Source organism: Oryx dammah, unplaced genomic scaffold (genome assembly GCF_014754425.2).
Source record: "Oryx dammah isolate SB20612 unplaced genomic scaffold, SCBI_Odam_1.1 HiC_scaffold_15, whole genome shotgun sequence".
In the NCBI taxonomy this organism is placed as follows: domain Eukaryota; kingdom Metazoa; phylum Chordata; class Mammalia; order Artiodactyla; family Bovidae; genus Oryx; species Oryx dammah.
The window spans coordinates 40,417,308-40,488,578 of record NW_024070199.1 but is presented as its reverse complement, the minus strand read 5'-3'; the positions used below and the strand labels follow the sequence as shown (position 1 = coordinate 40,488,578).

At 43.2% G+C, this 71,271-nt stretch overlaps 2 protein-coding genes across 9 annotated transcripts in view; both read left to right on the top strand.

The window, feature by feature from the left end:
* ATL3 (atlastin GTPase 3) overlaps positions 1-25,317 on the top strand; it is a 43,895-nt gene extending 18,578 nt beyond the window's left edge. For all 3 annotated transcript variants that reach the window (XM_040256102.1, XM_040256101.1, XM_040256103.1), the window contains exons 4-13: positions 1,948-2,052; positions 2,521-2,571; positions 5,315-5,371; positions 6,200-6,292; positions 7,246-7,384; positions 16,996-17,123; positions 17,731-17,787; positions 18,866-18,937; positions 19,314-19,745; positions 20,515-25,317. In XM_040256102.1, coding sequence (XP_040112036.1) covers positions 1,948-2,052; positions 2,521-2,571; positions 5,315-5,371; positions 6,200-6,292; positions 7,246-7,384; positions 16,996-17,123; positions 17,731-17,787; positions 18,866-18,937; positions 19,314-19,745; positions 20,515-20,601 — 1,221 coding nt within the window. In that variant the 3' untranslated portion in view covers positions 20,602-25,317. The remainder of the gene's footprint in view (positions 1-1,947; positions 2,053-2,520; positions 2,572-5,314; positions 5,372-6,199; positions 6,293-7,245; positions 7,385-16,995; positions 17,124-17,730; positions 17,788-18,865; positions 18,938-19,313; positions 19,746-20,514) is intronic.
* A 4,581-nt stretch (positions 25,318-29,898) lies between these two features.
* PLAAT3 (phospholipase A and acyltransferase 3) lies at positions 29,899-61,727 on the top strand. 6 transcript variants are annotated; one of them, XM_040256093.1, is made up of 5 exons: positions 29,899-30,137; positions 30,572-30,649; positions 49,010-49,112; positions 51,690-51,958; positions 58,820-61,727. In XM_040256093.1, the coding sequence occupies exons 2-5, from the start codon at positions 30,635-30,637 to the stop codon at positions 58,919-58,921; spliced, it is 489 nt and encodes a 162-aa protein (XP_040112027.1). In that variant the 5' UTR covers positions 29,899-30,137; positions 30,572-30,634; the 3' UTR covers positions 58,922-61,727. The 6 variants fall into 6 exon arrangements, with proteins under 6 accessions (XP_040112027.1, XP_040112028.1, XP_040112030.1 ...); XM_040256094.1 differs by having other exon boundaries at positions 30,070-30,172; XM_040256096.1 differs by lacking the exon at positions 29,899-30,137 and adding an exon at positions 30,174-30,232.
* The last annotated feature ends 9,544 nt before the right edge of the window (positions 61,728-71,271 follow it).

Genomic DNA, 71,271 nt, shown 5'->3' with positions numbered 1-71,271 from the left:
GAATTTTCCACAGTTTGTTGTGATCCACACAGTCAAAGGCTTTGGCATAGTCAGTAAAGCAGAAGTAGATGTTTTTCTGGAACTCTCTTGCTTTTTCCATGATCCAGCAGATGTTGGCAATTTGATCTCTGGTTCCTCTACCTTTTCTAAAACCAGCTTGAACATCTGGAAGTTCACGGTTCACATACTGTTGAAACCTGGCTTGGAGAATTTTGAACACGGGTGTTCATGTACATGGGTGTGCATATGTCCCCCATCCCGAGCACCCCTCCCACCTCCCTCCCCATCTCATCCCTCTGGGTTGTCCCAGTGCACCAGCTTTGAGTGCCCTGTCTAATGCATCGAACTTAGACTATTATGACCAGTTTTTTAAAAATAAGAACTAGAAAATACTAGAGTATATATAGTACAGATAAAAATTAAGTTTCAGCTTAATGCACGTGCACATTTGATTGTAATATAAAATATATTTCTTACTGTGGGTTATAGTGAAAAACATTGGAAAGTCTCTTAAAAGTGGAATTACTGGGTCTGAGAATACCCATTTCCTCTGTTTCTCACTATTGTCAAACTGTTCCTGAAGGTCATTAGGGCATTTTACTGTTCCACTACATGATCTATGAATACCATTTCCCTCCAGATACCCAGCACTTTAAGTGTACATGAGACTCCCACTCCTCAAAGAGCTTCTCTTTAGTATTTCTTCTTTTTCCCTCTAGTTAACCTCATTTTTCTTATTAGCAGATGTTATGATTTTCTTTTTCATTGAAACATAATTTGCCTACAATAAAATCCATCCTTTCAAAGTGTGTAATTCAGGTATTTTTAGTACGCTCACAAGGCTGTGCAAGTATTACCATGTAACGCCAGAACATTTTCATCACCCCCCAAAAATAACTCTGTCACATCCCTTTTCCCTCTTCTCCCAGCCCCTGGCCACAACCGATCTCCTTTCCTCTTCATGTTTGCTGTTTCATACAAATGGAATCATATAAATATGGGTCTTTTGTATGACCTCCTCCAGCCAGCCCAGTGCCCTCAAGGCTCTACCACGATGTAACATGTATTGAGACTTGACTTATTTCCGTGGTAAAATAGTGCAGTGTATGGATATCTCCTCCATTTTGTTTATCCATTCATCAGTCAGACAACATTTAGCCTGTTTCTGTACCTTGGTTGTGAATAATGCTGCAGTGGGTGTGGGAGTACAGATATCTTTTCAATTATAGGAAGTCATGTAAGGATGGTAGATCCTACATCTTTTTTTTTTTTAACATTTTACATAAATCTCACTTTTAAGGTGGGACTGGGTCATTAAGTTCTTTTTGGAAAGAATGAGGCTTCATGAAACCTGGTTACATAGAGTGAATGATAGCTTTGATTCTGTTGCTTTCATTTGGCATCTGTGATGTGGTCTCTTTTTTGTAAAGATTGAAAGAAATGTTTGTTTTTCTTGTACCAAATGACCAGAAAACCCTATAAATTAAAGAGAAGTATTCAGCTTTGCAGGGAAATGCCAATAAGGCCATATGTTTTATTTTTATTGGATAATACCTGAGTTTAAACTGAGTCAATATATTTGTTTTTTATCAACAAAAACATCCTCAGGACTGGCTTGGAAAGTGAGCTATTTGGCTTCAACATTTGGCTGTCTTAATTGGGTGATTTTGCTCTCTGATCATATTGCTCTGTATACCTCTGTTCTGTACTGTCTGTCAGAGCAGATAATCTTTTCCAGCAAAGTTCTCTGGTAAGAAAAAAACCAAGACATCTAAATACTTATCTTTATTGAAAAAAATCTGCATGTAACTGGACCCATGTGGTTCAAACCCATGTTGTTCAAGGGTTAACTGTAATTGTGCTTTTCTGATAGAACCTGCAAGCATGTGCTTCCCCCTTCTCACTTTAACATGTTTGTGTGTGTGTGTGTGTGTGTGTGTTTTATAGGTTGCGGTTGTTCTGATGGATACCCAGGGGGCATTTGACAGCCAGTCCACTGTGAAAGACTGTGCTACCATCTTCGCTCTGAGCACCATGACTAGTTCTGTTCAGGTAAAACCACTTGACTAGGAAAACATTTTGTAGAAGAAATGGGATAAAGAGGACACATCTAGTTTCAGCTCTTGTTCTGTTATCAGAATTCCTATGGTGACATGAAAATGTTCTTTTTATACTACAGATACCAGTGAAGCTCTTATAAGTTCAAGAAGCAGCCAAAATTATTAATATTTTTCCACTTTGGTCATAATATAGTATATTCCAGGAGAAGTCTGGAAAATGGAAATTGAAGTTAAATCAGTTGCATTATATGGGAAATGTAGACTTGGTGTAAAAAAGTAAGAAAATTGTATTTTAAACTATAAAGGAAGAATTATGCGATTTCAACCTTATATGTATACAGACCTCGTATTCTTATATGCAGACCTTTAACTGTACAAGCTTCTGTTCACTGCTTTAGACTTACTTGATATTCATCTGAAGTAGACTAGAGTAGTATCAATCTGAATTTTTGTTTTCTAGATTTATAATTTGTCCCAGAACATTCAAGAAGATGATCTTCAACAGCTGCAGGTATGTATTCCTCATAAAAATGTTAATAATGTAATTTAAAAGTTTTAAGGCCAAGGTGCGTTTTACAACTGAGTAGTTTCAGCAAAAGATTGAAATGTGGAGGAAGGTGTGGGCTGATGGTAATCCTTCACTCTGTGTATCTTTGATTGGAGTGGTCAGGGATGCTCTTACTGAGTTAAGCAGAGGACCGAAAAAAGTGAGCAGGTAAATCCTGCAGATATTTTGGGGGGAAAGTGGTGCAGGGAAGGAAGCAGCAGGAAGGCAGAGCGTGAGGGGCGGTGTACTTGATGGGGTCCAGGGACAGCACCGAGGCCAGCGGGTGGGGTTGGAGGATGAGACAGGAGACGGGTGAGTGACGAAGTCAGAGAGGCAGGCACTCGGCTTCCAGTGATGCCCTGCTTTGTAAGGACTTGGGCTCTTCCTCTGGGTGAGATGGGAGCCATGTTTTGATCAGAGGAGTGGTATTGCTTGACATGTGATAAAAGGATCATGGTGACTGTTGTGTTTAGAGTATATTTTTAGAGGTGCAATGATGCATTCAGTGAGACTGCTTATGAACCTACTGCAATAATTGAAGTGAGGCTAAATAAATTAATATTTATAAAAGGCATAGGGTCATTGCCTGGAAAATAGTATGTGCTTAACATGTGCTAGCTGTCACTTATTAAACCTGTTACTGTGATTAGTCATTGTCCTCTCTTCTCCATAGCAGCAGTTCTTACACGTTTTTCCTATAAAATCCTCTTCATTGGGTATCCCAGAGTTGGATGCAGTCTGGCACACTTCTCGAATTCTACTCCTCCCACTGACATTCAAGAAATATATCAGAATATGAGAGTGAGGGTGTCATTTATTATAGAGATTACCTTGAATTAGTTTAAATTTATATTCCTTAAAAAAAAAAAAACTTCAAAATTTTGGCTCTTAATATTACTATTAGCAGTTACTTGTACTTCATAATTGGTGGTTCTACACCAGTGCCATGATTCAGTGGTTGAGAGCTGTTGCTCTGTGATACGTATCCATCAAAACTTGTGTTTGATACCCTTTTCACCTGAAACTGACCCCTTTCTAAGCTCCTTTCTTTCACGCATTTTTTTGGAATACCTAATTTGTGTGAGGGCTTCCCTGGTGGATCGGTGGTAAAGAATCCGCCTCCCAGTGCAGGAGACGTGAGTTTGATCCCTGGGTCAGGCAGATCCCCTGGAGAAGGAAATGGCAACCCAGTCCAGTATTCCTGCCTGGGGAATGCCATAGACAGAGGAGCCTGGCGGGTTACAGTCTGTGGGGTCGCAAAGAGTCGGACTTGACTGAGCAGCTAAACAACAGCGACAGCAGTTAGTGTGAGGCAGTGGGCCAAGTGCTGTAGATACACTGGTGTGTGAGGTAGACTTGATTCTTTATGGATGTTGTGGTCCAGTCGGTGAGAGGGTGCAGAAATGACTAGGCACGAGTGATGTGTCAGGACGACTGCACACACATCAGAGTGCCACAACCTGGGTGGCTTAAAACAGTAGAAATGTATCATCTCACCGTTGGGGAAGCTGGAAGTGATATGTGTATATCATATATATACAGACTTCCACCCATTTCCTTAGTCATCAGCCCTGCTCCCTCACCTCCTCTTTCAGGGTAACTGGCGCTTTAATTTCTGAGCCTTTCAGGGATTCTGCTGAGGGACTCTGCTTGTTACTTTTTGGCCCCTGCCTCATAGATTTCTTATTCTTAGCGGGGTGGAGAAAGCCAAAACCCAAGGCAGTTCTCATTTGTTCTCCTTCTAGAGTGTGACAACTCTTCTTTTTCGTACCCTTTCTCTTCTTCTCTGTCCTGTGAGTTTATAACTTTGGCACTTCATTTTGCTGTACTTTTCAGTGCAGCTGCATGAAGAAATAGAGGTAAATGTGTAAACCCTAACTTTAAAGAACTCCTTCATTGGGTCATCCGAACGGCCTGCATCCTATAGGTCTGGCACATGCTGTCCTTGGTGCTGGAGGTCCCATAGTGCAGAGAGCATCCCTGCCCTCGTGGACTTTAAATGTTAGTAGTGAAGACAGACACTAATCAAGATAAGTAAAGGTATAGTGTGTTAGACAAGTGAGGAGAAAAATTTGAAAGGACATGGTTAGGAAATAATGGGTGGAGAGGTGTAGCGTTTTTAGGTAGATGGCCATGGGAGGCTTCATCAGGAAGGAGTCATTGGGGTAAATACCTGAAGGAGTGATGTAGCTGTTCAGGTGTTTGGGGGGAAGGACATTGCAGGCAGAAGGAGGCATCAGAACAAAGGCTCTAGGATGGCAGTGCATGCAGCAAGTTTGAGGAACATCAAGGAGGGCCAGTGTGGCCAGATCACACTGTAGGGTCTGGCTTTTATTCGCAGTGAGGTTGAAGGCTTTCGAGCAGAGGCATCATGTGGTCTGACTAACGTTGTGAATAACAGAGCCACTGTGGCTGCTGTATTGAGGAGAGTCTGTGGGGCTGACACAGTGAGAAGCTATCGCAATAGTCTAAGCCATGTGGAAGTTGCACGTGGTTGGATTTTGGGTTTGCTAATGAATTGGAGTGAGGAATTTCTGAGAGAGAAATAGTCTAGATTATTTTAAGATTTGTGACTCCTGTGAGAGTGTAGAATTTTGGTCTCATATAAGTAGTATTCAGTCTGTTAAAAGAATTATTTGCTAAAGAACAGCCATTAAAATACTTTATGTAATATTGCCTTACAAACCATAACGCTTCTTTTTTAAAGCTCTTCACAGAATATGGTCGTCTGGCGATGGATGAAATTTTCCAAAAACCCTTCCAGGTAGGCTGTTAACTGTAAATATAAGTCACATCTTTGTTTTAGTTCATAGATTAGCAAACTATAGTCCACAGGCCAAATATGGCCAGCTGCCTGTTTTTATATGACCTGTGAGTTAGGAATGGGTTTTTTTTTTTTAATATTTTTAAATGGTTGAAAAAAAATCCAAAGAGAAATAATATTTCATGGTATGTGGAAATAATTTGAAATTTAAATGTCAGTTGGCCATAGTGAAGGCTTTATTGGAACACAGCTACACTCACTTGTATTGCCTATGGCTGCTTTTTGCTACAACAGTCTGAAATATTTACTCTCTGGCCCTTTACAGAAAACGTTTGCTGACCCCAGCTTTAGCTAAATTGCTTTATGAGGATGAGAATGCCCAGTAACCTCAGTAAGATTAAAGGATCTCTAAGCATTATTTTTTATTATAGTTTTTTTCTCCTGTCTGATGTTAACAGATCTCATTTTATGATTCGCTAGTGCTCTTTTTTTTCTTGTCCTTCATCATAGTCTTCATACTTGCCTTTTGAGCAGACCCCTGAATGTAGCATTTTCCCATCAGTCTATTTTCATCAGTCTCTTCCTCTTAGCCCATGAGGACAAAAATATTAGATGGGATATACTGACCTCCCAAATGGCTCATACATGTTCTTCTAGTCTTTATAGGGTTTCCAAGACATTACAGGGTAGGATTAGGTAGATAAATCCTTTAGCACATTTTCTTGCCCCTTTTGAAGAAGGTGGCATTTTGCAAAGAAGTGTTTCAGTGGTTATTTTGAAAATACATTTATGCAGTTTTATAATGCATTCTGCTCTTTTTCTAAATAGACACTGATGTTCCTGGTTCGAGACTGGAGTTTCCCTTATGAATACAACTATGGATTACAGGGAGGAATGTCATTTTTGGAAAAGCGTCTACAGGTAAATAGAAATATAGTCTTCTGAGGAAGTACCTAAAAGTAGTGATAACTTTCTCACTTGCCTTTAGCAAATATTTAAATACTTTGCTTCAAATATTTAAAGTATTAAAATATTTAAATATTTTAATACTTTAGCAAAGTATTTAAAGGGATTCCCTCTTAGCTCAGTTGGTAAAGAATCTGCCTGCAATGCACAGGAGACCTGGGTTCAATTCCTGGATCAGGAAGATCCTCTGGACAAAGAAATGGCAACCTATTCCAGTATTCTTGCCTGGGAAATTCCATGGACAGAGGAGTCTGGCTGGCTACAGTCCGTGGGGTCACAAGAGTCAGACAGGACTTAGCAACTAAACCACTCTCCACCACTGTATTTAAAGCAGATTATGGAAAGTTACATTGTGCGTTAAATACTTAGGAATATTAATTAGCACAAACTGATATTATTCATGATAAGGTTATAGAACCCGTGTATATAAATCACAGGGATTGGAGAGAAAAACCCCAGGCAAAAGCCCAAGCTTTGATTGCAATTTCCATTTCACAGTTCACATGTGAGTCTATATGTGCTTTTGGTTTCTGGTGTGAATACAAACAGGCTTAGCCTGTTTTCCAAAATTAAAACACAGGGGTCCTTTGTCAATTACTGCTCACTGGTACCCACAAGCCTTTCCTTGTCCTTCGTGCCCACATATCTTTCCTTATTCTTCCTGAGTCTTGTGCAATACTCTTTTAAGAAAGTCTTTACCTGTTCTTTGATAGCTCTAGGAGCCAAGCCATAGTTAATCAAATTTATGCATTTATTGCTTCTCAGGGTTCTGAGTTTTCTCACTGGACAGCACCTGGGCCATTATGATTTTTTAGAGTTGGAACGTCTTCTTCCCTTTGTCCTATACTAGTGAGTGCTGGTTAGGAAAAACACATGGTCATTGGTAAACTGTTGGCCTTTATCGGCAGGTAAAAGAGCATCAGCATGAAGAAATTCAGAATGTCCGGAATCACATCCATTCCTGTTTCTCCAGCGTCTCCTGTTTTCTGCTACCACATCCGGGACTCCAGGTGGCCACAAGCCCTGACTTTGATGGCAAATTGAAAGGTGTGTTGCAAATGATGTTATTTATACATGTGATTTTTATCTTTGGAGTTAAAAAGAGTCACCAGAAAATATCAATTGTGAATAGAAGTCCTTAACAGAAATACTGTGTTCTTTTAGAAAGAATAGTGTTTAGAGTCTAGTTCAGTGTTTTCCTCCTGCCTTAGTGTGACCATCAGAATTATATTATCTTAGTTTCTCCATTTGAAATGGTTGTGGTAATACCCATTAATGATCTTTCTAAGAATGATGTTGTGATTCCTGGTTTACAAGAGATAAAAATGCTAGGTAAAGGAAGACAACGTTAGTCAGCTCATTTTTATGAAGTAAAACTAAAGTCCCAAACAAAGGTAGTATGATGCACGGTATGGCTATTGTTTTCATCTTATTTGTGATTGCAGCAAACTTGATGCTGGGTCGTGAGAAATCGGAGGCGGGACTCTTAGGTTCCATTGTCTTCTTTTTGATCCTTCCTCACTGAAACCTTGAGTTGTTTAATGGCTGGTCCTCAGTGTACCCATGGGTTTAACCAAGCACTTTTGTTTATAAATTAACCTGAGCTGCTTTTTTTGTTGTTCAGTCACTAAGTCCAGTCTGACTGTTTTTGGGAGCCCATGGACTGTAGCCCACCAGACACCTCTGTTCAGGGGATTTCCCAGCAAGAATCCTGGAGAGGGTGGTCATTTCCTTCTCTAGGGGATATTTCCGATCTCCTGAGATTGAACCCACGTTTCCTGCATTGGCAGGTGGATTCTTTATCACTGAGCCACCAGGGAAGCCCATTTGAGCTTCTTAGGTTCCTAGTAAAATTGAAATAATAATACCTGCCATTTTTAGAGGTCATTTGTATTCCTAGCTGTCAGTCTTTCCAGGGTGCTGTGACAAAATACCATAGACTGGGTAGTTTATAAAAACTAGAAATTCATTTCTGATTGTTCTAGAGCCTGGATTTCCAAGATCTGAGTGTCAGCATGATCCGGTGAGGTGGTCTTTCTGGCCTCAGAACTTCTGGTTGTATCATCTTGGGGGGAATGGGCTGGAGAGCATGGTAGGATCTCTTTCATAGGAGCACTGATCCCACCTTCCCAAAGGCGCCACCTACTAATACTATCACCTTTAGGGGTTAGAATTTCAACATGTGAGTTTTGGAAGGACACGGACATTCAGACCATAGCAGCAACACTATGTGGAGTAGGAAATGGCAGCCCACTCCAGTATTCTTGCCTGGAGAATCCCAAGGACAGAGGAGCCTGGCAGGCTACAGTCCATGGGGTTGCAAAGAGTCAGACACAACTAGAGCGACTAGCACCAACACTGTGCTAGTTACTTTTATACTTAGTGCTCCCAGTAATTCCATGGAACTGATATTATTTCCTTTATCTTACAGATGAAGAAACTGGCTTAGAAAAGTTACATAACTTGCTCAGAGTACTCAGCTAGTAGGTGGTGGGGCAGAGATCCACGTCTAGATCCTTCTTGCTCAAAGCTGTAGTGTGCTAGAACAGAAGTTTTGCTGTACTGGGCAAGTCACTTAGAGGATTTACACTGCTTAGTTACTAAAACTTGCCTTGTGAAGTGGAAGTTTTTTATTACTTTGTATTAAACATAAAATGCATAATTTTTAATTTATGTAATTCAGTGGATTCAAGAAAGTTAATATGCTCATTCAGCTTAAGATTTACATTCCAGCTGGTCTTATTATTGCAAAAAAAAATTGAGTCTGAAAAGCTTACCTTTACCTTCTATTTGCCACCTGTGTGACATTTTATGTGGTTGGCAACTTTCCTGAGTGGGAAACTTTTACAGCCTATAGGTTGGCAGTTCAGAAACCCAAGGTTGGGGCCTGTCTTTGGAGAGAAATCTGCTTAGGCAACACTGGTGCTGAAACAGAAGCAGTTGTGAGTGAATTCTCTGAGTTGAGTAGGTGAGAAAGTTGAGTTTGTAGGTGAGGTGTTCTTTAGGATTTTAACGCTCCATTATTAGACATGCATTTACCAAATCTGAGCTCTGGTATATTCATTACTGGTAGGGAAGCTATCCAGTGGAATCTTAACTGAAGATGGTTAAGAGAGGATGGGTAGAAGTGACTCCTCATACCTTCTGTCTTGCTTTAGGGTTGTTTCAGGTTATTGGGCATCAGTTCAGTTCAGTTCAGTCTCTCAGTCGTGTCCGACTCTTTGCAACCCCATGAATCGCAGCACGCCGGGCCTCCCTGTCCATCACCAACTCACGGAGTTCACTCAAACTCGTGTCCATCGAGTCGGTGATGCCACCCAGCCATCTCCTCCTCTGTCGTCCCCTTCTCCTCCTGCCCCCAATCCCTCCCAGCATCAGGGTCTTTTCCAGTGAGTTAACTCTTCGCACGAGGTGGCCAAAGTATTGGAGTTTCAGCCTCAGCATCAGTCCTTCCAATGAACACCCAGGACTGGTCTCCTTTAGGGTGGACAGGTTGGATCTCCTCAAACATGACATTCCTCCATATTATTCAACATCTAAATATTTCAGAATATTCTGTTTTAAAATTAATTTTCCTCATGTTATTCTAGGAAACAGGAAGAGCCTTTTAAAGTTCTGTAACCTTGACTTTTGAAATTTTCTATCACCCTTGGGTATGTATTTTATGTTAGTTTCCTAGGAACTGCTGTAAAAAAAAAAAAAAAAAAAGCCATAAACTAGGTTTCTTAAAGAAATTAATCCGCTAACAGTTCAGAAGACCAGAATTCCAAAATCAGGGTGTTAGGCTAGGCTCCTCCTGGAGGCTCTTGAGGGGAGTCTGTCCTGTCCTTCTCTTGGTGGTCTCTGGCAGTCCTTGGAATCCCTTGGCTTTTAGTTTCATCACTCTGCTCTCTGCCTCTGTGGCCACTGGCCAGCTTCGCTGTGTTCTCTCTTCTTGCAAGGACACTGCTCTTTGAATTTAGGTCCCACTTTCATCCAGTATGATCTCAACTTATCACGTCTGTAAAGCCTCTATTTTTAAATAAGATCACATTCTGAGATTCCAGATAGACATGCATTTTAGTGGGGGACACTCCAGAGTACACAGATTTACAGGTATGAAGGGTTTGTCACTAAACATTAAGGGTGCTAAGCTTCATATTATAAAATAGGGAACAAATTCTATATAAGCAACCTTTAGTCTTATAATTATTCACTATGCATGATAAAACTATAAAACACATTTTTAGGGTTAAAATCCTTTTTTACTACATGGAAAGGCAAGTCCCAAAGGAAGAAATACAGATGGTCAAGGCATAATTCATGAAAATATGTGTTGCCTAACAATAATCAAGAAAGTGCAAATGTGTTGGTATAAATTTGTATAGTCTGTGCCATAGTAGCAGCATTGTAAATGTTTACAACTTTTGATCCAGTATTTCACTTTAGGAAATTTTCCTAGGAATTTCCTAAGGAATTATGCATATATAAGTAGATAAAAATATGTGGACAAGAATAGTACCCCTGTTGCATTATTATAACAGTGAATTATTGGAAGCAACCCAAATATATATTTCTGAGGAATTGATTCAATTACGGTACAGCTCACAAAGGGATGAAAATAAATCATTTAAAAGGAAAAAATAGATAGATGGATCCATCTGTATTTACATAGAAAGATGTTCATGATATGTTGTTAAATGTGGAAAGTGCAGAGTAGCGTGTATTGTATGATCCTAATTATTTAAAAGTGAATATTTATGAGGTTGTTTTTAAAAAAGGAAGGTTTTGAGAAATAAAAATTTCCTTTTTTTATTTCACTTTAAAAATATGTTAGTTTGCCCTTGTGTGTCTGTTAAGGAAACTGTAGTCATTAGGAGGGTTGTTGATGAATTCTTGTTAGCTCTGCAAAGGTATATGTATGTGGGTATTTGTAATTTTAGGGAACCTTTAAAACAAGATATTGAAGGGTTTTGAGTGAAGAGCAAATTGAGGATGTTACATTGCAAGTAGTGTGAGACTTGTGAATATTTGGCAAGTGCTCGGCTGAGAACCACATAAACTTCGTTGTGGGGGACCTTTAAGTAGAGTTGATAACATTTCTCAGAGTTAAGAAAATTACCTAGACATTGTATTTTCTCAAGCATATACTTGTACATTGACTTGGTTGAGATCCTGCAGCTCTGCTCTGTATAACCTGGATAAGACATTAGCCTGAGAATGTTTAGGGGTAATCCAGAAAAAGACCTTCATGTAGTTTTTGTAGAACATTTAAATTTATTAAGAACTGCATTCTGAAGCTGTTTCTGCAAATGTTCCCCTAATTACTTCAGGGATTGTTTTACTGGTCTTACTTTATTTTTTAAAAGAATAACCATTTATTCAGAGGTGAACACTTGCCAGACACAATCTTAGTTATGGTATAATCAGTGCTAAGCTGCTGCTTCCTACAGTAGTTAGCTAGGAGATTAGCTCATTTTTGAGACTCCTTTTCAATAGACACAAGATGACTGTCATCACCATAAAGAAAACTGTCTTCCTTTTTTACTAGAGCAGAGAGACGTAATACAGTAACTACTGAGATATTTAGCTAGAAATTAAACAGAAGACCTTGTAGGGAGCAATCTTCTTGGATGCCGTGAGATGTTGAAATTGTCTAAGTCATGTGACCGTAGTTCTTGTCTGCTCTTAAGTCTAAAACTCATATTTTGGTACAGCCTTCATAGAAACATTAATTGCTGAGGGTCTGTTAAATCTGGGTAAAACCATGGACAATACCATTTGTGGTGTCTATAGATCCTGTTGTTTCTTGTGTGAAATATTTCTGAAGCTCTCAGTCTTTCAGTGTGATGACCATTGAAACCTTTAAAAAAAGTTTTTCCGAGTGGATAATGCAGTCACATGTTTTAAATCCCAAAAAGGATTAAAATGTATTCAGTGAAAAGTCTGTTTTTTGTAGGCTTGCTGAGTTTCTTTAGTATATGCAAAGCAAATATAAATATACATAGGATAGCATATTATTAATGTGCTTATTTGTTTTTCACTTCAGGGTTTTAAAGAATTTGTCGCACTTTTTCTTGAAATTTTGGGGTCCCATTTTTTCACATTATAATTTATGATCCGGTTACAGTTCAGTTCTGTTCAGTCACTCAGTCATGTCCGACTCTTTTGACCCCATGGACGGCAGCACGCCAGGCTTCTCTGTCCATCACCAACCTCCAGAGCTTGCTCAAACTCATGTCCATCGAGTCGGTGATGCCATCCAACCATCTCCTCCTCTGTCGTCCCCTTCTCCTCCTGCCATCAATCTTTCCCAGGGTCAGGGTCTTTTCCAATGATCCAGTTTGGATCCAGCTTATTTTCTGAATGACTACCTATGCGTCTCAACACTGTCGAAGAGTACAACTTGTCCTCACTGGTTGAAATGTCACCTTTATGAAATGTTAAATGTAGGGATCAACCCCTTTTTAAAGTTGGTATAGGGCCATATTTTGGTTCTATCCTGAAAGGACTATGAAATTAAGGGTATTTAGATGGAGATCGGTATCTGTTTATTTAGGTATCTCATTAAAACACAAATATTTTTTGATGTCAAGAGATCTTATGATTGATTATTTAAGATGGTGTAGAAATCAGTGATTAGAAGTATATGTTACTGTTTAGAAAAAAAAATCTCATGCAGATTTCAATTTATGAGCCATAAGTAAACTGATAAAATTGAAAGCATGGGGAAAAATTAATTTTATTCGACCTCTGGAATTGGGGAAGGACTCTTTAAAATTAGAAGGAATAAAAGAAATTATCAAGAAAAAGTGCTATAGTTTTGAATAAATAATCTTATGCATGTTTATAAAAAGGCAAACAAAATGGAGAAAAATTTCAGTTATCATAGTATACATAAAGAACAGTATATTTATTTACTTGCTGAAGAGTATCTAAGATAAAGGCCCTAAAAGTTCACTGAAAAGGTAATCAGCTGATGAACAATATGGGAGAGAGTTTGGCCTAACAAGTAATAAAATAAATAAAAGCAAATTAAAAGAATAATCTACCATTAAATTTTTAAATATGCTATTTGATATCCAAAAGAATGCATCAGTATTACATATAAGAAAGAATACACATAATGTATATATGTAAGGTATGAAATATAATGAGTATCATCAACCCACTACCGAACTTACTATGAATATCTGGAACTAGAATTGGCACACTTTCTGTAAAGTCTAAACTAAATATTTTAGACTTTGTGGGCCATACAATTACTTAGATCTACTTTGTAGCAAGAAAGCAGCCATAGACAATTGTATTAATGAAAGTACATGGTTATATTTCAATAAAACTTTATTTATAAATATAGTTAGCTGTCATATTTGGCCCAAGGGCTGTAGTTTTCCAGTCTCTTATCAGGAACATTATCAGTGCTGTTTTCTATATTTGTATGCTTCTTTCCTTCTGCCTGTCTCTCCATGGAAATAACTACTATTCTAAATTTTGCTTATGCTGTCTTGTCCTTGAATTAAATAAGTTATTACTTGTATGTGAAGTGAAAGTCGCTCAGTCGTGTCCGACTCTTTGGAACCCCATGGACTATAGTCCACCTGGCCCTCTATCCATGGAATTCTCCAGGCTGGAATAGTGGAGTGGGCAGCTGCTCTCTTCTCCAGGGGTTCTTCCCCACCCAGGGATCAAGCCCAGGTCTCCGCACTGCAGGCAGGTTCTTTACCAGCTGAGCCACCAGGGAGGCCCTCGTGTTTGAGTCACTTAACAGTCTTTTGCTAAGTTTCTTCATTTTTTTTTTTTTGAACTTTTTTTTTTAACTTTATAAAAATATAGTATGTGGCCAGTTTGCGTTTTCACTGTGAGCTTTATTTTTTATTTTTGTTTTCTTTTAAATTTATCTATTTTAATTGGAGGCTAATTACAATATTGTGGTGGTTTTTGCCGTACACCAACATGAATCAGTCATGGGTGTACATGTGTCCCCCATCCTGAACCCCCTTCCCACCTCCCTCCCCACCCCATCCCTCTGGGTTGTCCCAGAGCACCTCATGCATCGAACTTGGCACTGGTCATCTATTTTACACGTGGTAATATACATGTTTCAGTGCTGTTCTCTCACATCATCCCACCCTCATCTTCTCCCACAGAGTCCAAAAGTCTGTTCTTCACATCTGTGTCTCTTGCTGTCTCGCATATAGGGTTGTTGTCACCGTATTTTTAAGGCTGTCTGTATTATTGCATGTGACTGTAATTCATTCAGTTTCATTGTAGGATAACAGAGCCTTCTGTGACTATAACAATTTATTCTCAGTGGAAGCTTGGGCTTCTCCAGTTTTTTTTGCTATTATGAATAGCACTGCTATGAACATTCTTGTGGATGTGGATATATGGGACTTTCCCAGGTTATGTGCTTAAAAGTGGGATTGATGGATAATTGAAATATATATATCTTCACCTTAGGTAATGCCAAATTGTTTTCCAAAGTTCTTATTCCAATTTACACTCCCTTCATCAGTGTTATAAAAATTCCCATTGATCCGTATCCTTGGCAACACTTGGTATTAACAGCCATCTTAGTTTTGTTAAATTAGTGATTATAGAATAGTATCTTATTGTGATCTTAAATTGCATTTCTCTGATTACTAATGGGGTTGAATATCTTTTCATATATTTATTTCCATTCACGTTTCCTTTCCTCTGAAGTTCTTCTTGTCTAGTTTTCGATTGGGTGTTCTTTCTCTGCAATGTCAAGATTCTATATGTCTGTTTTAAGTTGTGAACCTTGTATTCTGTCTATCATATCTTAGTTTTCTTCCTTATTTTGCATCATCTGATCGAGATCTTTTTTTTTCTCCAGAGGAGATTTGATCTGTGTTTGCTTCTTCGGGGAGCCAGGAGCTTGCCAGCCCAGGACCATTGTAGTCCCGTTTCAGGATCCAGCTTAATTCAGGAATGAGCCACAGCTTCACATGTACTTAGCTCAGTACTCTGGTTTCAGCTCACTCCCCACCTTGCTCAGCCCCTCTTTTTAGACTTTGTAGACTCTCTTTGTAGACTTCCAAGTCTACAATGGAATAGGATATATCTTTTGCAGGATTTTGTTAGGAAGAAGATCCCTTCCGATTCTCTGATGTTTAGTACTGTCAGAAGCAGAAGCTGCAAGACACGATTTCTCACCAATCAAGTCAGTAAAAGTTTTAAAAACAATAAAAATCTCGTGCGTTGATAGTAATGAACAAGCCTTCTCATATGTTGGTGATAGGAATATAAGTTGGTACAATCTTCTACAAAAGCAGTTTAGCAATATATAAGAGCCTTAAAAAGGAAGGGGAGAGTATTTTAAATGTGAATTTTGATTGTCTGATGGTGGATTTTGTGGATGGTTGTTATTTTTTAAATAGTTTTGAATATTTTCCAGAAATTTATATTTTTCTCACACTTAGTAATTCCTCTTTAGAGATAAAACAACCTGAAGTTTTTTTCTGCGGAGATTTTTATGGTGATCCTTGTAGCTGGAAAAAATTTAGTAGACCACTTTTGTTTTATTCACTGCTCTATCCCCAACTCGTACAACAATGCCTGCCACAAAAGGGTGGTGAAAATCTGTTAAATGAATACATAAGACTCTCCATTTTGTAAACTTGGGTTATGCAGTGTTAGGAGTTCCTACCTTTATGAGGGCTCCTGTCTGCTTTACTTTGGGCTGATAGTTTGAATTAGTTGAATTCATTAACTTGAATTACAAAGATGCTGGATCATATAAATCAGATTCCTTGCATTTTCATACTTGGGCCAGCTAGTTCTCACTCTGAGGAAAGAGCTCTGTTTAATAGTTTCCCGAACCTTCTGTGGGAACTCTATAGAAGCTGGAAAGAAGCTGTCATGTTTGCTGAAATAGTAGTCTTTTCCCTTTGGGGTGGCCCAGAGAACCTCTCTGAGGAGAGAACAGAAAATAACTATCATGAGATTCAGGTGCTTCTACTTCCTTTAACGTTAAAAAAATGAACAAAAGTAAAGCAAATGGATAAAATAGCGATTTATAATGCTTTTAAGGGGGAGAGTGAGGGTGTGGCAAAAGCCTGGCCTGGGAGAACCTGAAGGGTTGATAAGGATTTTCCTGAAGATATGTTAATGAATTTTTTTTTTTAAGATTTTTTTTTTTTTTTGATGTGGACCACTTTTGAAGTCTTTATTGAATTTGTTACAACACTACTTCTGTTTTATGTTTTGGCTTTTTGGCCACAAGGCATGTGGGATCTTAGTTCCCCGACCAGGGATTGAACCCCCACCTTCTGATTGGAAGACGAAGTCCTTGCCACTGAACTGCCAGGGAAGTTCCGTAAAATAAAAAGTAAAATTTCTTGGACGTGTAGGGAGTAGACGTGAATCTCGCAGAGTGAAAACCAGGGTAGCGACATTCTGCATATTCTTTATGGACTAGAGAGGACTTATTACTGCAGAAGGGAAAGAGTCCGCACAGGCACCTGAGGACAGAGACCGTCAGCAGCCTGGTCCTTGCCGGGAGGGGCCAGGCTCACGGTCTGGGACCCCTGCCCCTCCCTTTCAGCTACAGACGTTAGAACGACCAGCTGGACCGAAGATTGCGCTTTATGCTCCCCTTGGCTGAATAAATCTGTTTGGCTTATTGTTTCCTTTTTTCTTGGTCCTGTGGACAGACATTGCCAGTGAATTCAAAGAACAGTTACAGACACTGATACTGCATGTATTAAACCCAGCCAACTTAATGGAAAAGGAGATCAATGGCTCAAAAGTCACCTGTCGAGGACTGCTGGAGTATTTTAAGGTAAATATGGGGTTTTCATTATTAAAATATTTGACTTTTGGTGAAACTGATATAGGTTATGAACTAACTCAGTTCAGGTATTTTAAAGCTTGGGGGAAGTTGGAAGGCAAAGCCTTTTCAGACTCCATTGTCCTTCCAGGAGTGGGCCACTGGGTGGCAGTATTGGTCTAGGCACCAAATGGATGTTCTCTGCACTCTCTTAGAGGAGTGGTTACTGTGGCTAAAGGAAGACTGTTCCTCACGGAAGATGGTGTGGAGAGGAGGAGGTGGTTAGGAAGTCGCTGTGAGTGCGAGACGGCACCTAGATGTGACGCGACTACCTCACGGCGGATGGTCACTGCCCACAGGCAGTGGTGAGGCCAGCGTGCATGGGGAGTCTGGCGGGAGCCACAGCCTTGGTAGGCGTGTGCTGCTTTGAGAACATTTTTAGTTAACTAAAAAAATGCTAACATGCACTCAAAGGTGTGCTGTGTTTTTGCTAATTCCTGGGTGTGGATCTAGGTCTTTAGGAAAATGCAATTGTATGGTCACTGTTTCTGAAAAGTAAGCTGCAGTTAAATATGACGAATGGCGTTTTTCATAATTGTTTTTATGTTTATATTCTAAGGCATATATTAAAATTTACCAAGGAGAAGATCTGCCTCACCCCAAATCCATGCTTCAGGTAAGCAGTTCTTTCACAGTCCTGGTAGTTCCCCTTTTCTTTTTTTAAAAAACTTTTATTTCTTTTTGGCTGTGCTGGGTCTTGCTGCGTGAGGGCTTTCTGGAGTGGGGGGCCGCTCTTCGTTGCAGTGACGGGGCTTCTTACTGCAGTGCCTTCTCTTGTTGCAGGGCCTGGGCTCTGGGGCATGCGAGTTAGTTCAGAAGTTCTGGCTCACGGGCTCTAGAGCATGGGCTCAGTGGTTGTAGCACACAGGCTTAGTTGCCTTGTGGTGTGTAGAATCTTCCTGGACCAGGGATCGAACCTGTGTCCCCTGCATTGGCAGGCAGATTCTTCACCACTGAGCCACCAGGGAAGGTCCCTCCTTTTCATTATGCTGAGGTCTGTTCACGTTTAGCATGTTTTCAGCAGTGTGACTGCCTTCAGATGTTCTTGTCTGTATTCATGGTGGTGGAATTAGAACAGAACAGCTTCCCCCAAAAAGTATTGTACGCAGGTTAAACATACCCCATTCCGTTAGACAAATCGTTCTCCTGTTGCCTGTTGCCTATTTCCATAAAACGTGTCCTGACTTATCTATTTACTAAGCAGGTTTTTCATTTTCAGCAAGTTTTATTATCAACATTTTGATGTTTTCAAGATGTCATTTTGTGAATACATACGATTTCTGACTTACACGTGCTGAAGATAAGGTGGTTTATTGCCAAATGTTTATTTCTTTAGTAGACAAACGTTTTCACAAAGGGAGTTAGCGTGTGAGATTGGTATTGTAAAGATAAATTTTTTCTCTTCTGAGTTACATCTATTTCTTAACATACAAAATTGAAGCAAAGGAAATATTTTCAGAGGTTTAGATTTATGACAAAGATTCTTATGTATGAGAATTTTTTTTGGCAGAAAATCTGGCAGAAAAGGTGTATTTTATTTAATCAGTTGGACTTTGTGGAAACCTGAAAAATAACAGAAAAATCATAAAGAAGGAAGAATGGGGAATAGAGTGAAACAAAACATCTGTTTGGTTATTTGTGGAAGAATGTTAAAAGAGACAGAATTTATAATTTGTGGTTTCCTTTCTTAAAAGGCCACTGCTGAAGCCAACAATTTAGCAGCTGCAGCCTCTGCCAAAGATGTTTATTACAACAACATGGAAGAGGTACGTTGGACATAAGTCTTATTCTGAAATATCTAACCTGGGCAATATTGTTAACTTCAGAAGTCCAAGCTTGATCCTGCTTATCTTATGATGATGAGGCAACATTCAGGTTATCCTGGTTATTGGGGCCTTTTAATTACGACCCTTTCTAAGCAAGACTTTCTTACAGTGTCACTGCTCTCGCTGATCAATATCACCCTGGTTAGTAAGTATGCTTTTCAGAAGAATTGAACCCAGACTTTTATTGATCTTAGTCATCATTGTAAAGTTCGTTTCTAGTACCTTAAAATTTTCTAAGCTTTTCAGCGTTTTCACTTGTTTTATTTGGCACTTGTTTCTGAAGGATTCTTACCGCGTTCTCCTTTATTCTTGTCAGGTTTGTGGGGGAGACAAGCCTTATTTGTCTCCAGACATTCTAGAGGAGAAGCATTGCGAATTCAAACAGCTTGCTCTGGACCATTTTAAGAAGACGAAAAAGATGGGTGGGAAGGATTTTAGCCTTCGTTACCAGCAGGAGCTGGAGGAGGAGATCAAGGAACTCTATGAGAACTTCTGCAAGCACAACAGTAGCAAGAACGTCTTTAGCACCTTCCGAACCCCCGCAGTGCTCTTCACAGGCATCGTGGCTCTGTACATTGCCTCCGGCCTCACTGGCTTTATTGGTCTTGAGGTGGTGGCCCAGCTGTTCAACTGTATGGTTGGATTGCTGTTAATAGCGCTTCTCACCTGGGGTTACATCAGGTACTCTGGTCAGTATCGTGAGCTGGGCGGTGCTATTGATTCTGGTGCAGCGTATGTATTAGAGCAGGTAAGTGGTGCCAGTCCAGGAGGCTGACCGTTGATAACAGATAGATATCCGTGCTTCTATTGTAAAATATCTCCATTTGGAAGAGTTCAGTAGTGATATAGTAATAGAAGGCATGAGAAATATGCCCTTTTTTTTTTTTTTTTTGGATAGGCCTTATGTTTTATTATTGTTCTTTAGGATGTTAATGTTTATTCCTAATATTTTGTTTCCATGCTTAAAACCTGCTCATTAATGCAAAAAACTTCCCAAGTTAATATTCATTGTGTTCTTCATGGGAAACTTTTAAATACGTGTTCATCAGACATAATTCCTGTGTGATTATCTCCTACATCCAAGGTTAGTTTGCTTCACTGAAAGTCATGAGCTTTGAAAAATATGAATTTAGCGAAATGTTCTCTTGAGATCTGCCAGTGCATGGCATCTCTTTCACTTAAATCGGTTCATCAGACCAGTGGCTCTTGACATTGACATGATCTCCAGGTTTACAGATTTGAGACTCTGCCTTGTTTTTCTGAGTAGCAGGAACAGATCAGTTAAGTTAGAAGTTTGTGGTGAAGGCTGGCGAGCTGCCCACCCACTAAAGGTTCAGCTGACCTCCTTTCTGGGGCATCAGCAGCCGCCACAGGCTCCCTGACCCCTGCATTTTCATTCCGTAATTTTCTGTCTCAGTGTAGACAGAGATTTTGAAAGTTTGTCTGTAATGGCTTGCTCTTTTGACACTGAGCTGTAATTTTATTAACTGACATGTTGAATAAATGGACTTTTGCAGGCCACTTCTCACATTGGTAATTCCACTCAGGCTGCTGCAAGGGATGCAGCTGCTGGGAGACCACCCTCGGATAAAAAAGCTCAGTAGCATCCTGATGAGAGGATCGGACGAGAACCCTTCTAGCTCCCTCTGATTTCTGGGCTTCTGCGACGGCCACAGGCCCAGGTCTCCAGGAACACAGACCCGGGACCATCTGGGAAGAGCCAAAACATGGCACTAATAAATGAACAGACCTCTCCTGTGGTTTCAGATTCTTAAACACACTTCCATTTCTCTTGGAAGCATTTCTTTTCCTTGCTGGTGTAGATCCAAGCTTGTGTCTGTTTTCTTATTACTCTCTGCTTTGTGCACTTTATGGGGGAGAAAGCTAAAAGAACAATGGAAATGCGATTTTAAGTCCTTTATGTGCCGCTTAGTGCCTTTTAAGATTGAACCCATGCTTTCGAGGACTTGATCGGGAGGAAATTGAGGACACGCACGTGAAAGATGCTGTTTTGAGATGAACTGTCAGTCTGTTTGTACCGTACTCTTTTGAGAAGGATTCCTTTTTAAAAAGTTTACAACACTTGGCAAAAGCTTCAAAACTAAAGACTGACTAAAAATGATGCTATTACAGTTTTTAAATCTTATGATATTAGAGAATTGTGTTTGCCACATAATATGGAAAAATTGTATTTAAATCTACCGTACACTGAAATTTAAGGTCTTGTTTCCTGGCAGGCTGGCAGTTTTGTTAGAACATATTCTGGTTTTTTTGTTTGTTTGTTTTTTTGTTCATTCATTCCTATAGCTTCTTTCTAGAAAAGAGGCAAACATGCCTTGAAAAACCAGAGCTGCTCATAATAAAAGGAATGAGTTTAATACTTTAAGGAAAAAACTTGAGTTTAAATGAACCATGTGACCTCTGATAAGTCATCTGAACTTGTGCCTTGGTCAGACTCGCTGATTGTAGGTTTATAACACATATGTGTATTGTACATAACTCACACACAGTTGTCATTCATGAGAACAGAACTTTATCGAGGGCTAGAGGAAGGATTTTTACCAAACATGCTGCCTTTAATTGACGTCCTGTTTCATGTGGCTTAGCAGTACACCAGGTCTTTATCCACAATGTTTATTTGTAGTCTCCTGCTCACAGTCTGGTATTTTTAATAATGAAGCTAAAACTGTCAGTTTTATTTAGTGAATCATCCTTTATTTAACTTTATACGTGACTAGTCTGGTAGCTTTAAAATATCTTTGGCTTAGTAAGGACCAAGTCCCACCCAAGTATGCATATATAATATCTAGAAAATATCAAAATTCTTTATTTACCTTGATTGTGTGATAAAAATTTTTGTCTATCAGTTGCCTTTTCCTTTGTTTATCTTGGTGAATTGTTGTGGATTCTGAAGCTTCATACAGCTTGCCTGCAAGTATTTATATATGCATTCAGGTATATGAGCCTTAATTCTTAAGATAATTTTTTTGTTGTGGGAGGGAGGTAGGGAGTTTTAGGCAAATTCCGAGTGTAAGTTCTATATACGTGAAATATGAATGGATGGTGGAAAAAAGTCTTTTCTAGTCTGTCATATCTTTATCAAAGAGTATTTTTCTTGACTATTTTAACACTTTACCACTCAAGTATTTTTATAAGTTTTGAATTAATTTTAAGTGTTTAATGTATTTTTCATATTTACATACCATCTTGCCCTGAAGTTCTTGCTATTTTTTTCAGTCATGGATAAATTTTAGAAAAATTCCAACTAGTTCTAAAAACTGTTTACTTGCATATCAATAATACTTAGCTTTATTAAATTAAAACCTTAGTTTTGAAATTTTGGTGTATTTTCAGGTGGCCTGTCATCTTCCTGAAGATTGATACTTATTTGCTAAAGGCCTTACAGATGTTGACATACTTAGCTTTTAATGCACTGGATAAGCATGTTTATAGATTTCAGAAGAGTTGTCTAGAATTATCCTACTTCTAATGATGAGAAAAGGATGCTGTTTAAAACATTTCAATACTACAATACTAGATTTTTAAAAAATAAAAAACAAGCAATCATGTATGATTTAATGAAACCTTAGAATTTAGTTACTGTTTAAATTCACCAAATTTCTGTTCTGATCATAAAGGAATAACTTTGTTTAATTACCCTGGGGAAGCCTTTTTTTTTTTTTGGTCTTACTTATTCTGCCTCTGGAAATTGTTTATAGTTTTCTCAGTGGGGATTTTTATGAGTTTCCTTTGACCTCTCTATTTTTCTTTTTTTAAAGAGAATTGGTGACTTTATATCAACTTTTCCAGTAAAAGGTGCATTCTCATTGCTGGCTGTAAGTAGTCCTGGGGAGGTTTATGACCAGGTTGCAAAGAATGCCTTTTTCCTCTTACCTCCCCTCAGCTGTTGGTTTGTGGGTCAGGGACGTTACTTAGGACTGTGAGGTTTTCCTGGTGTTTGTTTCTCTGCCACTCTGCCTTTCCACGCAAGCATTTTTAGTTGGCACATTCCTACTAACATATAAAAGGTTTTCAGAATTTTCTATGAAAAGAATTCATTAGCAGTTCAGTTCAGTTCAGTTGCTCAGTCGTGTCCGACTCTTTGCGACCCCATGAATCGCAGCACACCAGGCCTCCCTGTCTATCACCAACTCCCGGAGTTCACTCAGACCCTTGTCCATTGAGTCAGTGATGCCATCCAACCATCTCATCCTCTGTTGTCCCCTTCTCCTCCTGCCCCCAATCCCTCCCAGCATCAGAGTCTTTTCCAATGAGTCAACTCTTCGCATGAGGTGGCCAAAGTACTGGAGTTTCAGCTTTAGCATCATTCCTTCCAAAGAAATCCCAGGGCTGATCTTCAGAATGGACTGGTTGGATCTCCTTGCAGTCCAAGGGACTCTCAAGAGTCTTCTCCAACACCACAGTTCAAAAGCATCAATTCTTTGGCACTCAGCTTTCTTCACAGTCCAACTCTCACATCCATACATGACCACTTAGGAGAGGTTAAATGTTAAGTTGTTTTTAATACTTCCAGTTAGCTTCTAAGTAAAAATAATAGAATCAAAATTTCAGTTCTTTCACTGAGGACTCTTTCTAGATTGATGTGTAGACAGAATGAGGGAAAACGATCATGTAAGATGATGAAACAGCCTCAGAGTCATACCTTATTTTAGCAGTATCCCAAGAAAGCTGTCACGTGGAGGTCTCTGGTTTCACACTTGGTAGAGTTGCTTATGAGTATTGTCTTTGTTTTACCTGGTCTTTCCTTTTTTTCTTTGTAAATGAAGTAAAATGCTTTAGGTGAACAAACAGACAAACTGCCTCGTACTGGCAGTGCATTTAACAGACCATACCCAGCATTCCACCTGGCTTATGAAAATGGTGTCTTGGATAAGTATGTATGAGTTAGAGGAAAATTACTTGGTTGATTTAAGTCCAGGCAGAAGTGATTAAAAAACAAATAGTTTTATTTTTCCCTGGCTTTTTAAACAAAAAAATGTAACTTGTATGGATATCTTAATAGAGCTATTTTTTTCCCCCATGGAACTATTGAAATGTAATTTAGGATTATTTAGGATGGCTGCCATCTAAGGTAGCCAACACAGGTTGCATCAGTTGGCTTAATGTTTAGATCCATCAAAATTTTAGTCAAGGAATAGGAGCATGGTGAAGAAAAGCTTCAGTTACTAACATACCAACTATTTGTGTAGGTGGTGTTTTAAAATGACATTCCGAAGCCCATTTGTAAGAGACCGTTTGCAGTTGAATAGTTTTCCTTCTGTGAAGTCATATTGTAGCTGTGTTTTGAATGGTGGCTCTCTTCTATCTTGACCTGCATAAAACAATCCTGGGAGGCATTCAGATTGCTAGCTTTGTACCCAGGGATTGTCTCGGTGGATCTGGGTCTGGGTTGTGGCCCTGGAATCACCACTTTTAAAAAGAGCATCACAGGTCATTCAGAGAGCACAGTGGGAGAGACTGCTCTGAGGAGTGGGAAAGTGCAATTCAGTGCTACCTGGAGGCAAGTGGACACCTTTTGCCTGAGATTCAGAATAGGTGGTCTGCCAGATACAATCACTGAGAGTTTAGTGTTAGGAGTAATAAGGATGCGTTTAGTCCAGAGGATTACCCAAGCTCTATGAAAATGTTTCTCTAAATTAGAAAGACCTAGTGCCTTCTCTGAAAAATGAATGTACAAGTATCCTATTTACCAACAGGTGTACTTAGGATTAAAAAAAAATAGTTTGAAAGTTGTTTTTCTTTGAAAAAGCAAAAATTTAGCACTGTGACTTGAACCTCTGAATCTTTTCATGCACAGAAAACTGTAAGCCATAAGTAAAAATGAGCAAAAAGGACAGAGAGGACCATCATTTTGAAAATTAGTGACAGAGTACCCCTTACGAGGGGCCTTCAAGATTAAGGGCAGAAAGATGTTAGAAGAAATGTTTCTTCTTGGGAAAGCAGTCTCACATGCCAGAACTAAAATTATGAATGTAGTGTTCTTATGACCAGGGGAAGATGCATCTGATTCCCAAAGTGTTCCAATTTAGATACATAAATGCTGTCATGGACTTAAGCCTTAAAGGAGTTAATACTAATTTTGAGCATATACAAAATTTCTTCTCTGATTTCTCTTTTCTTTAAGAAAATGATTTGTTAAAAGCACTTTCTTCCTCCTAGACTTTTTGAATGGCTTTAAAATTTAATATACTTTTTAAAAAGTGCAATGGATTAGATTATGCTATTAGTATATCAAAAGCATGTTTCTTTTTCTTAGTTTTAAGGTCATTTAATGAAATAAAGATCACAGCACCGTGTTACTTGTGTTTTTCCTTTCTCTTTAATATGGGAAGATGTGTTAAGTAGATTTGGGCTTGGTAAAGTGAATAGGGTTTCTACGGGAATGAAAACTTGGTGTCAAAGGTGGCAGTGAGTCAGCTTTCTCTGTCCTGCAAAATAATACCACACTAGTATCTTAATCTCTAGCATAATGCCAGAGAAAGCTGTGCTGTTGACAGTATTGTGTAAAATGGAGCACAAATTTTATAGTTACATGCACTTGTGAGGACCTTTGAATTTGGAGCATTTTCATTTAGTTGCCCCATCTGGAGCCAGCTGGTTAAATGGTTCGTCTCTGGGAGTGGGGCGAGGTAAATACAGCTCTACTGAAAGCTTTTCCTTTTCACTGGTGACCTTGGAGGCAGTGAAGAAGTTGTTTGAACTCAAATATTGACCGATCACTTTACAAAGCTCATTCAGCCCTACAATAAAAAGATTTCTTTCCTAGTTTGAAACATACGCTGGGTGGGGTCAGTAGCCTGCCATCCCTGATCATACCGGGCTGGGTGTTGCACTGAGTTCACAGTTTAGTAGGAAAGGGGCAAACTCACAAGTTAATGTAATATGGAGAGTATGGGGAGAGTTGACCCTCCATCATCGTAAGCTGGGGGGAAGAAAGGAGCAGGGTGGGGAAAGTGGTCATGAGTGGGTGAGGAGAAGTCAAGTAAACTATGACTTCTCTTTGGTGCATTGATAGACACTTTGCCTTTGATTACTATAAACAGTTTGCCAAAGATGAGTCTGTCACGCGAGTGTATCTGCCTCGGTTCTTTGTCTTGTCACAACAAAGATTTGGAATGATGGACATTAAAGCCCCCTCGGCGTGTCGCAGCTCTCAGGTCTTGGATAGACCGTGTTATAGCTCTCAGGTCTCGAATGGACCATGTTATAGCTCTTAGACAAATCAGTGTTACAGCTCAGTGTTACAGCTCTATTTTATTTAGAAGATAGGAAAATCCATCTTCGAGGAGTGAGGGCACGTCGATCCAAAGACACGAGGAGAAGAGCGCCCCAGCATGTGGAGGAGAGAGAGCTGGCTCTGGCTCCTCTGTTTATATGTTTATCTCTCCTGGCCTGTCCTATGTAAATTGGGCCAGCCAGGAGTGTGGTTTGTTTTACTTGAGGTCCTCACTCCGGTCCTCGGACCTTCTTTTGTTTCATTTTTGCGGGCTTTTCCCTTCCTTGTCTGTAGCCACTGCCATTTTGGACTCCTTTTCCCTGTTCTACCTACCTAACAAGTCCAATGCTGATTAGTTTAATAAAAGAATTTTTTAAATGAGGAAGCATTTGCTTGTAATTGGATGTCTAGAAGTTAAACTGGCGTGAATCCAAATGTCAACAGGACTATTATTTCCTGTTTGCAGTGGCTGCATCATTTGCCCTTGCATGTAGATTTCTTCCATGCTGGTGGGGAGGGCAGGAACAAAAGGTTCCAGGCTTACATCTTTCCAATTTACTGTCCCCAGAGGAAAGAGGCTTTTTGACCCATTGCCTATTGCAATGGGTTTATATACACACAAGGCAAGGTTTATATACACACAAGGCAAGGTTTATATACACACAAACCTCCATCCTAGAGGAAGATTCTGACTGGTCTGCCTTGGGTCATATGCTCCTTCCAGGGTCCCTGGCTGCCTTGAGGGCTGGGGCATGATAATGAGCCAGATGTAGGTCACATGTGTCCTTCCTTCCTCAGGGTGATAGGGGGTGCTGTGACTCGTGGCTCCACCAGAACCAAGCAGAGTCACCAAGTGAGAGAATGCTGGACAAAAGCAAACGTCCCCCGCAGTTGTCCCCAGACTGGCCATTTAGTGGAATGAGAGCCTGCAACGTCTTGGGAATGTGCTTTTAAGGGGAAATGGAGGTGGTTATGCTGCACATTTACTAGCGGAAGCTCTTCAGGGCCTCTCAATAGGGGTTTATTTTCACCTCTTCAGTAGGGCTTGAGGGGTTGCAGACCTAGGCAATTCACATGGAAGTTACACTTCACCTTCCTTTCCTAAAAGCCTGATTTTTCTGGTCAAAGCGAACTGTCAGTCAGTGTACTTACATTGCCTGCCCCGAGTGCCCTGGATACAGATCAAAAGCCTATTCGCTTGGCTGGTGGGGTACCTTTCCCCTGAGGAGCGATCTGGTTTGGATTTGCATCAGAGCTTTCAAGTCACAGAACGCTCTGTAGATTCTGCTCCCTTACATGCGGTTTGTCTGCCCACACTTCCTCCCCTCCTGCTCTCCTCTTGCCCTGGCCTTGCTTCTCATACCTGCCCCACCTGCTCAGAATCCCTGCAGAGTCTTTTAGGTCTGCTCTGCCTGGTGGTCTGTAGTTGCCAAGTCATGTCTGACTCTGTGACCCCATGGACTGTACCCCACCAGGCTCCTCTGTCCCTGGGATTTCCCAGGCAAGAATACTGGAGTGGGTTGCCATTTCCTCCTCCAGCGTATCTTCCCCACCCAGGGACTGAATGCGCATCTCCTGCTTTGCAGGTGGATTTTTGATCGCTGAATCACCAGAGAAGCCCTCTTGGCATGTAACCTTGTGCCATTTTCTCAGTTACTTCTTCCTCAGAGACAGCACAACAATGGATTCTCCTGGAGGAGAACCCTCAGAAGACAGAGAATGGAGAGATGGCAAATAATGAAAAATTAATATTTCCCACCTGTCACAAGAAGAATGGGCCTCCATAGCTGTGGCTGCAGAAAAGACTGGAAGAGGCTTTGTAGACAGATAGCAGTTTAGGCCTGGCTGTTTTGAACTTGGCCATCCACCCACAACATGGTGATGGACTTGGAATGGGGCTTAAGGACAGACTGCTTTGCTGATGATGGTAGTGGCAACACGTGGCAGCTTCTCTTGGAGCCTTTCCTACAGAGCTCCACTTTCGAGAGCTGTGTGAAAGGTAGAAACCACACTTCCTGACATCCCTGCCCCTCAGTAGGGATATTGTTTTTCCTGGCACAGTCCGGGGAGGGCGGGGGTGGGGGCGGAGGCGGGGGGGAGAAAAAAGAAAGTAAAAAAAGTGACATCTGGGCTGATTGAAAGCAAAGATTAAGGAGAGGCAGGAATAGGTGTGGTTTCCTCAAAACCAAAACTTTCCATTCTGAATTTGGATGGCCTTTCAGATAATCTCTTGCTCAATACACATAATATGATTTGTTAGGTGAGTAGTATGCCCATAAAACTTTGGTGTTTATTTCAGTGCTTCTGACCTCCCTGCTGGGAAGCTGGTTTGTGGATAAGCATGTACCTTTACTCCTGTTAACAACAGCCAACAGGTCCCCAGTGAGGACTTGCCCCAGGCCAGATATCAGGCTCCCACTTTATACGCCTGGCTTCATCTGTTGCTCTCCCTTTGGGGAACATATTTTTACTGTTACATTGCGTACATGCTCAGCCCTGTCAGACTCTGCAACCCCATGGACTGTAGCCCACCAGGCTCCTCTGTCCATGGAATTTTCCGGGTACGAATGGGAGTGGGTAGCCATTCCCTACTCCAGGGGACCCAGGTATCAAACCCATACCTCCTGCATCGGCAGGTGGATTCTTTACCACTTGAGCCACCTGAGAAGCCTAGCTGAGAGCAATGCTGTGTATATTTTTATACATTATCTTACATATTGTGCAATATCATCAGCACTCCAGTTTGCAGATGAACAAACAGGCTCAGAGAGGGAAGGGTGCTCTAGACCCTGTAGGTAGCCAGGTTCAGGATTTGGCCAAGGGGTCCTGATTCCAAGCTCAGGGCCAGCAGCGAAGGGTCAGGAAGTAGTGATATACCTGAACCACTCTTACCCCTGCGGATTCACAGCCCAGTGCACAAGAAGGGCCTGTGTTTGGCCATTCATTCCTTCATTCATGAAATGCCTACCATGTGCCAGGTTGGTGCCAGATTTGAGGGACATCTGATGGCTTGGGACCCAATAGTTAAAAATACTTTCTCTCTGCTAGGCCCTTGCCTTTAAATGGCCTTAAAATTTAATATACAGTGCCCCCTTATCCTAAGAGGATGTGTTCCAAGATCCCCAGGGAATGCCCCAAACCGGAAGTCCGGAACCCTAAAATAATCTCAGCCTATCCATAGTTCTGTCTCCTTGTTTTTTTACCCAGCGGAGGGCAGATAGAGAACTCGTGGATAACGGAGGTCTACGGTAGTTTTAAACTACAGGATAAGCCCACTTGAGGGGATGAGCAAACTGATTACTCTGCAGTGCGATATGTATAGATAGATATGCTGCTGCTGCTGCTAAGTTGCTTCAGTCATGTCTGACTCTGTGCGACTCCATAGACTGCAGCCCACGAGGCTCCCCCATCCCTGGGATTCTCCAGGCAAGAACACTGGAGTGGGTTGCCATTTCCTTTTCCAATGCATGAAAGTGAAAAATGAAAGGGAAGTCGCTCAGTCGAGTCCGACTCTTCGCGACCCCATGGACTGCAGCCTACCCGGCTCCTCGGTCCATGGGATTCTCCAGGCAAGAGTACTGGAGTGGGGTGCCATCGCCTTCTCTATAGATAGGTATACGAGATCTTAAAATATTGCGCGGGGGTGGCCCCGAGCTGAGTTCTCGGGGCTCCTCTTCCCAGGGTAGTGTGTGTGGAGAGGGTTCGCGGTGAGCGGAAAGCATCCTGGTCTGTCTGCCCCAGAGGCCGGAGCAGGCTGTCCCTGTCGCCCTGGGCGTGAGCTCTGCGAGGCTCTAATCAGCCACACGGGGAGGGGCCGAGTGACCTCATGCGGGCCTGAACTCTGCGGCCATTTAACTGGTTCCCTTCCTGGTGGAGGCCGCTACTGCCTTCCAAGTTCGCGAGGTGGGTGGAGCAGTACTTCCCAGCTCGTAAGGAGGGTGAGACGCTTGGGGTGGCTCTCCCGGTGTCCCAGGCTGTGTGGGGGATGGAGGACTTGGGTGAGACCGGAGTAAACAAGTTAGTTCGGTTTAGCTGAGCGCAGCGGCCGGGGAGGAAGGGCCGCGCGGGCAGGTGACACCGATCGCGCTCCCTCCCGCTGCACCGCCAGCCTCTCCGGTATCAGGTGAACCTTCCTGCCCGCCCTGCGAGGGTTCATGGCCAGGTGCAGGGGCTGGGAGGGGACCGGCAAGGAACTGGAATGGAGTGAGCCGGTCGTTGCCGGAGAATGTGGAGATCAACTGGGCACGGTCTCCTCCGCCAGAAGTCACTGGCCCCTGGGGTCTTGGGGACGCGGTTTCTTGTTACTGACGGTGACTCCCCGCTCCCTCCTGCCTCAGACATTTACACAGCTGATAAAGTCAACTCCAGCCTGAAATCGAGGGCCGCCATCAGCCAAGAAGATGCGTGCACCCTTTGTAAGTAATGCGGGTGTGCGTGGGCTGGGGGTGGGGGCCGTGTCTGGGTCGGTCTGAGTCATCAGAGAACGGGTCCTTGAGGATGTGCGGGCCACACCTCCATTGGCCGGTGGGGTGGGCATCAGGCGTGAGATGGTCACTGGTTAGAATTGTCTTAGTGTGAGTACTTGTATGGGCAGGTCCTGTTTGCCTGAAACAGGAGCCGGGGAAGGCAGGGCCAACCGGAGCTGGGAGGCAGCAAGGAGAGACTTGCTCCGCCAAGGTCCTGTCTGCCTTCCTGAGTCAGACCAGAGCACCTGGAAGGGGCTCCTGGAGCAGGATGTCTGGGCTGCACCTGCTGCACCCCACCCCGCCCCCACCGCCTGGGTTTGACCACAGGGGCGTTTTTCTGGCTTCAGCTGAGACACTTCATGGTGCCCTGCCAGCAGCTTTCCAACTTTCACTTTCCCTATTTCTAATCTGTGATGTGATTCAGAAATCGTTAAGGGGCTTAGTACATGCTTCCTTTCAACCTATCAGGACCCTCTGCGGAGAGGTTCTGAGCCCGGCTTTTGAGGAAGACACCCCTGGGATCATGTTCACCATCCTGTTCCCTAGCTGTGGCACTTTGATCACGTTTCCAGTCCCAGAGTGACGATTATGTGACTTAATACTTCTGAAGTGCTCAGAACAGTGCTTTGCACACATATTAAGTGCTCACCTGTAATTCATTGTTCTGATTATGATTATGGTTTAATCCGTGTAAAGAGCTTAAGGCAGCGCGTGGTATTAGGGTGTACCTGGCATATTTGATGCCGGGAGTGGTTGTTTAAAAACATCCCTCTTCCTTATCTAACAACATTATTTTCAGTAATAATCATGAAATAAATATTAGTAATGGCCAGAAAAGAAACACAGTAAAGTTGCTTCTGTTGAGCTTTGTATATGAAATCATGCCAGTGAAAAAATAAAAATTGAAAAGTAGGGTAGATGTTATAGAGAAAAGTGGAAGTAATGGGTTAATAGTCTTTAGTTGCATTAATGTAATTTAGAAGAAAACTTGTTCTTATAGTTAGGTTGGTTATAGTCATGAATAATGACAACATTATAGTTTCTGTTTTGGAACTTCTTCTGAAAAGTTGCCCTTGACTTTGACAAAACTGATCTTCTTTGCATATGCAACTCTCAGTAGAGGCAGACTTGTCAATCTATCTTGGCTCACAGTTGATTGAAGAACACTTTTTATTAATTTCAAAAGCTTCTCTCATATGAAACAACAGATATACAAATAGGAAAAGCCTTAAACATTAGATTCGGTTTGTCAGAGATTAATAAAATTCCCATTTTGTAATAAATTCCAGAAACTGCAATGCTGCCTATGTCTTAAAAAATTAATTCTAGTGGCTTTTATTTTTAATTTTATTTATGTTTGTTGATCTCTAGGTTTTTGGTTTGTTTTGTTTTTTGTCTGTGCCGTTCAGCTTGCGGGATTCAGTTCCCTGACCAGGGTTAGAACTCAGGCTCTAGGCAGTGAGATCGGAGAGTCCTAAGCATTGGACTGCTAGAGAATTTCTGATTTTTTATTTTTATTTTTAAAATTTATTTTATTGGAGTATAGTTGATTTATAATGTGTTACTTTCTGGGGTACAACACGGTGATTCAGTTATATATATATACACACATATATTCTTTTTAATGTTCTTTTCCATTATAACTTATCACAGGATATTAACTATAGTTCCCTGTGCTATACAGTAGGACTTCGTTGTTTATCCATTCTAGTGGCTTTTAAATATATCCACATTTAAAACATTTTGACTAAAACATCTTCACCAGAAAATCCATCATAAGTTTTTATTTGGTAAAATTCTCCCACGTTTTTCTTCTTTGGCAAAAATCAGAGAAAATGGCTGAATGATGGTGAACTTTGACATTTATTTAATCCATTGCTTTAGAGTGAGAGTTTAGTTCCCAGTGAAATTGATTCAGACTTTCAGACACTTCTCTTTTAGTCTCTTTTCTTCTGGTGCTGGGAGTGCAGACGCTTGTCTTCTGTTTAAACACAGGAAAATGTAGGGAGGGATTGGTAGCCCAAACTGTCCTGAAAGTGAACTTGAACCATTCTGAGCCATTCAGAACTTACTGTTGGAGCAGACACATGGAGCTGAGTCTGTGTGTGTTGGAGGTTCATTGTATAGCTAGGTGTTCTCTGATTAGACTTCCACATAGAAAACTAAGCTTTTCAAAGAATAGGAATGTGTGCTTACTTAAAGCTCGCATGCATGTTATTAAATCTTGGCAGGAACTGCATGAGTTAGAACTTAGACCATTATCACTGATACTGTTTAAAAGTGTCGGCATATGGTGATAATAAACAGCAGACTGACTCTTGGTATGTCTGTGATAATAAACAGCAGACTGACTCTTGGTATGTCTTATTGATTTAAAATTCTCTATGGACAACTCGTCTATTTGTCTGCACCCAGAGGATGGGTGCACTTTCCTACTCTATGTATGCCACTGCCTGGCTCTTGTGTGTGTGTATGTGTGTGTGTGTGTGTGTGTTTGTGTGTGCTTCGTTGTGTCCAACTCTTTGCAACTCCATGGATTATAGACTGCCAGGCTCCTCTGTCCATGGGATTTCCCAGGCAAGAATACTGGAGTGGGTTGCCATTCTCTTCTCCGAGGGAACTTCCCAACCCAGGAATCAAACCTACGTCTCCTGTATGGCAGGCGGATTCTTTGCCACTGAGCCACCTGGGAAGCCTGGCTTTTAGGACTTGACAACTGTTAGTTATTCTGATAGAAGGTCCCTGGATCTCTCTGGGTTGGAGAGGCTGCATGTCTACCATATGGGCCCACGTTTCTCCAAACCCTTCAGTCCAGTCCTGAGGCCTCCAGGTCAGTGCCACTGTGTTCTATTAATACATTTGCTTAGGAGGCGTGGTCTAAGAGCTTTGCCTTCTCTTCTCCATGCACCCTGTCCTTAAACCCGAGGCTTGTTGACCAGCTGCTGCTGGGTAAGTGAAGATCCAAAGGGCCTTTGAGGCTCCAGATATGGAGAAATTAAAAAAAAAATTTATTTCAAGCTGGAGGATAATTGCTTTACAGTGTTGTGTTGGTTTCTGCTGTACAACACGAATCAGCTATAAGTATACATTCTACCTTCTAGGTCATCACAGAGCCCTGAGCTGTGTTCCATGTGCTACAAAACTGCTTCCCGCTAGCTTTCTATTTTACACATGGCAGTATATGTATGCCAGGGGTACTCTCTCAATTCGTCCCACCCTCCCTTCCCCTCCTGTGTCCACAAGTCTGTTCTCTACATCTGCATCTCTATTCCTGCCTGCAGATATGCAGAAATTGATGGGCCTGCTCTGGGCTCTGACTTGAGACTCTCTTATGGACCTCTTCACGACCCTCTAGGTTTGCCTGACATCCTGACAGATCTCTGTGGAGCTAGTTAAGGTGCAAAGGGGAGGAGGGAGAAGTGGATGCTTCAGGCAGGGCAAGGGTTCATCTGTTTCAGGCAGGGCAAGGGTTCATCTGTACCGTGGAGGGGCTTGAGCAGGAAGCAGAGTGTTCCTCTAGCCCACAAACCTCTGCTGAGAACATTGTATGTGCCTGGCTGGCTGCCCAGTGCAGCTGGTGGGCTGGGCAGGGAAACTGATTTCTCCTTTCCCCGGGGCTCAGCCCGACAATTATAGTCATCATTATAGACAAAACGGGCTGTGGCTGATAAACCCTCTCTACAGGGAAGTCAGGGGAAGGCGCTGAGGAGGTGGAGACATGAAGGATGAGTGGGGATTTGCTAGCAAACAGTCAAGGGCCTTGTGAAGCAGTGGCAAAACTCACCGTGGGGGTGGTGAGCAGATGTCAGAAGCTTCGTGTGAATTACTGGGTGCAGCGAAAAGAACTTGGCCTTTGGGTTCAGGAAGACCTGTAGTGTAATCCTGGCATCACTTCTTTTTAAAAATAATTTAGTTAATGAATTTAGTTTTGGCTGTGCTGGGTCTTCGTTGCCACGTGGGCTTTTCTCTAGTTGTGGCGAGTGGGGCCTGGTCTCCAGTTGCAGTTCGCGGGCTCCTTGTTGCTGTGGCTTCTCTTGTTGCAGAGCGCAGGCTCTAGGGCAGGCGGGCTTCAGTAGTTGAGGCTCCCAGGCTCTAGAGCACAGGCTCAGTAGCTGTGGGGCACAGGCTTAGTTGCTCTATGGCATATAGGATCTTCCCAGATCAGGGAATGGACCCATGTCTCCTGTATTAGCAGGTGGATTCTTTACCACTGAGCCAGCAGGGAAGCCCCCTGGCACCACTTCTCAGGAGTTCTCTTGGGCAAGTTACTTTCCATCTCTGAGCTGTTTTCTGGTGGTTAAAATAGGGCTGCTGTAAGGATTCCAAGTAACTTGTGAAAACCCCGAGGGATGCCTGGTGGCAGCGGTGGTGGTTCCCAGATGAGTTCAGGGGAAGTCCTGGTTCCCGTGGGCTGAGGTTCAACATGTGGAACAGGTCTGGAGTTTGTGGGGGTCAAGAGCCTGGGAAGGCAGATGAGTTTTGCCTCCTTTTTCAGGATACCCATGACCTATGGGCTGCTGGGGCTGGACTGGTGCCCGATTGGAGCTGCTACTGTCCCTCTCCCAGACGCTGGGAGGGAAGAGGTGATGAGTCAACCCAGCCCTTCCTCTACCTTCTTGCTGGGCCTGAAGCTGGGGAGTCTGGCCTCCCCCTTCACCCAGTTCCCGGCACCCACCCAGCCTGGGGCATGAGTTTGGGACTCTCTAACAGGTGTTAAGTGGTTTTTAGAGTTCTCACCCCCATTATCCCATTATTCCTGACACAAACTCTGCTGGAGAAGCTCAGAGAGGTTAAGTGATTCCTGAAGGTCACACAGCAATGGAGCAAAGGGGCCTCAGTCTCAGGTGGACTGGGTTCTGCTTCTGAAAATGCAGTCTCAGACAGACAGTATTGAGGGTGGGCTCCTCCGGGGTTTCTTTTCTTCCTTAAGTCTTTGCATTAAAACTCCCAACTCTCTGCTGGCAAAATCCGTTCTCAGCACCCTCCCCAGACTTCAGGATTTTGCTTTTGTTTTGAATTACGTGCCTCTCGAGGGTTTCCCCAGAGTATCAGAAATGGAGTGGGTGAGATGAGGGATTTCCACACTCACCACAGCATGTGATTTGGGAACAAAGAGGGTTTCACAACCTCCAGAGTGTCTCCAGTTGGTCCTGGAGCTGTCTGTGAACCTTCCAAATCAAGAATAATAAAAACATCCCCAAGAACAGTGGCAGCAAAAACTGACATTTACAGAACGCTACCTATTTGCCAGGGCTTCCCAGGTGGCGCTAGTGGGAAAGAACCCACCTGCCAATGCAGCAGACACATGTTCTATCCCCGAGTCAGGAGATCCCCTGGAGGGGGGCATCGCAACCCGCTCCAGTATTCTTTTTTTAAAAAGATTAATTTGTTTATTTTAATTGGAGGCTAGTTCCTTTACAATATTGTGGTGTTTTTTGCCATACATTGACATGAATCAGTCATGGGTGTACATCCAGAACCGCCTCTCCCACCTCCCTCCCCATCCCATCCCTCAGGGTTGTCCCAGTGTACTGGTTTTGAGTGCCCTGCTTCATGCATCAAACTTGGACTGGTCATCTATTTCACATATGATAATATACATGTTTCAGTGCTATTCTTTCAAATCATCCCACCCTCGCCTTCTCCCACAGAGTTGAAGAGTTTGTCCTTTATATCTGTGTCTCTTGCTGTTTTGCATACAGGGTCATCATTACCATCTTTCTAAATTCCATATATATACTGTATTGCTGTTTTTCTTTCTGACTTACTTCACTCTGTATAATAGGCTCCAGTTTCATCCACCTCATTAGAACTGACTCAAATGCATTCTTTTTATTAGCTGAGTAATATCCCATTGTGTACATGTACCACAACTTTCTTATCCATTCGTCTGCCGATGGACATCTAGGTTGCTTCCGTGTCCTAGCTACTGTAAACAGTGCTGCGATGAACATTGGGGTACACGTGTCTCTTTCAATTCCCACTCCAGTATTCTTGCCTGGAGAATCCCATGGACAGAGGAGGCTGGCGGGGTACAGTCCATGGGGTCGCAAAGAGTCAGACTCTACTGTAGTGACTGAGCCTGCACCTCTGTACCGGGCAGTGTTTGCTTTACAGGTTCTAACTCATGTGATCCTCAGGACAGTCTCCTGAATTGTGTGCTGTAATTACCCTTATCTTAGAGCTGAGGGAACTGAGGCTGGGAGTTAGGTAACGGTGACCAAGGCTACTCAGCTAATAAGTAGTACAGCTGGAATTTGAACCCTGGCTGTATGGCTTCGGAGCCCCAAGGCTGTAATCAGTATGCAGTTTCTAAAAACCAAATGCATCCTGCTTTAAACACAGCAGTCATGCTCACTTGCCTGCTTTCTGTATTTTTTGTACGCCTGAAATATTTCATTTAAAAAAATCAACATTGACAGCCTCTTCAATAAATGGTGCTGGGAAAACTGGACAGCTACTTGTAAAAGAATGAAATTAGAACACTTCCTAACACCATACACAAAGATAAACTCAAAATGGATTAAAGACCTAAATGTAAGACCGGAAACTATAAAACTCTTAGAGGAAAACATAGGCAGAACACTCCATGACATAAATCAAAGCAAGATCCTCTATGACCCACGTCCTAGAGTAATGGAAATAAAAACAAAAGTAAACAAGTGGGACCTGATTAAACTTAAAAGCTTTTGCACAGCAAAGGAAACTATAAGCAAGGTGAAAATTCAACCCTCAAATGGGAGAAAATAATAGCAAATGAATCAAATGACAAAGGATTAACTTCCAAAATATACCAACAGCTCATACAACTCAATACCAGAAAAAACAAACAACCCAATCAAAGTGGGAAAAAGACTTAAACAGACGTTTCTCCAAAGAAGACATACAGATGGCTAACACATGAAAAATACATGAAAAATGCTCATTATTAGAGAAATGCAAATCAAAACTACAATGAGATAATCACCTCACACCGGTCAGAATGGCCATCATCAAAAAGTCTACAAACAATAAATGCTAGAGAGGGTGTGGAGAGAAGGGAACGCTCATGCACTGTTGGTGAGACTGTAAATTGATGCAGCCACTGTGGAAGATGGTATGGAGATTCCTTAGAAAACTAGGAATAAAAGCACCATATGACCCAGCAATCCCACTCCTAGGCATATACCCTGAAGAAACCAAAATGGAAAGAGACACATGTATCCCATTGTTCATTGCAGCACTATTTACAACAGCTAGAACCTGGAAGCAACCTAGATGTCCATCGACAGATGAATGGAGAAAGAAGTCGTGGTACATATACACAATGGAATATTGCTCAGCCATAAAAAGGAACGCATTTGAGTCAGTTCTGGTGAGGTGGATGAACTTAGAACCTATTATACAGAGTGAAATGAGTCAGAAAGAGAAAGATAAATACTGTATTCTAACACATATATTGGAATCTAGAAAAATGGTACTGAAGAATTTATTTACAGGGCAACAGTGAAGAAACAGACAGAGAATAGACTTATGGACATGGGGAGAGGGGAGGAGAAGGTGAGATGTATGAAAAGAGTAACATGGAAACTTACACTACCATATGTAAAATAGATAGCCAACAGGAATTTGCTGTGTGGCTCAGGAGACTCAAACAGGGGCTCTGTGTCAACCTGGAGGGGTGGGATGGGGAGGGAGACGGGAGGGAGGTTCGAAAAGGAGGGGATATATGTATATCTATGGCTGATTCATGTTGAGGTTTGACAGAAAAGAGCAAAATTCTGTAAAGCAATTATCCTTCAATAAAAAATAAATTAATTAATAAAAACAGATTGCAAACTTCTGACAAGGGGGCTAAATGGGGCTGAGCGTGGGTGGACTGGAATGCTTCCCAGTGGTCTTGAATGAAAGAAAAACATTCCTTTTGCTTTGTTTCAACCCTTGGGTTAAAAATTCTTCTGGAAGTGCCTTTCCTTTCCCCTCTGGTCCTGTGCAGTGCCCACACCTGAGGGTCTCACACTGGCTCTGAGTTGCAGGAGTGAATGTTGGTTATCATTCAGGGGCAGATGGCGAAATCTGCTAGAGGGCTGGGTGGTGTCCCTCCTCCTTGTGGTGGGGACGAGGTGGAGTTCAGGTTCCTGATTGCCTACTTGCGGGCTGACCCTGGGTAAGTGACCTCATTTCTTAGTCTCGGTTTCCCCAACTGCAAAATGAGGTACGACTTCCCCTCTCTGTCTAGCCTTCTCTGCCCTACGGACACCCTCTCCTGTGGTTCTCCTTCTGGGCTGCACAGTAGAATCACCTGGAGGCTTAAAAAAACCCCCAAAACACCAGGCCTGGGTCCACCTTAGGGATCCTGCTTCTGACCCAACCCTAAGGTCACCCTGAGATGCCCGCACCACTGTGCTTTGGCTCCTGTCTGGCCCCACCCCTGTTCACCTGTCTCCATCTGTCTGCTCTCCATCTATCTGCTTTTCTGCCTCCTCTGATTGCAGTGGAGTGTGAGAGTTAAGAGTGAAGGATTTGGGGGACTTCTCTGGCAGTCCAGCGGTTAAGACTCAGTGCTTCCACTGCAGAGGGCACAGGTTTGATCCCTGGTCAGGAAATCCCATCTGCCACATGGTATGGCCAAAAAAAAAAAAAAAAGGCAGGATTTGGGTTTGAATACAGGCTCCCCCTCATTTTTCAAGACTTCCACAAAAATATCAGGTGCTGCCTTTCCCAGGAGAAGGTCCTCTCCTCCTGGTCTCTCTTATACCCATTTCAGCCAGGTTTTTGCGTCCAACTCCCAATAGGAGCTGTTCTAAAGATCAGCAGTGACCTTTACCCCAGACTGCTCCTCTGACCTCCAGACTCACACATGCAGCTGCCCCGTTCCAGGTGGACATTTCACCCCAGTGTACCCTCTCCACCAGCAGCCTACCCATTCGGCCTCCTGGAAACCTTGAAGTCACATTTCACTCCTCTCTCCTTCAAACCCTCCCTCATTGCAAATCTTGTTGAGTCTACCTTCAAAGAAGTCCAGAATCCATTATTTCTCATGCCCTGCTGTCCCCATCTTGTCTGAGCCATCAGCTTCTCTCCATCTTCCATCCTACCCTCTCCTCCCCCCGCACTCCAGCCACGCTGGCCTGCAGGATGATCCTCAAACACACGCCTACCTGGGGCCTTTGCTCAGGCTGTCCCCTTGACCTGAATGTTCCCAGTATCTGCGGGGCCCACTCTGCCTTCCCTGACACCCTTAGACTGTTGCAGCCCGTGTCCTCCCCCCTCACCCCTGCCCACCACATTGTGCTCCAGACCACTTAATCCTGTCTTACCTTTTCTTTCTTTTTGTTCTTATTTGATATCTCTTCTATTTGATATCATCATTCACTGGGGCTTCCTGGTGGCTCAAATGATAAAGAATCTTCTGCGATGCAGGAGATCCAAGTTCGATCCCTGGATCAGGAAGATTCCTTGGAGAAGGGAATGGCCACCCACTCCAGTATTCTTGCCTGGAGAATCCCACGGACAGAGGAGGCTGGCGGGCTCCAGTCCATGGGGTCACAAAGAGTCGCTCATGACCGAGCAACTAAGCACACCGACACTGAGGCTTTAAATGCGTTTGAAGAATTTCTTTCTCTCTCTCTGATACTGAACAAGAGCTCTATGAAGACGGGTATCTTGGCTTTGTTCATGGGCGTAGCCCAGGTACCTGGCTCTGTGAGCCTCTGTTGAGGGAATGAGCAAATGAATGAGTCCTTTGACCCTCCCAGGCAGAGGTGAGCATCCCCAAGGGGAAAGAATTCTCAAGGGGTATCGTTGACCAGTTACACCACTTCCCTGAGGTGGGAGAGGGTGTTTGTTAAGGGCAGGGTGATTCTGCATGCATGCTGGCAGCCTCCTCCCCTGTAATTTGGGCAAGGCTCGGGTCTGAGACCACAGCTCGGGGTAAAGGCTGGAGGCTTGGGGTCAGGAACCCAGTGAGTTCTGGAGCCCGTCAGCGGGAGAGCACGTCACATGCTTGTTTCGCTGCTGTTGTCCCTGTTGCCATTGTCCTGGGCGCCCCAGTGCTTTATGTCTGCCTTTCACAGACGTAAGAGGAGTTTAAAGATACATGCAGATGGAATGAATAGGTGGACATATTTGTGATAAAGTACATATAGTAACACAATGGTAGAATCTAGGTGGTGGGTATATGTTCATGAAAAAACGCTTTCCATTTTGAGCATTTGAAAAATTTTCATAATAAAGTGGGGAAATAATAAAGTTGGAAAGTATGCTATAAACTTACAAATGCTCATTGCAGAAAAGCTGGAAAATGCAGAAAAATAAGAAGGAAACAAAATAATCACAACAACCACCCTTAGCCTGAGCACCTGGAGGGAATCTGTTAGGATGTTGGGATATATCTTTCTAGTCTTTTGTGTATTTATTTTGTTACATAATAGTAATTGTAGGGATTACCCCAGATTGAGCACACTGATGTTTATCAAACCTTATACTGTTTTCTGATTCTAAAGCAAATATATGTGTATTTACACTTTTGGAAACTAGAAAATAATTAAAAAGAAAATTAATATCCCAAATTCCACCACCTAGTAATAAACACTGTTTACATTTTGGTGTACTTCCACAATTTTTTTTAATGTATTGGTTTTCTTTTTGAAACAAAGTTTAAAAAAAAATACCATTTTGTGTAAAGGTGTTTTTTTTTCAACTTAAAAAACTGAGTTATCCTTGATTGTAAAGCTTTTTTATTAACCATTATGTTATGGTTATTTCTTGTCCTTAAGTATTCTTTTAAAATATAACTGTACAGTATACTATATAAATATGGCAGAATTTAATATCTTTATGTAGAATATTTAGGTATCTAATGTTTTGTCATTAGATGTGAGTTTATGACATCTTTTATAGGCGTTTCAGGTTATTATTAAGAGCTGGTCTATAAAGATGTGAGTCAGAGAATATGAATATATTTAAGATTGTGTGCAGGCGTGCATACTAAGTTGCTTCAGTTGTGTCCGACTCTTTGCGACCCTGTGAATCACAGCCTGCCAGACTCCTCTGTCCAAAGGATTTTCTAGGTTGCCATGCCCTCCTCCAGGGGATCTTCCTGACCTAGGGATCCAATCCACCTCTCTTATGTCTCCAGCATTGGCAGGCAGGTTCTTTACCACTAGCGCTGCCTGGAAGCCCATTTTTAAGGTTAGTGATACAAATTGCCAAATTGACCTTCAGAAAAGAGTTGTATTGATTTATACTCCTATCAACAGTGACTGAAGGTATCTGTTTACCTGCATCTTTTCTTATATTTAGTATTAGTATTTCCCCTGAACCATTTTTTAATTTACTTTTGATTACTATTGAGATAGAATAAGTTTTCTTGTGTTAGTTGTAATATATATTTCTCTTTTAAAAATTAGTTATTATACCCTGTCTCCATTTTTTTTTTCTGTTGCAGTGTTTAAATTTTTTCTTGATTCATGAAAATTCTTTATATATTAAGGCTGTCATTTTCTTCCAGTTAGTCATGGTAGTTTGTCTGTGGTGTTTTTTCAGTGCACAGAATTTTCTGGTCTGGCTCTTTTGATTACAAGCAGCCCACTTAAGCTAGCTCAAGTAAAGAAGGTTTATTCTAAGGACACATGTAGAGGGGTAAAGGGAAAACTTAAGTACAGGAGCTCTAATAAAGCTGGGCCTCCCAGGGGCTGGGAGGCAGTTCAGGATCATGGTGATTCCAGGCACTCCAAAGCTGAAATTTGTGCATCTCTAAAGGCACCCCATTTGTCTGGAAAATCCCATGGACGGAGGAGCCTGGAAGGCTGCAGTCCATGGGGTCGCTAAGAATCGGACACGACTGAGCGACTTCACTTTCACTTTTCACTTTCATGCATTGGAGAAGGAAATGGCAACCCACTCCAGTAGTCTTGCCTTGAAAATCCCATGGACGGAGGAGCTTGGTGCAGGCTACTACCCAGGGGGTCACAAAGAGTCGGGCACGACTGAACGACTTCACTGACTTCACTTTCACTTTCAGTGCTCCACCCGTGGCGTGACTGAGCTAGCTGTTCTTGATGAGCCTGCTTCCTTCTCTCCCACTGTCCACAGGGGTCTTCTGCTTGGTCAGAGTGGGTGTGAGAACTCCAACCCTTGGTTTGGCCTGTGCTTCACTGGGGTCTCTCTTGTCTCCTCCATGTCATGATTTTTCAATTTAGGCTCTTGTGTCAAAAGGTATTTTTAAAAATTACTTGATTCAAATTTTTGAGAGTGAGAGAGAGGACCATGGAGGATCATAGGACACTGACCTGCTTGGGGCCCGTGCCTTTTTCTAGTCCAGCTGGTGGAGGCTGAGATGCCGTGGTCACGTGGTATAAAATATGGCTGCCGGGGCAGTCGGGATTGTGGGTGGTCATTTTCTCTTAAGAGGGAGTGTGAACATAATAGGCAATGATAGAAAGTTGAAATAAGAAGAACTTTAACATTTTTTTTCAATTATAAAAACTTTTCCCCCCAAATGTTTATTATTTATTTATTTTTGACTGTGCTGGGTTTTCATTGTTGCTAGGGTTTTCCTCTAGTTGCGATGAGCGAGGTCTACTCTGTGGTTGCAGAGGCTTCTGTTGTTGCTGAGCCCGGCCTTTAGGGTGCGTGGGCTTCAGTAGTTGCGGTGCCTGGGCTGTAGAGTTCAGGCTCAATAGTTTTGGCACAGAGGTTTAATTGTTCCAAGGCATGTGGGATCTTCCTGGATCAGGGATCAAACTTGTGTCTTCTGCATTGGTAGCTGGATTCTTCACCACTGAGCCACCACGGAAACCTATAAAAACTTTCCGTCTTTTACTTTATGCCTTTTTCTTTGGACTTTATCTTTAGAATGTCCATCTCTATTCTAAGATCTCACATGTATCCACCTATATTATTTTAGGTTTCATTTTGTGGTTTTATGTGTTATTGACACATTTAAATGTTAATGATTTTTAAGCATTATTAACATGGTGATATTTACAGGCTTCAAATGAAAGATGGTTTTAAGAGGTTTTGGTGACAGAATATTCACCTTTTCCAATTAAAAAACTGCAAGGTCATCAGTATGAAGGATTTTTTCCCATCTAAAATTATTTAAAAAATTTTTTATCATAAAAGTAATTCACATTGATTAAAAACAATAGAATAATATAACATAAAATGTAAAAGTCTCTGAATCCCAATCCCCCACTGTGTATAGTATATAACAGTTTGATGTATTTTCTGTAGCTCGTACATAGTGTCTAATATGTTTTGCTTATATGTGTACAATGTTTTTTTTTTTAATTTTTTATTTTTTTTAAATTTTAAATTTATTTATTTATTTTTAATTTTTACTTTACAATTCTGTATTGGTTTTGGCATAGATTGACATGAATCCACCACAGGTGTACATGCATTCCCAAACATGAACCCCCCTCGGACGCCCCGCCCCAAGAATGTTTTTTATTTTATTTTATTTTTTTTAATTAATTAATTTATTTTTAATTTTTACTTTACAATAACTTTTATAGGGGTATAGTTGATTTACAATGTTGTGTTAGCTTCAGCTATACAGCAAACTGAGTGTGTTATATGTATACATACACCCACTCTTTTAGATTCTTTTCCCATATAAGCCATTACAGAGTATTGAGTAGAATTCCCTGTACTATACAGTAGGTTCTTATTAGTTATTTATTTTATATATAGTGGTGTGTATGTGTCAATAAATTCTTCCAATTTATCTTTCCCTACTCCCCTCCCCCCAGAGCCATAAGTTTATTTTCTACATCTGTAACTCTATTTCTGTTTTGCAGATAAGTTTATTTGTAGCCTAGTTTTAGATTTCACATAAAAGCAGTATCATATATTTGTCACAATGATGTTTTTTAAACAAAAGTGGGGTAATGTTTTCCAAGTTATCTTTTCGATTGCTTCTGTGTCTGCTCGTGTAAAACCAACCTGTTCTCTCTATTGGCTGTATATACATACACATATAAGATAATTTATTTCACTGGCCCTTATTAATGGTCGTCTAGGTTGTTTTTCCAATACGAATTGTGGAGGCCAGACATTGGTCCCCGTTTGCTTGCTAAGGAAAATGGCTGTTACACAGCTCATTATAAGCTGTGCTTTTGTGGAGAGGATAGAGACCTTTTGTTCTGAAATCCTGTGGGCGCAGAGTCTCAGCTTTGCCATTGTTATTGCCTGCGTCGTGTGGGAGAGCCCTGGTTACTGCGCTCGGGAGAATTGCTGGCTCCCTGCTGGCTCCCCTGTTCCTGGGGGAGGAACACCTGGCATAGCATACCACTAGATTTTAGAGCTGGGGATCAAGCTGAGTGAGGGATGGATCACTTTCGATCCAAACTTAAGGGCCAGAGAGGGAACATTTTACTATGTCTGGTCTCTGTTGCCATAGAGAGAAAACAGCATTGGCTACAACGTAAATGATGGGGATGCCAATAAAACTTTATAGATGCTGGAGTTTGAATTTCATATAATTTCTTGTGTCACAATATATTCTTCTTTTGACTTTCCCCCCAACCATTAAAAAATGTAAACATTACTCTTTGCCAGCAGACAAAAATAAGCAGAGGCACACAACGGGCCCAAGGACTGTAGTTCTCATATTTCTAAATTTATAACACGATTTCTTGAGTTTTTAATTTTGATTGAACACACTTGGCTGTGTGTATCATTAAGCAGTTGTTTCTCCAGTTAGAGTTTAGTGAAAGAGTGTGAATTATTCGTGTGTTGTGTTCATGGCAACCTGTCCTCACTGGTCCTTGCAAGACCCCTTGTCTTCTGTTTACTTTTAAGTTCCATTATATCATCATTTTTCTCTCCATCTTCCCAATGGTTAGCTAGCATCCTAATATGTTTAATATGTGTTCTTTAATTTCTAAAATGATGTGTGTGTTTTTGAGATTCCTTTGTTGTTGCTTTTTAAAAATAATTTTTTTGGGTATGGTTCTGATAAGACGTGTATTATTGGTTTGTGTGTGGGCGTCTTTAATTTATATAAGTGGTATTTTGCAGAGCTCAGTCTTCATTTTTCCACTCAGCACTGTAGCTAAGATAGCCTGTGTTGTCACGTGAACATCGAGTCCTTGCTTCTAACTAGTGCACAGGGCCCCATGGCTGAATCCATCACCTTCAGATCATTTTTAAAAAGAAATTTCCTTGAGTGGTGACATGTTTTAAGCTAGTGCATATTTGGAAATATGTACCTTTTGCCTTTTATAAGAGAGGCAATATGATTGAATATTAAAAAATCACAGCTTTTTTGCTTTCAAACTGTAGAAATCCATTTTTCAAAGTTAAAAAAATTTATTAATTAAAAAATTAAGGTCGAATTTACTCCATTTGGTGTTCAGTTCAGTGGGTTTTGATAAACACATACAATTGAGTAACCATTCACCATGATCAAATACAGAATAGTACAGAAACTTTCATTGCTCCAAATTCCCTCATACCCCTTTCTTGTCCACCCCTTGTAGCCCCTGGCAATCATGGATTACTTTTCTGTCCTATAGGGATGGCTGTTCTGGAGTGACATATAAATGGAATCACAGAGTATGTAGATTTTTACTGTAGGTAGGTTTTTGGTATGGCTTTTTTCACTTAGCATCAGTATTCAGTGTTACAGAGCCCGAGTTTCTTCGTACATATTTTTGTTGCTCTGTGTGTGTGTGTGTATTTATAGTAAACATGTTTCTCTACATTGGTCTTCTTTCATTGTGATTTGCTTGGGACACAGTGAGCTCCTTGGGTCTGCGTACCTACTGGCTGCTTATTACTTGACAGCATATTAAGTGAAAATGTTAGTTGCTCAGTTGTGTCTGACTTTTTGCGACACCATGGACTGTAGCCCACTAGGCTCCGCTGTCCATGGAAATCTCAGGCAAGAATACTTGAGTGAGCTGCCATTCCCTTCTCCAGGGGATCTTACTGACCAAGGGATCGAACCTGTATCTCCTTCATTGCAGGCAGACTCTTTAACGTATGAGCCACCAGGGAGGCCCTCATATTACTCAAGTCCGAAATGTCTCCTTTTCTCATCTTTAGGCTCCCTGCGGGCTGGGTCTCTGCCTTGCCTTTATGTCCTGGCTTATTCATGGAAATGCCCAGTTAATTTCCCTTCTGGGGATCCTTGAAGACCTCCTAACTCTTACCCAACAATTAATATACATTTTTTCCCTTTGTTTTGGAAAACAAATGGGATTTGTAAGTTGTAACCATTGCCCAATGTTCTGAAATAGATTCTCAGTAAGGTCTGAGTGCCTTTTTCTGGGAAGATAAATTATAATTGCTGCAATAAGACAACATGATTTGTCTGTATACTTCCTGCCACATGGGATGCTTCTTGGCAGTTTTAGTGCTTCTATAAATAGAAATGAACTGCCCTTGATCCTGCTTCACAGCCACTGTAGAGTGGTGATGGGCTATTCCCACTGCCCATCATTGCTACCCCAGGGGAGTCCGTACTCCCTACCCATCTTTGATGGAATCTCTCAGTCAGGCCAGAGTTTGGAGGTGGGATGTGGACAGACCCCTATGGGTCTGTCCCTGAAGAGCAAGGGGTGAGCAGGAAAGGACAGAAGGCTGGAACAACCTCTCAGGAGCTCTGTCTCCAGGTGTCCCAAAGAGATTTACAGTTGGTTTGGATGAGAGAGGCTCATTACCCCAGTTCTGGCCCAGAGCGGCGTGCCCCCACCTGCAGCTCTTAGCACAGTGTCTGGTACTGGGACCTCAATACATTGAAGACAGTGATCTTGAAGATCTCCTGACTGTTCTCAGGCTCTGGGCCACTGCTCTCATCACAGGGCAGGGCTCTGAGGAGCGTTTCAGCATCCTTCCCACCTTCCCCTGCAGACGCACGCACACCCTCACTCCCACACACGCTCACTGTGATGTAATGAGAAATGTATATTTAGTCTTGGTCCCAGGTTCCTGCCACAGAGCTTCTAAAACCCGAGTAACTTCCTGAATGGTGGGGGTGAGAGGAATGCATTTCATCATTCAGAAGCCTCTTTCAACTGACCAGGTGATCAAAGAGCTGGAGGTAGCATTAATCACCAGTGGGCAATGTTCTCATCAACTGAGCCCACATAATGAAGCCTCCATAAAGCCCCTAACATGGGGTGTTGGTGAGAGCGTGGAGGTGCTGGAGAGCAGTGGTCCCCAGAGGGAGCAAGGAAGCTCCAAATCCTTCCCCCTACAGCTTGTCTTCTGCATTCCTGGCCATTCCTGAGTTGCATATTTTCTAGTAAACGGGTCATCTAGCAAGTAAACTGTTTTCCTGAGTACTATGAGCTGTTCCGGCAATCCATTGAACCCAAGGAAGGGGGCTGTGGGAACCATCAATTTACAGCCAGTTGTTTAGAGTGCAGGTATCAACTTCAACCTGCACCTGGCGTCTGAAGCTCAGTCTCCTGGGACTAAGCCTGTGGGGTCTGCGCTGACTCTGGGCCGTGAGTGTCAGGACTGAGTTAAACTGTGGGACACCCAGTCAGTGTGCACCGAGGATTGAACTGCTTAGTGTGGGAAACCCACACATCCGGTGTCAGAAGTAGAGGAGTGAGCACAGTGCAGAGAGAGTTTTCTTTGCTTGTCACACACACGTGCACACACTCTCACCCTCAGGAAGAGCAGCCAGGGGGACATTACTGCCAGAAGCTGACTCCACCTGTCTGCCAGGCTCTGGGTCAGGGAGGGGCGTGTCTGTGGAATACCGCCCCCCCCCCCCAGATTTGGCGGCCTCTGCAGGGCTCCCAGGTGGGCAGCTCTAGTCAGATAACCTGTGTGCTTGACAGTCACTATGGTGGTCAAGATGATGGCCTGGGAATCAGGAGGCCTAGCGCTGAGTTCTGGTCACATCACTCAGGGGCTGCACAGTTTTGCAAAAATTTCTTTCCATCTCTGAGCCTTGATTTCCTCTTTCATCACACGGGGTTCACAACAGTGCCCACCTCATAGGAAGGTTGTGTGAATTTATTGAGCTGCACCTGTGAGACACTTAGCAGAGTGCTTGACTCAGAGTTCGAGTTCAGTAAATAATATTAAGGGTAACAAGAAGATAGACTCCCCAGCAAATGAAGAAACCCTTTAGGAGTGCACTTTGCAAGTCATAAAGACAGATGGGCAGGCCCGTAGTCCCTGCAGTTCTGGGACACAAGTGTGTGAAGTGGGCCGGGCACTGGTGTGGCCCGGCGGGCTCAGGAGGATGTCCTGGAGAGCTGTGAGATGAAGGCCGCTGAGCTGCTCCCTCTGGGCTGAGCGCCGCCCTGGTTCCCAGCTCTTCCATCACCTCTAACAGCCTTCTTCTTGGTTTTGCAGCCTGAACCCCAGCCTGGAGACCTGATCGAGATTTTCCGCCCTTTCTACAGACACTGGGCCGTCTACATTGGCAACGGATATGTGGTCCACCTGGCTCCACCAAGTAAGGGCACCCAGGGCCTCCACCGTGCTGAGGCTGGAAGCAGAGGGGACGGGGGAGCTGTGCATAACTGGGGACCCCAACATTCTTCTTGCTCCCCAACAAGACTTCGGCCGCACTGGCCTCCTTGCAGCCTTCCTTCCTGAGGTCCTTGCTTTTGCTCTCCCTTCTGCTTGTGGTGCTCTTTCCTGGCTCTCAGCACAGCTGCCTCCCTTTCATCATTCAAGTCTCAACTCAAATGGCCATTCCGGGGCGTGGCCCTCCCCAGCCTGAGCGAGGGCAGCCTCCCCTGGTCACCGTCTCCTGGGTGACTTCACTTAATCTTCCCCACAGCCTTTTCAAACCCTGAAAGTATCTTATTTTTTCCAGTTGTTCATTGTGAGTGTCCTTTCACCAGAGCATAAACTAGTTGAGGGCAGGTGGGCTGTCTAGTTCATGTTCCTCTTCAGCACCTTGGAAAAGGCCTGGAACATAGTAGGGCTTCAGTATTGAGTGACTGTGCTGAGTGGGTGTAACTGCCGGACAGGAGACAGGGAAGGCATGACAGGGATCTGGGTGGACAGTGTGACAACCATCACTGGGTGAGCAATGCTCCTTAAAGGGAAAAGATACTTCTATCTACATCTTCTCATTGGAGCTTCACAGGAATCTTGTAAAATAGGTGAGGCAAGGGGGACTGACCTCATACTACTGAGAAAATGGTGGAAGTCAGAGCTGGAAGGGAACTTAGAGAAAAACCGAGTACCAACGAGAGTGAACACTTGCTCGGCACTAACCCTGTTCCAGGCACTGAGGGAGGCACCTTACTGAGTCAGTTTCTTAAATCCTTGTAGCTCCCTGTCCATGGCTGTAGGCACAGGTGGAACTTATTGGGCATTTTCTGCAGGGAATGGGGTGCAGAGAAGCTAAGCAACTTGTCCAAGATCACATAGCAGGAAAGTCCTGGAGGTGGGACTCAAACCCTGGCTCTGACTCTCTATTTGCTGCCTTTAAACCTGATGCTCTGCTGTCAAGTCTGAGGTTCCCCCAAATTCAGTCATCGAGTGTTTGCCTCATCCAGGTGCCCTTTCTCCAATTGTTTAATTAGTATTTTGTTTAATAGACTAACTTTAAAAAGTAAAATAATTCTTTTAAAAGGAACTTCTAAATTCCTAAATTGATGTGTGTTCATGAATCCATCTTGGCTTGTATTCGTGGATTCCCAGCGTTGGCTCAGCTAAGTGACATGTCAAGACTATGCAGTGATGGAACCAGAATCAGCACCCATTGCTTCTGCCTCTGAGCCTGTGCACACTCTCACCAGGGTGGCACCCAGCGTGTGGATTGTAAGGAAGCCCTCACTGTTGGGTGTTGACTCTGAACTTGCACTTCTGGGGCTGGAACCTCCTGAACCTCTGGGCTGAACCTCTGGGCTGGAACTTCTGTGCCCTAGGCACCTAGCTTTCCTCTCCCTTGTCCCAGCCCCCTACCTGCCCTCTGAGGGGCTGAAGGTAGATGGGCCTCTGGAGCTCCCCCGATCCAGTCCCCACGCTGACCCTCTCCACAGACTCAGGGCTCAAACACAGCACCTTTTTATTTATTTCACTGAATCCGTTAAGCACCTCCTGCCCTACTAGGAGGAAATCTGAATTCCTTTGATTTTCCAAATCTCATAGCTGTTCTCTGGGCAGAGGGGTTCAGTCCTCTTTGGAAAGCCAAGCAGAACAGGACCTGCACTCTGATCAGACCCTCTGACCATTGCTTGTTGCTGTCACATGGCATCACAGTGCAAGATGGGTCCTGCCCCGTGTAATGGGACGCTTCCCCTCCTGGGAGAGACCTGGGGGTTCCTGATCATGGCAGGGCCACAGAGGCTCTCTGAGGGACATGAGTCTCCTCTGTGATGTTCCCTGGGGCCCACCTCTTTAATGCAAGCCCAGTTTGCAGTCATCATACCCTCCCTACAGATATAAGCTGGTGACCTCAAGAGGGATCTCTGTGTGGGCACCAGCTTTTGCTCCACATCATCCTGTCCCCTGTATTGGCCCCAAATCTCTTTCTTCAAGGCAGTTTCACGTCTGGAAATCTGTTGCACCTTCTAGCCCCTCAGCATTGGCCAGGGCTGTGCCCGTGTACCCCTTGAATCTCCCTGGTGTCATACCTCTAGGAGCAGCTGTGGGGTTTTGGTCCCTTTGCTCCAAGGGGAATGGGATCCGTTCCCCAAATCCATCCACCTTTTCTGCAGTAATCAGCTTTGTGTGTGTCAGGAAAGTGGAGTCTTGGCAGGATGACAAAAAATTCACATTTTATTCTCCCAGGGAGGTGGGTGTGCTCAGAGCCTGTATTTGCACAATCAAGAGGGCCACTGGGGTGTCACAGGTTGTGCAAAGCCAGCTTCTCTAGGTTAAAGAAATCACAACAAATTATGGAACTTCACTCCTCATTTCAGGTAAGGAGACCAGGGACCAGAGACCACAAGGGTCTTATCCAAAGCCACACCGCTCTGACCCTGACCCATCTGCTCGTCCCCTTGTGGATGTGGTGGATGCTAGGCTGGGGGCCGGCCCAGGACCAATCGTGTTCCTCATCCTGAATCCACAGGCGAAATCCCGGGAGCTGGTGTGGCTAGTGTTATGTCTGCACTGACCGACAAGGCCTTAGTGAAGAAGGAGCGGCTGTGTGACGTGGTTGGGAGAGACAGGTACCACGTCAACAACAAGCACGATGGCAGATACTCGCCATTGCCTCCCAGCAAAATCGTCCAGCGAGCAGAGGAGCTGGTGGGCCAGGAGGTTCTCTACAAGCTGACCAGCGAGAACTGTGAGCACTTCGTCAATGAGCTGCGCTACGGGGTCCCCCGCAGCGACCAGGTGGGTCCTCAGTGTGCCCCCATCTCCGTCTTCTCAGCTGACACGGGCATCGGTGTGGACTTGGCCGGGGTGGAGACAGGTGCGCAAACACGACCAGATAGCAAAGACAGAACTCTCCTCAAGAACATCATAGTCAGGCTGGGGACAGGGCTGAGGTGATGGGCACTGCAGACAGTTGGGAGTAGGGGATGCTGGCTGAAGGCTTGAGCACAGGCATCACAGTCAGCCCGGTTGCCCAGCCCTCCCTGGCCGCCTGGCCCTGACATGGACCCTTCCACAGCCCCAGAGGCAGGTTTCATTGTCGTGCTTTAAAGATGCAGAAACGGAGCCTCAGAGCACTTATTGGTGGCCTTTCATGTCATCAAACAAATCTGTGTTATCTCTTTTCCTGAGCTGTCTCCAACTGTGCTGATAAGTAGCAGAGGTGAGATTTGAATCCCAGGTCTTTTTGACACAGCTTTTCCTGCTTATAAAAAGCACTGTGCCCAGTTCTGCTGTAACCCAAGGGGCACTCCAGGGGCCCCCCGGGGATGTTTATTTACTCAGTTGATTTTAGCCATGCTGCTGCTAAGTTGCTTCAGTCGTGTCCAACTCTGTGCGACCCCATAGACGGCAGCCCACCAGGGTCCCCCGTCCCTGGGATTCTCCAGGCAAGAGCACTGGAGTGGGTTGCCATTTCCTGCTCCAATGCATGAAAGTGAAAAATGAAAATGAAGTCGCTCAGTTGTGTCTGACTCTTAGTGACCCCATGGACTGCAGCCCACCAGGCTCCTCCGTCCATGGGATTTTCCAGGCAAGAGCACTGGAGTGGGGTGCCATTGCCTTCTCCGACTTTAGCCATGGCCACTCTCTTTTTTGAATCACTTCTCCTGGGAAACTAACTTCCTCCTCATTTTTTCTCACTTCCTCCCCTCCTTTTCTGGCCCTCCCCCTCCTTTTGTGTGTGTGTGTGTGAGACATTATTTTTTAAAGTTCTTAGATACCAGTTGATGCAAAGGAGTATGATTTTTCTTTTTCTTTTGAGGAAAGGTGAGGTTAAGATCCATCAGGTTCTTGATATTCATTACTTTTTAACTTTTTGAGATTTGGTCTCTTCCTTGGTCGTGTGGTGGTTAAGAGTGTGGCCTTCTGGAGTCAGGCAGACCTGGGCTGGATGTGAGCTCTGCCTTTTGTCGGCTTTATGACCTTGGGGATTGATTCAAGTTTTCTCAGGTTAAATACCACTCTCGGTGGTTTAGCCTCTCAGTTGTGTCAGACTCTTGTGACCGCATGGGCTGTAGCCCACTAGGCTCCTCTGTCGATGGGATTTTCCAGGCAAGAATACTCGAGTGGGTTGCCATTTGGTAAAGTACAAGTGATGATATTGATCTCGGAGGGTTACTGTGTGAATTAGGTAAGAGCATCCTTATGCTTAGCATAGTGGCAACTAAGAAAATTCTCTTAATAAATCGTGGCAGTTGAAGTAGTTATAATGGCCCTCATTTTCATTCTTTCTCTTGGTTCACCCAGTGTCTTGTCCACTGGCCTGTCTGGGCCACAGTGACATCCTGGGGAGGCATTCACCAGCAAGGATCACGCTCAGCCTTCTTCCTCATACTGCTGTGTTTACTACACAGACCTGCATGCTGATTAGTTCATCCACATATATGTACATATATGCAATAAATATATAAGTATGTATATGTGAATGTGAAAGATGATTAACATAAAAATCGAGGAATATCAAGTACACCCCTACCTAGGTATGGATAGGGTAATACTGCCAATGTTTGGTGAAGAGTTCCAGAATCTCTGGGTCACAGTCTGATGTCAAGTTCTCTGACAGTTTATAAGAGCCTCCTTCTGGGAAAGTCATTGGGCAGGTCCATGAGAGGAACCTCATTAGTTGACAAAGGTGATGCAAACCGAAGGAATCTGGGGGATTATGGCATCAGCACATGTGTCTGTTGGGGAAAATGACCTTCGCAACCTTTGTCCTGAGCCACATTTGATGCATACTGTCATCCTAGTATCTGTCTTTACTAGCAGCCTTTAGAGATACCCTTCAGTTTTCTCCTGTATTAATGCTTTTACCCTCTGTAGCTCACATCTTTCCCATTCTTGGATTACTCTCTAGTTTTGGTGGAATACCACTTTGAATAGGTTCTGAGAAAGAGTGCATTTTAAAAAGACTGTGTGTGCCTGAAAATATCTTCATTTTATCCATTTGATTGATAGTTTGACTGGGGATGGAGTTTTAGGCTGAAAAAAATGTTGCCCCAAATTTGAAGGTATTGCTCCATTGTTATGTCATTTAAGCTATTCTTGTTGAGAAGTCTGAATTCGTTGTGATTTTCGAGCCTTTGTATGTGACCAACTTTATCTTTCTGGAAGTTTGTAGACTCTTCTCCTTATCTTCAGTGTTCTGAAAATTATCTATGATAAACCTTGTGTGGATCTGTTTTCATGAGTTGTATTGGGAACTTGATGACTCTTTTCTGTCCGGAAACCCCAATTCTTCACTTCTGGGACGTTTTCCATTTTCTCTCTTTTTTTATTCCAGAGGTTGTATCCCTAGACTGCTCCTCTGATTTTCTTTTTTTTAACTTTTATTAATTCATTTCTGACCGTGCTGGGTCTCCGCTGCTGTGCGGGCTTCTGATTGCGATGACCTCTTGTCGTGGAGCATGGCTCTCGGGTACATGGACCTGAGCAGCTGCAGCACGGAGGCTCAGCAGCCGCGGCTGCCGGGCTCGCAGCACAGGCTCAGTGGTTGTGGGGCACGGGCTGAGTTGCTCTGCGGCAGGTGGGATCTTCCCGGGTCAGGAATGGGACCTGGCTCTCCTGTGCTGGCAGGCAGATTCTTTGTTATTGAGCCACCAGGGAAGCCCTCCTCTGATTTCCTTATCTTCTCTCTCCTGTTTTCCAATTATTTATCTTTTTAAATGAGAAAACTAACATTTACTGGTATATTTAGTATAATGGAAGTTCTTTAAAAGTAGCAGTGATGATGTCAGAATAGAGAAACTTACGCTAAAATAAATCTGATTTCATAATTTGTGGTACTACATAATAATTGAGGTCCCAATTAGACCTGGCTTCAACTTCAGGTAAATGTCCACCCTCTTATGCAGCAATAAAATAAAAAAAGAGATTACTGTACACATTTGGGAAGTAATAAATTTAGGGTGTTGTATTAGGAAGATTTCATAGATTTATAAGATATCTCTATTTCGTGTCATTTTTAGTTGTCCTTTCGTGGTTATTAATAGACTGAAGGACAAATTCATAAGTTCATACAAGTAGAACATTTTATTTCAACACAGTATTGTTACGTAATCTAGTAAAATATATTTGTCAGTACACAAAAATAATATTTAGAGCGTTTAAATACAATTCCAAATCTTGAGATAGTAAAAGAACCAAGAAATATTTGTTTATTGTTCATTCTTTCTACAAACATCTTCCTGAAAAATGAAGCAACACAACTAGACACACGCCATTTCTCTTCCTGAGCCTTTAGCCTGATGCAGCACTCATAAACCTGAAAAAGGCAAACAGCATCAGCAATTCTCCTGGACCCCCTTCAGAGAACATGAAAGCAGGGTACAAAGCAAGAGGAGGTGCCATGTAAACTGTTCCCAAAGATTTCCTCGTTCACTTCTCGGCCTGGATGAGGGGTTCTCAGCCTCAGCACTGCTAACGTTTTGGGCCATTGACGATGAAGTGAAGCCTTCATTGTCCTGACTCGCTCTGTGCATTGCAGGATGTTTAGCAGCACCTGTGGCTTCTACCCTCTAGATGCCAGTCGCCTTCCCACCCCCATGTGTAAGAGCCAGAATGTCTATAGATATTGACAAATATCTCCCAGAAGCCAAGCCTGTCCCCTCCTTCAGAATCACTGGCCAAGGCAAGCAACGGTCATAATACACGGTGTGGCCAATTAAAATGCAGCTTCCGCACTTGTCCCATCTCACCAGAGAGGGTGGAAGGAGCGGGTGCTGGACAATGTCCAGCAGTAGTTTTCTTTGTAATCGCTGTCAAAGCAGCAACTCTCTTTCACTGAACTCATGAGGACATTTGTGTTTGTGTTAAAAGAATCTGATTGGTCATTATGTTTATTTGTGTTCAGCTCTTTAAAGCAGACTGGATTTTCCTTCAACAGACTACATGTGACTCGTCTAACTTTCCAGTTAGAAAGGGAAGCAATGGATTAAAACGAAAATGTAGTTTGTGCTTTCTGTGCCAGAGTATTCTAAAACAGATTCTCCTATTTTCCATCTACCTACCTAAAAATACTCAGGTTTCAAGAAATGTATACTTAGTAAGCTTTTGTAAATAAGCCTTCACATTGAATAGTACGTTTTAAAAGAAGCAGCTAGGAGCTACACATTCAGGCTGAAGTCTATTCTGTGTCAGATAAAATTTTAAGATAAGTAGGAATTGAAGATTTGGCCAATGGTAATATGTATATTTCATAAACCTGGATAAATTGCAGGGCATTATTTAAAAATTACTGTAAATATTAAAGCCAACTTGCTGTCAAATATTTTATAAACATTCTTAGTTTGTAACCACTCATAGTCTAAATTCAATTGCTCTCAGAGTAATATTACTCTTCTTATATCCACTTACAACATTGCTGAAAGTAAAGAAAGCACATTCAAACTGTCTTTTTCCTAGAAACAATTCCAAGGCTTAACTCAGAGTGGACGTTTTAGCATAAGCAGCTAGTTGTCTGCAATCTGATAGAATTACAGTTTGCCCACTTTGAAAAAAAAGATAGTGAAGGAGAATTTTTCTCTTTCATAATATTCTGATTGAAGACCTCTGATGCACACCATGTAACCCATTTTCATGATCAGAACTCCTGCAATTTCAGCGCAGTGGCTGGGCTGGACCCAGCAGCCTTGCAACAAGAAAATCATCAATGGCAGCTGAAGGGAGCACTGTTTCTCCCCGGAAGACTATTCTTTCTGTAAAATTTGCACCCTTAGAACTAACTATTTACTACTTTTGTATTTAATGATATACTTTGTACAAAGCATGAGCACAAACAATGAAGCTATTGTTGTTTTCCTTGACCAAGTACCTTTTGCATGAACTGGCTCCATCAGCATTTCTTCTCACACTATGAAGTTCTGTAAAGAACTGGGGGCTTATTGTTCTCACTCTATTATCTGCAAACCATTTCTCCCACCCTAATGCCTAGCTTAGCAAGGAAAACACTGGATACAAGTGGTTATATGCAGGTTCCCTAGCTAGAAGGAAACAGAGCCACGGGTGCCATAAAGCCAGCCTAATTACCTTTCACAGGAAGCTCTAAAGACTGATGGAATGCTGCTGCTAAGTCACTTCAGTCGTGTCTGACTCTGTGCGACCCCATAGACGGCAGCCCACCAGGCTACCTCGTCCCTGGGATTCTCCAGGCAAGAACATTGGAGCGGGTTGCCATCTCCTTCTCCAATGCATGAAAGTGAAAAGTGAAAGGGAAGTTGCTCAGTCGTGTCCGACTTTTCACGACCCCATGGACTGCAGCCTACCAGGCTCCTCTGCCCATGGGATTTTCCAGGCAAGAGTACTGGAGTGGGGTGCCATTGCCTTCTCCAGACGAACAGTGGAACTTAGGTCAGTTGCTTCATTCAAACTTCTGTCCTCATGTGTTCTGCTGCCAAGGATACCAGTTCTGGGTACCTTGTGATGTTAGTTACACTGGTATATTTCCTGGAATTTCATATAGTTTTGTTGGACACATTTATGGCTCAGATAAGCCTGGGCAGTGCCAAGTTGCATATTTTTTAACCACTGAAGCTTTCCAAATTGTTCTTTATGTTGGGCATGTGTGAGTATTGCAGCCACAAAATATACAACCTAGACAAGCTCTGTGCTTAGGATACCAAGGGCAGAGATGGCGGGTCATGTAAGGATGTGGATTTTGGGTTCCAGGTCCACATTTTCATCTTTTATATTATTGAGATTTCTGATATATTTTCTCGTTGGATTTCTTGGCATCAAACCATTAAGAAAATCTTTTCCTTTTTGAATCTTGATTCTGCTTAAATGCCTGGTTTGGTTTCAGGGGAGATTTCTTGATCCATGTTTATGATGCTCTTTTAATTGGGAGAAGTACAGTTTTGCTGATTGGGGCATTGTGCTTTCATTGCAGTGAGTGTTCTCTAAGTCCTAGTGAAATTATGCCTAAAACTAATGACCTACTTTATTTTTAGTTGGAGTTCAGGAAAGAGTGAAATTTGACATATGTTCAATTTTTACCATGGAACTTACTCTTACTTTTGCCTCAGTGTTTTTTTTTTTTTTTCTATTCTAAGCAATACAAGTCCAATATCTTAATAGTTTATAACATCACTACTCTTTTTCATAGTTGAGTCATATATTTAAGAACATGCAAAGGTCAATGGTTGGCTGGACTGTGCTCTGGGGATTCAGCAAGGGTGAAGATAAGTGAGGGATTTGTAGGACAGAGGTCAGAGTTTATTGAGGATTCAATAGCAATTCCTCTTCAACTTTATACTTACTTCAAGAGCTCCCTGTTGCCCAGCCAGGATTTCAACCCTCTGGCTTCATCTCCCTTGTCCTTTCTGCAGCCACCCTCTGGGGCTCTGTCTGCTTTAAAAACTCACAGGGTCAAAGGAGTTTCCCTCTTCATGCCTGTGTACTTTGTTGGCAGCTGGCCCCATCCACCAATTCCTTTCCCATCTTGCCCTTCTCTCCCCATTTCCCTGCCAATATTTGTTGACTCCTGAGTTTGTCAGGGAAGGTAAGGGGCATGTCTAGCTCCCTGAGCTGGATGTCCTTGTTGAGTGTACAGTCTGTTCTCAGCTTCCTGACACAGAGTCTGACTCACTGTCCTCTCTCTTGCAGGTCAGAGATGCCATCATGGCAGTTGGCATCGCGGGAGTGGGCCTTGCAGCCATGGGCCTCATTGGAGTCATGTTCTCAAGAAACAAGAAACAAAAGCAGTGACTTTATACAGTCCTGTCTGCAGTGACTTTATACATTGAGGGGGTCTTGTTTGCCTAGTGGGTTTCTGCTTTGGATTGTAGTTTTCATTCTATTTTACAATAAGGTTTATTTTCACCAGAATAAAATGAAGCCCAGTAAGGAAAGATTTAATTGGGATTAATGCATCAAGAAGTGCCTGGCATGAAGTCTGTTCAGGGTGCAGTGAGGCTCTGTTCCTGCTGATGCCAGGCTGTGCTCTGGCTCTTAGGTGATTTTCTCTCACTTTCGATTTGTGGGCTGTGTTCTTCACCTGCGGGAAACAAAGTCCAGCTCTGGTTATCTCAATAATGGGTGTTTCCAGTTGAGTAGGTACAGGTGGGCAGCAAGAGAGACAGACAAACCTGACTGATGTGCAAGAACAGGAGCCAAGGGAAACCAGGACCCTTGACCTGGAACTAGACCCAGGCTGGCTTCCAGGAGTCAGCAGCTGGAGTCTGTAGATGTCCAGTGGGGCTCAAACCAAACCAAACTGCAGCCAAAATGAAAATTATATGCTCTGGCCAATCTTGTTTAAAACCTCCCCGGCTGTCCACAGCTTTCCTCTGCCTTATCACTTCCACCCCACAGTGATCCTGAATCTTCTCCTCTTGGGGCTTGTTATGATCCCCAAGTCTCTGATCCCACACCCACTCCTGTGGCTTCTCTTCCCATATCCGTTCAGCTTCATCCCTCCCCGTGGCCTGCAAGGCGCTCCTAGCACAAGTTCCTGAGAGATAATCTGATTGGCTCAGTCACCACACTGAGCTGTCTACTGGTTGGTTGATAGCATTGGCCCACTAGACCAATCAGCTCTGTCCAATGGAGCCAGGTCACGTGGTACAAAGGCTGCCTCAGACCTTATGGAGTGTGGGTGTGGATGGTCTTATACCTGACCTGCCTGCTGCTGAGGCCTCTGGGGAGGGCTTAGGGAAGGAGGTATGACCATTCGTGATTGGTCCCTTGGGGTCTGCCTCTGTTACTAGCTGGGCTTGGCAGATGTTCAAAGTGACCAGTTTCCTGAAACGAGCTTTTGTGGGCTCCTCGGAAGCACCCTTCTGGGGCCAATTGTCCTTCCCTCCACAAGGCAAGTCATCTCCTCCATCTGGTTGCCAATGTTTCCCTTGGCAGCCTTGGTTGTCTGGGGACCATCTGTCTGTGGAATCCCGGAGAGGACTTGTAAATGGCTCCTTTCTAGTTCCCTCCTGCTTGGACCATACCTGGTCTAGGAAAAGCTTATGCTCGTTCTTTCCCCAGTGTTGACATAAGCATAGTTTCCTCCCAGTCAGTTTCTTTTAGTTTTATCTTAGCTCTATTGATATAACATCTCATGCCTGTTTTCAAGTTTGCCAAGCTCAAGGGGCACAGGCCAAAATTAAAGGGGAGTCTTTGAAGGCCCTTCTCTCACCCTGGGCAGAATGTGATATGGAACCATGGAGTATAGATCTCTAAATTAATTATGGAATAAAAAGGAATGAGGTAGACTAAACATAAGAAAACAAAAGTACCCCGTTCAATTAAAAAATAATGAAACATTACATATAAAAAGTGAGATTTGTGGAAATAATCAGATAAGATGGAAGAACTAATTCCAAATATATTGATAGTGACCATAAATATAAGTGAACTAAACTTGCCAAGTAAAAGACAAACATTATACTGGATTAGAAAACGAATCCAGGGAATACTGTTTACAGCAGATACAATTGAAATATACGGACATAAAGACTGAAGTTAATAAGATGGACAGTTTATGGGACAAGTCCTTTGACATCTTGAAGACATCAATGTTATCAAGGAAAAAAATTGAGGGTGTGTATAAACTGTGCTAGACTGAAAGGCATGTTGGAGACAAAGTAACTAAATGTGAGAAAGGACTATTGAAGCAATTTGGGTTTACTGGGGAAATTTGAATGTGAACTGGATAATGAAGAATATTAAGGAATCATGAATCTTATTAAGTGTGATAAAGGTATGAGGTTTATGTAAAACATGGCATGAAAAATAGGTGCAGATAAAGCAAAATGACAACAAAATTAAATTTTAATCCATGCATTAGGTATATGGGTGGCCATTTTACTACTACTTTTGTATATTAAAACATTTACATGTTAAATACCTTATAAATAGCTGGAATTAAAAATTTAAACAAAATAAAACTTTCAAAATTGTTTCAATAAATTTTACAGTAATATTTTTAATAGAAGATATACTAGGCAACTACTAACTAAAAACTGGTTAATTAGTTGATATTAATTAACTGAAAGCTGGCATAACTATATTGATATCAGAAAATATAAGCTTTAAATGAAAAATGATTACTAGACAGAAAGGATGAAAAGTGTGGCATAATAAGAAATACACCTGATCTTTGTCCTTGGTTCTTGGCCAGAGCTCCTAAAATCCTCAGAATTTCCTTGTTGTTAGGCTTTATCTTTTGCTATTTCTAAGGAGACCCCTTTGATCAACCTGAGTTTGTACTAATGGGGTGACTTAGACCCTAAGATAGCCTTAGGATGGGGCTGGTCATCAGAAAGACCCAGTGATTAGAGGGTTGGAAATTTCAGGCTACTGATCTCTAAGAAGGGAACGTGGGAGGGGTGCTGAAGATTAAGCTCTATAAAAACTGTTCAGCAAGGAGACTTGATGAACTTCCTGGATGGTGAACATACCCAGGTATCCAGAGAGTGGCTGCCTGAAGAGGGCAGGGAAGCGCCTTGCCCTCCACCTCTCTTCCATTTGGTTGCTTCTGAATTGTATCCATCCCAATAAATTGGTAAGCATTTAAGGTGCCTTTCTGATTTCTGTGAGCCTTTCTGGAAAACTACTGAAATGTAGGAGGGGTTTTGACAAAAGGACAGGTGAGTGGTGAAGGGCATCTGATGTGAAGGAAGACAGTCTTAGGGAACTGCACACTTAGGCTGTGAAGTCTGTGTTTAGTGTCAAAATCGAACCGATGCAGTGAGCACCCAGTTGATGTCTGGAAACTCAGAGAATTGACTGCTGGTGGCGAGAAACGCTCCACAAAGATTCTGGTAAAACTTTCAACTCCCTAGTATGGTATGATATTAATAATTCTTAAAGTGTTTGCATCTAATAAAAATCCTAAAAGAGATATTAAAAATTTTGGTCTGTTGTAAGGAGAAAATGACCAGTTCAGCACAGTGGGAGGTCTACCTACGCCTCTGTCAGGATCTGATAAATCAAGGGGACACAAAAATCAGTTAAGATACAGAAACTTCGCAAAATGTACTGACAAGCTGATTCAATGAGCACACAGAGTAAACTGTGAAATACAGGTTCTTTCTGATCACACACAAAGCAATGCTTACGATAACTGACCATGCCTGGGTAGGAGGCAGGTGGCCCTTCAGGAGGCATATCAGAGCTCATGGGAGTCAGGACTCACTCTCTGACACACACATACTCTGCACATAGAGTGCACTCACACCCAACTTGTGTACATCACTCTGACTCACTGCCCTGCTGCATGTCCACCCACACTGCCTTCTGGACCCCCTCCCCGTCTCGCCTTTGTCCTCTAAAGAGCGCCTTTCCAGCCCAGTCATCCCAGTAAAGAGAGGGACTTCTCACCAGTGCAAGAAGGGCTCCCAACTGTTGACTGCAGGTGATGAACAGAGGGAGCCTGCAGGCTGGACTGGGGCTCCTTGAGGGTCAGATTCTAGAATGTTCTCTGCCAGGGCTCCCCTCTGACTGTCTCTGGTTTTCGTGTCTCAGGCCAAGCCAAGACCGAGACTTGGAGACCTGACTGAGATTCCTGCCTCTGGCTGTGAACACCGGGCCTTCTCTGTGAGCAGGGGCTGTGTGAGCCATCTGGCTCCCTCAAGCAAGGACGGGTTCTCTGTTTAAGCCCCAGGGTTGAGGTGGAGAGGGGGAACAGTTGCACCAGCATGCACTGGTTCTCCCTTCAGTGCCTGGGACAACAGGCACTCAAGGGCCATTTGCTGACTTCATCCTGCTCCCCACCCCCACAGTGTACCAAGGGCTTGTCTTCGTTAGAAGTGAGTTCATGGGCAGACTGTTGACTTTATTCCATTGGAGAGTGGGGTTCAGTTCAAGCCAACCCCCGGTTCTTGGGAAGCATCTCATCTTGGGTCCAGTCTCCTATACATTAGTTGTTTTGGAGGGACGAACAGGAATAAGACACAGTTACTTCCTTTCAATAGTTTACAACTGGCTGCACAGCGTAAGGAAAGGAGCTTGGGCCTCCCAACTGGACAGAAGCAGTTGGGGATCCTTGGTCTTCTGCTCCCGGAGTGTGCAACTTGCACATGTGACCCCCCACCCCCCTGCTAAGTTCAGCTGCACTTCCTGCAGAGCAGATAATAATCCCTACCTCCGGGCTGTGTAGGGATGGAGTGAAAGCATGCGTGGGGAGGCACTGGGGCAGGCTTGGCCAAGTCCTGGACCAACTCCTTACTGCCTTCCATAGCATCAAAGCATTAAAGAGAATGTCCAAACTCTTGAAACCGCTCAAGGTACTGGCCAATAAAATAAATGTCTGCATTTAATGGCATGTTATTCAACCATTGAAACAGATGAACAGCACGTGTGCATATACACATGTAGGCATATGTGTTTATATATATGTTTATATTCAAAATAAGTATAAAAGTTAGACTTATTGAAGAACAATTACTAATAGTAAATTGACCCTATTTAGTATATAGTTCTTTGACTGTTGACACACTCACATATCCATGTGACCATCAGAAGAATGCAGATCACAGAAGAGTCACTCGCCCCTAAAGCTGCCCCACGCCCCTTTGTGGTCAGCCAGCCCCTCCCCCCAGCTCCACACCTCAGCTCCTGCGATCTCTTTTCTGTCCCTATAGCTTTGCCTTTTCTAGAATGTCATAGAAATGGAATCATACAGAAGCTTGCTTTTTGTGTCTGGGTTCTTTAACTTAGCAGAATGTGTCTGATGTTCACTTATGTTGTAGCACGTGACGCGCTTTGTTCCTTGTTACTGCTGAGTGGTATCATGTGCCAGCCTTTCTTTATTCACCAGCTGAAGGACATTTGTGAAGTTTTTGATATTTGACAATAATTATTTCAGCCACTATAGACATTCCCATACAGGTTTGTTTGTGTGCATGAACATGGATTTTAAATTCTCTTGGGTAAACCCTAGGTGTAGGATTGCAGAATCATAAACTAAGATTCTGGCATCCAGTCCCATCACTTCATGGTAAACAGAAGGTGAAAAAGTGGAAGCAGCGGCAGGTTTTATTTTCTTGGGCTCCAAAGTCCCTGCGGAATGTGACTGCATCCATGAAATTAAAAGTCGCTTGCTCCTTGGACGGAAAGCTATGACAAAACTAGACAATATACATATTAAAAAGCAAAGATATCACTTTGCTGACCAAGGTCCATATAGTCAAGGCTATGGTTTTTCCAGTAGTCATGTACAGATGTGAGCGTCAGACCATAAAGAAGGCTGAGTGGTGAAGAATTGATGCTTTCTAACTGTGGTGCTGGAGAAGACACTTGAGAGTCCCTTGGGCTGCAAAGGAGATCAAACCAGTCAATCCTAAAGGAAATCAATGAACATTCCAATGAATATTCATTGGAAGGACTGATGCTGAGGGAGAAGCTCCAATACTTTGGCCACCTGATGCGAAGAGCCAACTCATTGGAAAAGACTCTGATGCTGGCGAAGATTGAGGGCAAAAGGAGAAGAGGGTGGCAGAGCAGATGTTGAGATAGCATCACTGACTCAGTGGGCATGAATTTGGACAAACTCCAGGAGTGGTGAAGGACAAGGAAGCCTGGCATGCTGCCGTCCACGGGGTCACAAGGAGTTGGAGGGTACTTAGATCCTGAACAACAGCAACAATGGTAAGTGAATGTCTATTATAAGAAATGAACCAGTTGTTGTCCAAGTACCTCACAGCACTACAGGAGTGCATGCCCCTCTACTGGGGGAGGAAGAGGCCCTTGAGATTGCAGGAGGTGCTCGGGGGTGTGTGGTCCCTTCATCTGTTCATTTTCCCTGGCCCTGGCAGGGAACTCTTTCCACTGAAGGTAACTCACTAACTTGCCTTTCTTTCTCCCCCTCACCGCTCCCTTCTCATCACACTGTTTCTCTAGAAAGACTCTCCTCTGTCTCCTTCTCTCTAGGTAAGAACGTGGGCCTGTGAGAACAGTGGAACTCGAGCCACAGAACAAACGCATCCAGACTTTTGCACCAAGGGACCGTCAGACTCCAGCAGGGCTTCTGGCAAGAGGAGGCCATGTCTGCAGGATGACCCCTCAGATGCCTGCCTGAGAAAGCTCAATGCTTCCAGGACCTGAAGCCATCCCTTTGAATGTGGTCCCCAGGAAGGATGGGGCCACTGTCTCCAAGTCTCTGTTGGGTATAGAAGCCCAGCTTCCAATCTTACCAGCTGTCCACCCCGTCCATATTACCATGTCGGTGAGCGGAGTGGAGCTGGGCTGAGTACACTGGTCTTCGGGGATCATCCTCACATATCTACTGCATCCCTCTGTGTTTCCCGAGTATTCACGTCTTTATCTAGAACCATTTTCTGACCAGCACTGTTGGGGCTTGGGGTGGACTACTCCCAAATATATTACAATGGAACATTGCTTATTTAAGTTAAGAAATGGCCAAGGCAAGAGGGGTCACTCTCCTTTCTGATCCCCTGAAAGCAGGAAATACACCCGTCATGTGAAAGGTGCCCTCACTGCACCTGGAGGTAGAAGGACATCCTTATTGCCAGGGATAGGGCATCTGGGGGAAAAAGCCTGGATAAACACCTTGTTACTTCTTTAGTTTACCACCCCAAGCGCAAACTCTGCTTAGATTCCTCACATTTGAACACTCAATACCTAAGTTTTGGGACTTCCCTGGTGGTCCAGTGGTTAAGAATCCATCTTCCAAGGCAGGGGCCTTGGGTTTGATCCCTGGTCAGAATACTAAGATCCCACATGCTTCAGGGCAACAAAACCTGCGCAGTGCAACAAAAGAAAGCCTGCAAGCAGAGCAAGCCTTCAGTCAGAGAAAACCTGTGCACTATAACCAGGAGCCCTTGTGCTGCAACAAAGATCCAGGGCAGCCAAGCAAACAAACAAACAGGCAAACAGCCACAATAACAGCAGCAACCCACCCAATACTCAGAACACAGTAGTTTTTTTGTCCTGTCAATTTCTCACAAATGTATTGTTTTCTGTCTAAAGTGTCTAAAAGCTGCCTGCTTTGGCTACTTCTTCGGGACCATTTCCACGAGGCTCTGTGTATATGCATTAAAATGGTTTTCTTTCTCTCTATGAGTCTATCTTGAGTCAATTTTATCATTCAGTTCAGTGCAGTTGCTCAGTCATGTCCGACGCTTCACGACCCCATGTACTGCAGCATGGCAGGCTTCTCTGTCCATAACCAACTCCCAGACCCTACTCAAACTCATGTCCATCCAGTCAGTGATGCCATCCAACCATCTCATCCTCTGTCATCCCCTTCTCCGCCCGCCTTCAGTCTTTCTCAGCATCAGGGCCATATCCAATGAGCTGGTTCTTCACATTAGGTGGCCAAAGTATTGGAGTTTCAGCTTCAGCATGAGTCCTTCTAATGAATATTCAGGACTGATTTCCTTTAGGATTAACTGATTTGATCTCCTTGCAGTCCAAGGAACTCTCAAGAGTCTTCTACAGCACCACAGTTCAAAAGCAACAGTTCTTCAGTGCTCAGCTTTCTTAGGTAGTCCAACTCTCACATCCATACATGACTACTGGGAAAACCATAGCTTTGACTAGACGGACCTTTGTCGGCAAAGTAATCTGTCTGCTTTGTAATATGCTGTCTAGCTTGGTCATAGCTTTTCTTTCAAGGAGCAATTGTCTTTTAATTTCATGGCTGCAGTCACCATCTGCAGTGATTTTGGAGCCCAAGCAAATAAAGTCTGTCACTGTTTCCATTTGTTGTTTCATTTTATCATTAGTTTTATCATTAGTTCAGCCACAGTAACCCAAGAGGCACAGAGGGGGAAATTTCCTCTCCCCAACAGTACACAACTGAGACAATATTATTTCATAAAAGGAGAACCTCAGTGCTACCCAGAGTTCAGTCATTTGTTCAGCAGGTCAATCAGAAGCCTGCTATGTGCCTGGAGGTGGCCGGGCACCTGGGACACAGGGCGGTCCAGGCGAGCTTCCTGCCCACAAATCTGGGTAGCGAGAGGCCACGGGGTGGTTTCCTCCGCTTTACACCAGCTTCCAGGCTCCCAGTTGGTCAGCCATGACCTACGTCATCTAGGCACCTACGCCCTCCAGGGGTATTACACCCACAGGGCCATTGGGTTTCCCTCCTTTGATCCCTCCCTTCCCTGCATTTCATGCCTGCGGCTCCTCCTCCCACTTACTCTTTCCCCTCTGGCCAGCTACTTTCTCCCCTCCTTCCTGGGTGGCCGGCTTTCTCCGGATGTCCCCTTTCATGGCTGTATTTATCCCTGCTGGGGTTGCTTTGAAGAGGACCAGACCAGATGGGTCTTCCCTGAGCTGAAGGTTCTTGGTGTTCTATGTATCCGTGGTCAGACCCCTGGTATTGAGCATTCCCCCACCTCTCTTGCTGCAGGTCACTGATGTGCTCACGACACAAGGTGCTACAAGTGTCATCGGAGAAGTGGGCCTGGCCCCTGCCTCACTGCCATCCTGCAGAAGCAAGAGGGAAAAGCAGTAAGGTCAAGGAACTGTCGTGAAGGCAGCCGGTTACTATAGGGGAATCTTGCTTAGCTAGCAGGCATGGAGTTTAGTTTATTGATTTCTTTGTTTTGTGATCATTTAGGCTTATTTTAATGGAACTAAATAAAAGCACAGGAAGATTTTATTTGGGGAAATGCAGACTAGCATGATTCTATTAAAGACACGGTTGAGGACTTCCCTGGTGGTCCAGTGGTTAAGAATTTGCCTTCCAAAGCAGGGGGCACAGGTTCAGTCCCTAGTTGGGGAACTAAGATCCCACATGCCTCGGGGCAAGTAAATCTGAATGGGGCAACTACTGAGCCCATGCCCTCTGGAGCCCGCATGCTGCAACTGGAGAGTCCATAGTGAAAGTGACAGTTGCTCGGTTGTGTCCGTCTTTTGTGATCCCATGGACTGTACACTCCATGGAATTCTCCAGGCGAGAAATCTGGAGTGGTTAGCCTTTCCTTTCTCCAGGGGATCTTCCCAACCCGGTGATCGAACCCAGGTCTCCCACATTGCAGGCAGATTGTTTACCAGCTGAGCTACAAGGGAAGCCCAACGAGAGAATCAATGCACTGCAGTAAAAGATTTTGTATGTTGCAATTAAGACTCGATGCAGTTTAAAAAAAAAAAGACAGCTGAACTCTGTTCCGGACTGCTACTCTGTCTTGTTTATGCCTCTCTCTCCATGCCAGCCACTGTCAGTTGAGGTTCCTGGCTCATTTGCTGTGTGGTTCCAGATAGTCCTCCTCTTCTCACTGCTTTTATTATTATTTTTATTTTAAATGTATTTATTTAGTTTTGGCTGCGCTGGGTCTTTGTTGCTGCACAACCCTTTCTCTCGTTGCGGAAAGTGGGGAATAGCCTCTAGTGTGGTGCACTCGGTTCTTATCGTGGTTGCTTTTTGTGGTTGCAGAACACGGACTTTAGGGCGCCTGGGCTCAGTAGCTGCGGCTCCTGGGCTCTGTAGCACAGGACTCAGTAGTTGTGGTGCCTGGGCTTATTTGCTCTGCAGCAAGTGGGATCTACCCAGACCAGGGATTGAACCCATGTCTCCTACATTGGTAGGTACATTCTTTACCAATGAGCCACCAGGGAAGCCCTCACCTGCTTTTATCATGTGTAAATGGAAAGCACTGGGCCTGGTGTTGTGCACATTCTCCCAGCTCTAAATTCTCTGATTCACCTCTAAAGGCTGGCTGCCGGCCTCACCCACTTTTTTTCAGTCTTCAAATATTTCTCTATTGGAAGGCCATGCGTTGCCTTCGTTTATTGGATTTCAAATCACAGTACGTCTACTTTGGTGAAACATGCCTGCATTTTCTAGTATAAAAAAGCTTTAAAAATTGTTTCAGGCATGAAAAGAAATATCCAACTTAAACTGCGAAAAAGCGCACTATTCTTACTGCTGCCCTGCAGTCATTTCTGCATTCCCCATGTTTCTCAAGTAACTATTGTCTGATTGCACACAATGTGAAGAGCAAGTATGAAAATCAGACATTTACATACACTTCTAAAGTCCTCTTGAGAATATCCTGTTGGCATTAAAGGCTCAGCTGCGGTGGCAGGATATGCATATGCCTGTTGGAAAGCTGGAATGATCTCCCAGTGATGCGCCTGGAACCGTCAGGGAGGAGCCGCTGGACCGGCAGGACGCAGCGGGGCTCACAGGAAGACCGCGGAGGAATGTCTGTCTCTGAACAGCCGAGTTATCGAATGACCAGCTTCCAAATTCACTCGTGTGTGTTTCCCCTTCAGCTCACCTGTTTTATTTTGTTTCAAAACGCCATTTAAAAAAAGTCCCTGCCCCAGCTGGCTCCAGCTATAGGAGCAGGGATGGAGGTAGAGAAAGAGACTCTGCTGAGTCAGTACCAGGATGGGCAGTGCTTAAGTTTTGCCAGGGTTGCCGAGAAGAGGAAGGTGGAGGAAAGAAGGTTAATATAGGCATGGATATACGTCGCCAAGAACTGATTCTTTTTCATGAGAAAAGCTCATTGTCTCCTCTGTCTCTACCCCTGAGAATGCCCCAACCTCGAGTCTCTCCTGCGTTCATTTTCCTTTTTCTGCCTCCCGGACTCGGCATCTCCGCGATGGGTTTCTTCCTTTCCCCAGTAGAGGGCGCGCTCTCCTATGTTGCTGAGGGCAACTTGAACAACAGCGTTTTGTTTCCTTTTTTTGAGGGGGTGGGTAGGCAGTTTCTTAAGATTAACCGTTCACTTACAGTAACTCCACAACCCTACTTGTGTTTACCCAAAAGAAATAAAAATATACGTCCATGCATACAAACAAACCTGTATGGTAACGTCATCAGTTCACTTCAGTTCAGTCGCTCAGTCGTGTCCGACTCTTTGCGACCCCATGGATTGCAGCACCCCAGGCTTCCTTGGAGCCTACTCAAACTCACGTCCATCGTGTCGGTGATGCCATCCAACCAACTCATCCTCTGTCGTCCCCTTCTCCTCTCGCCTTCAATCTTTCCCAGCATCAGGGTCTTTTCCAGTGAGTCAGTTTTTTTGCATCAGGTGACCAAAGTATTGGAGTTTCAGCTTCAACATCAGTCCTTCCAATGAATATTCAGGACTGATTTCCTTTAGGATTGACTGGTTTGATCTCCTTGCAGTTCAACGGACTCTCAAGAGTCTTCTCCAACACCACAGTTCAAAAGCATCAATTCTTTGGTGCTCAGCTTTCTTCACAGTCCAACTTTCACATCCATACATGACCACTGGAAACACCACAGGTTTGACTTTTGTTGGCTAAATGATGTCTCTGATTTTTAATATGCTCTTTAGGTTGGTCATTGCTTTGCTTCCAAGGAGCAAGTGTCTTTTAACTTCATGGCTGCTGTCACCATCTGCAGTGATTTTGGAGCTCCTCAAAATAAAGTCTGTCACTGTTTCCACTGTTTCCCCATCTATTTGCCATGAAGTGATGGGACCAGATGCCATGATCTTAGTTTTCTGAATGTTGAGTTTAAGCCAACTTTTTCACTCTCCTCTTTCACTTTCATCAAGAGGCTCTTCAGTTCTTCTTCGCTTTCTGTCATAAGGGTGGTGTCATCTGCATATCTGAGGTTATTGATATTTCTCCTGGCAATCAAATATCAAAAGTCACAAAAATGTCCTTCAGCTGGTGAATAAACAAATGCTGGGACATGCATAAAACAATATACCACTCAGCAGTAACAAGGAACAAGTTCATTTTTGCTACAACATAAATGAATGTCAGACATTCATTAACTCAGCATTCTGCTAAGTTAAAGAAACCAGACACAAAAAGCAAGCTTCTGTATGATTCCATTTCTATGACATTCTAGAAAAGGCAAAGCTATAGGGAGAGAAAAGAGATCACAGGAGCTGAGGTGTGGAGCTGGGGGTGAGGGGCTGGCTGACAACAGTGGGGCACGGGGGAACTTTAGGGATGAGTGACTCTCCTATGATCTGCGTTCTGCTGATGGTCACATGGATATGCGAGTGTGTCAGCAGTCAAAGAACTATGTACAAAAGGGTCAATTTACTATTAGTAAATGTTCTTCAAAGTCTACTTTATATATTTATTTTGAATATAAACATATATATATATACAAATACATGCACACATATGTGTATGCATATGTGCTGTAAAGCTGTTTT

Coding starts and splice junctions, on each gene's coding strand:
- PLAAT3 (XM_040256093.1), top strand. Junction 49,113..51,689: donor GGTCCACCTGGCTCCACCAA/GTAAGGGCACCC, acceptor CTGAATCCACAG/GCGAAATCCCGGGAGCTGGT. Junction 51,959..58,819: donor GGGTCCCCCGCAGCGACCAG/GTGGGTCCTCAG, acceptor TCTCTCTTGCAG/GTCAGAGATGCCATCATGGC.